The 66,388-nt window shown below is 41.6% G+C and overlaps 1 protein-coding gene across 2 annotated transcripts; it reads left to right on the top strand.

Annotated features, from left to right (window-relative positions):
- The first annotated feature begins 22,735 nt into the window (after window positions 1-22,735).
- LOC110501493 (sodium channel protein type 2 subunit alpha) lies at window positions 22,736-65,827 on the top strand. Of its 2 annotated transcripts, XM_021579092.2 has the most exons (27): window positions 22,736-22,978; window positions 31,891-32,204; window positions 33,967-34,085; window positions 34,321-34,410; window positions 34,508-34,636; window positions 35,434-35,525; window positions 37,727-37,990; window positions 38,483-38,546; window positions 38,762-38,903; window positions 42,637-42,843; window positions 43,996-44,274; window positions 46,986-47,324; window positions 47,924-48,056; window positions 48,175-48,413; window positions 48,526-48,699; window positions 48,832-49,188; window positions 49,294-49,791; window positions 55,245-55,377; window positions 55,575-55,729; window positions 56,168-56,341; window positions 56,579-56,701; window positions 57,999-58,268; window positions 58,438-58,491; window positions 60,591-60,728; window positions 60,882-60,986; window positions 62,236-62,506; window positions 62,600-65,827. In XM_021579092.2, the coding sequence occupies exons 2-27, from the start codon at window positions 31,944-31,946 to the stop codon at window positions 63,763-63,765; spliced, it is 5,976 nt and encodes a 1,991-aa protein (XP_021434767.2). In that variant the 5' UTR covers window positions 22,736-22,978; window positions 31,891-31,943; the 3' UTR covers window positions 63,766-65,827. The 2 variants fall into 2 exon arrangements, with proteins under 2 accessions (XP_021434767.2, XP_036814758.1); XM_036958863.1 differs by lacking the exons at window positions 22,736-22,978; window positions 31,891-32,204; window positions 33,967-34,085; window positions 46,986-47,324 and having other exon boundaries at window positions 34,320-34,410; window positions 34,508-35,525.
- Window positions 65,828-66,388: the final 561 nt, after the last annotated feature.

Raw genomic sequence — 66,388 nt, 5'->3', positions numbered from 1 at the left:
GCATTCCATCCTGTAAATACTCGTGCATTCTATGGACACAAAGTAATTGGATTAACATTTTGGCCTTATTTCTATTAAGTATTGGGTGACTGTAATTCATATTCCATTCACCCAACCCAATGTAATATCTATACATTTAGGCTACTACATGATACTCCAATTTTCCCTGTACCCATCATGAGGTTACTACAACCTAGCCTATGAATTAACGTTTCAACGTAGCTGCACAGGTCGAGAGGAAATTGAGTAATCAAGGTGACAGAAAGACAGACTTCACTCATGCTGCCAAACATACCCTCGTAAAACTGACCATCCTACCGATCCTCGACTTCGGCGATGTCATTTACAAAATAGCCTCCAATACCCTACTCAATAAATTGGATGCAGTCTATCACAGTGCCATCCATTTTGTCACCAAAGCCACATATACTACCCACCTCTGCGACCTGTACGCTCTCGTTGGCTGGCCCTCGCTTCATACTCGTCGCCAAACCCACTGGCTCCAGGTCATCTACAAGACCCTGCTAGGTAAAGTCCCCCCTTATCTCAGCTCGCTGGTCACCATATTAGCACCCACCTGTAGCACGCGCTCCAGCAGGTATAACTCCCTGGTCACCCCCAAAACCAATTCTTCCTTTGGCCGCCTCTCCTTCCAGTTCTCTGCTGCCAATGACTGGAACGAACTACAAAAATCTCTGAAACTGGAAACACTTATCTCCCTCACTAGCTTTAAGCACCAACTGTCAGAGCAGCTCACAGATTACTGCACCTGTACATAGCCCATCTATAATTTAGCCCAAACAACTACCTCTTCCCCTACTGTATTTATTTATTTAATTATTTTGCACCACATTATTTATATTTCTACTTCGCACATTCTTCCACTGCAAATCTACCATTCCAGTGTTTTACTTGCTATATTGTATTTACTTCGCCACCATGGCCTTTTTTTGCCCTTACCTCCCTTATCTCACCTCATTTGCTCACATTGTATATAGACTTATTTTTCTACTGTATTATTGACTATGTTTGTTGTATGTGTCGAACTGCTTTGCTTTATCTTGGCCAGGTCGCAATTGTAAATGAGAACTTGTTCTCAACTTGCCTACCTGGTTAAATAAATAAAATAAATAAATAAAAACAGTGACACATTTAATACCGCCTTGCACACTCTTGCCTGCATCTAGCTGGTCTAGGGTGTAATCATTAGTCTAACAGATGCAAATGAGAGCTTCTATTGGGCAAATTCAGGTATGTTTTTCCCCATTTTGTTCCGTTTGCTTCCGTTGAAGAAACATTTTTCAACGAAATCGGCAGAATTATTACACCCCTGATCACACGCGAACACAGTTCACTTTCATTACAGCCACATAAAAGCAGCATGCTCACTTTGCTCGTTGTATACAGTATATAATTCCTTCTCGCAGCTATCTATGGCTACGTGCTCTCCTCCTCTCCCCTTTTCCCTTCACTTGTGGACTTCAATGCACAACACATCAGCTGTCTGTGGCCAGGTGAAAAAACCTTTCCAAGCCAAACCTCCATATCATGACCGCTAACCGCTACACACAGCCTACATCATTGCCACGTCATAGTCAACATAGCTACTAGAACTAACACATTAGTAAACCCGTTACAATCATGCAGTACAGTGTACAGCCAGAAAGCAGTTTAGCAGTTACACCGGCGGCCCCCGGTGGCAATACATTTATAAAACCAAAAGCTTACCTTGACATGGAGGACCGTGTTGGATCGTCATAGACAGCAGCTAATATGGCATCCCTCGTTGTTTGAGCAGGGTGTTTGAGTAGTCTAAACTAGCTAGCTAAGTGAAAGTGAAAGTAAAAATAAAATACAACCAAATCTCTCTCTCTCTCTCTCTCTCTCTCTCTCTCTCTCTCACTCACTTCTCCTTAATTTTTTAATAGATTAATTTGTGTTAAATTGTTCAACTACTGTCTTTCTCTCACTTTGAGTCAGCTATTCAACATATTTACGCTCTGCAGTTCTAGCTATTTGTAGCTTATGCTTTCAGTACTAGATTCATTCACTGATCCTTTGACTGGGTGGACAAAATGTAAGTTCATGCTGCAAGAGTTCTGATAGGTTGAAAGACATCCTCCGGAAGTTGTCATAATTACTGTGTAAGTCTATGGAAGGGGGTGAGAACCATGAGCCTCCTAAGTTTTGTACTGAAGTCAATGTATCCAGAGAAGGACAGAAGCTAGCTGTCCTCTGGCTACACCATGGTGCTACCCTACAGAGTCATGCTGAGGCTACTGTAGACCTTCATTGCAAAACAGTGTGTTTTAATAAAATGTTTGGTTTAAGTCGATATATTTAGTATAGTTTTATCTAAAAAGGATAACTTTTTAAATGTTTCACTATTTACATTTTTATGAAATTCACTGAGGATGGCCCTCCCCTTCCTCCTTTGAGGAGCCTCCACTGGTGTGAGAGAATAGATTTTGACAGTGTTATTATATACATCTATGGTCCTAGGGTAGCTGTTCTGATGATAACAGTGATAAGGATCAAAACAGTCAACACCATGGACAGTAAGGACACCAGGAATCCCATAGACAGGTGCTTTAGCTCAGAAATGGAAGAATGAGTCATTGACTCCTTAAATCAATGTAACAATATGTGATTCAGTCTTACCTTTCCCAGCTTTGATGTATTCAGGAAAAGAGACAGAGGAAGCGTGAACAGAATGGTGGATACTGAGATGTTTATGCAGATTGGTTATCAATAGCTTGCCCACATGCTTATGCATGAGTGCTGTCATCTCCTCAGAGAGAGAGAGAGAGAGAGAGAGAGAGAGAGAGAGAGGGAGGGAGGGGGGGAGTAAACCATGTAAATTCTTGCTGTACATTTATTCTGTAAATTAATTAATCTACTGAAATAGGCCCTCAAAATACCACAAAATCCACCACAAAAACATATAGTAACAGTTGAGACTTTATAATATGAATTACATTATATATTCTGTACATACATTCTGTACATTTATTTATTAACTAATTGAGATTAAATGGATAAATAGGTACGTTAAAAAAATACCTTTTTTTTTACTAATGTTAGCTAGCTGGCTAGCTATGTTACAGTGCACTTGGAAAGTAATCAGACCCCTGGACCTTTTCCCCATTTTGTTAAGTTACAGCCTTATTCTAAAATGGAATAAATGTTTTTTCCCTCCTCAATCTACACACAATACCCCATAATGACAAAGCAAACAGGTTTTTATACATTTTTGCAAATGCATGAAAAAAATATTCTGAAATATCACATTTAGATAAGTATTGAGAACCTTTACTCAGTACTTTGTTTAACCACTTTTGGCAGCGATTACAGCCTCAAGTCTTCTTGGGTATGACGCCCCAAGGGTGGCAAACCTGTATTTGGGGAGTTTCTCCCAATCTTCTCTGCAGATCCTCTCAAGCTCTGTCAGGTTGGAAGGGGAGCATCGCTGCAAAGCTACAGTGCCTTGCGAAAGTATTCGGCCCCCTTGAACTTTGCGACCTTTTGCCACATTTCAGGCTTCAAACATAAAGATATAAAACTGTATTTTTTTGTGAAGAATCAACAACAAGTGGGACACAATCATGAAGTGGAACGACATTTATTGGATATTTCAAACTTTTTTAACAAATCAAAAACTGAAAAATTGGGCGTGCAAAATTATTCAGCCCCCTTAAATTAATACTTTGTAGCGTCACCTTTTGCTGCGATTACAGCTGTAAGTCGCTTGGGGTATGTCTCTATCAGTTTTGCACATCGAGAGACTGACATTTTTTCCCATTCCTCCTTGCAAAACAGCTCGAGCTCAGTGAGGTTGGATGGAGAGCATTTGTGAACAGCAGTTTTCAGTCCTTTCCACAGATTCTCGATTGGATTCAGGTCTGGACTTTGACTTGGCCATTCTAACACCTGCATATGTTTATTTTTGAACCATTCCATTGTAGATGTTGCTTTATGTTTTGGATCATTGTCTTGTTGGAAGACAAATCTCCGTCCCAGTCTCAGGTTTTTTGCAGACTCCATCAGGTTTTCTTCCAGAATGGTCCTGTATTTGGCTCCATCCATCTTCCCATCAATTTTAACCATCTTCCCTGTCCCTGCTGAAGAAAAGCAGGCCCAAACCATGATGCTGCCACCACCATGTTTGACAGTGGGGATGGTGTGTTCAGGGTGATGAGCTGTGTTGCTTTTACGCCAAACATAACATTTTGCATTGTTGCCAAAAAGTTCAATTTTGGTTTCATCTGACCAGAGCACCTTCTTCCACATGTTTGGTGTGTCTCCCAGGTGGCTTGTGGCAAACTTTAAACAACACTTTTTATGGATATCTTTTAGAAATGGCTTTCTTCTTGCCACTCTTCCATAAAGGCCAGATTTGTGCAATATAAGACTGATTGTTGTCCTATGGACAGAGTCTCCCACCTCAGCTGTAGATCTCTGCAGTTCATCCAGAGTGATCATGGGCCTCTTGGCTGCATCTCTGATCAGTCTTCTCCTTGTATGAGCTGAAAGTTTAGAGGGACGGCCAGGTCTTGGTAGATTTGCAGTGGTCTGATACTCCTTGCATTTCAATATTATCGCTTGCACAGTGCTCCTTGGGATGTTTAAAGCTTGGGAAATCTTTTTGTATCCAAATCCGGCTTTAAACTTCTTCACAACAGTATCTCGGACCTGCCTGGTGTGTTCCTTGTTCTTCATGATGCTCTCTGCGCTTTTAACGCCCCTCTGAGACTATCACAGTGCAGGTGCATTTATACGGAGACTTGATTACACACAGGTGGATTGTATTTATCATCGTTAGTCATTTAGGTCAACATTGGATCATTCAGAGATCCTCACTGAACTTCTGGAGAGAGTGTGCTGCACTGAAAGTAAAGGGGCTGAATAATTTTGCACGCTCAATCTTTCAGTTTTTGATTTGTTAAAAAAGTTTGAAATATCCAATAAATGTCGTTCCACTTCATGATTGTGTCCCACTTGTTGTTGATTCTTCACAAAAAAATACAGTTTTATATCTTTATGTTTGAAGCCTGAAATGTGGCAAAAGGTCGCAAAGTTCAAGGGGGCTGAATACTTTGGCAAGGCACTGTATTTTCAGGTCTCTCCAGAGATGTTAGATCGGCTTCAAGTCAATCTGGCTGGGCCACTCAAGGACATTCAGAGATTTGTCCCAAAGCCACTCCTGCATTGTCTTGGCTGTGTGCTTAGCGTCGTTGGCCTGTTGGAAGGTGAAACTTCACCCCAATCTAAGATCATGAGTACTCTGGAGCAGGTTTTCATCAAGGATCTCTCTGTACTGTGCTCCATTGATCTTTCCCTCAATCCTGTCTAGTCTCCCAGTTCCTGCCGCTGAAAAATATCCCCACCGAATGATACGGCCACCATCATGCTTCACCGTAGGGATGGAGCCAGTTTTCCTCCAGACGTGACTCTTGTCATTCAGGCTAAAGACTTCAATATTGTTTTTAGGTGCCTTTTGGCAAACACCAAGCGGGCTGTCGTGTGCCTTTTACTGAGGAGTGGCTTCCGTCTGGCCTCTCTACCATAAAGGCCTGATGGGTGGAGTGCTGCAGAGATGGTTGTCCTTCTGGAAGGTTCTCCCATCTCCACAGAGGAACTCTGAAGCTCTGTCAGAGTGACCATCGGGTTCTAGGTCACCTCCCTGACCAAGGCTCTTCTCCCCAAGATTGAGTCTTGGCGGTTCCAAACTTTTTCCATTTAAGAATGATGGAGGCCACTGTGTTCTTGGGGTCCATCAATGCTGCAGAAATGTTTTGGTACCCTTCCCCAGATCTGTGCCTTGACACAATCCTGTCTCAGAGCTCTACGGACAATTCCTTCAACCTCATGGCTTGGTTTTTTCTCTGACATGCACTGCCAACTGTGGGACCTTATTTAGACAGGTGTGTGCCTTTCCAAATCATGTCCAATCAATTGCTTTTATCACAGTTTGGACTCCAATCAAGTTGTAGAAACATCTCAAGGATGATCATTGGAAACAGGATGCACCTTTTCCTCCACCCGTTTTAGAATAAAGCTGTAACATAACAAAATGTGGAAAATGTCAAGGGTTCTGAACATTTTCAGAATGCACGTTATCTAAGTTCCCTATCTACCATGCTAGACTGCTAGCTACACCAGGCGTGAGAGTTTGCTGCACACCACTGTAGCAATATTGGCTAGCTAGTAGACAGCTAACATTAGTATGTTGATATAACCAAAGATACTTGTAACTAGCTAGCTAATTTGGGGACTCGCATAATATAGATTTAACTTGTCCGAATGGACAAGTAAAAAAAAACACAAATATCATCACTATATCAAACAATTACTCCAATCAGAATTAGATCAGAGAGGCCAACATTGGAATAATATTCAAATCTATTTTTAATATAATAAATAAAAAAGCCTACATGACAAAGTGTAGGTGATATGCATATTAGTTACAACCTCATGTCCAAACCGATGCTGACAAGAGGGAGGCGCCAGAAAATGTAGCCACACTTTAATGAGACTTTTAAATACATCCATATGTACTAAATGCCAGTCATTTTTGACAATTATAATGAAGCAAATGTACACACGCACAGTTCATTCAGATCAAATGGTCAGGAGTCCAGAGAGTGGAGGACCGTGCCTGTTGTGCACCGCACATCACCTTCCTTGAATCTGAGTGGAGTGGGTCAGCATTTTGAAACTATAGAGAACAAAAAGATAAATGCAACATGTAGAGTGTTGGTCCCATGTTTCATGAGCTGAAACAAAAGAGCCCAGAAATGATTCATGCACACATAAAGTACAGTCACCCAGACAGCTGATGAAACTGTGGGTTTGCACAATCAACAGCCTGATTAACTCTATGCGAAGGAGATGACTTGGTTTTGAGCCCTGGAGGGAATTATTTTATGAAGACATATTTGGTTGCAAATGTAATGTTGCAATATTTCATAAGCTACCAGATCAGATGAGAGCTGGTCATAAACCATAAATACACAGTTTTTAGTCATGCCTTCTAAAAAAAAAAAAAGCAGGACATGTTTTGGATGACTTGCTACGTTGCCCAACCACTAAGACTCGGAATAGCATTATGAATGTATAGGCAGATGAAATCAGTAAGTCAGAGAATTTGGCTGGGCATTCAACATCCAATAGGATGTCTCAAGGGGAAATCCTAACTTTACATGCATCTACAGTGCCTTCAGAAAGTATTCACACTCCTTGATTTTGTCCACATTTTGTCGTGTTACAGCCTGAATATAAAATTAACTACTTTTAGATTGTTTTGTCACAGGCCTCCACACAATACCCCATAAATGTCAAAGTGGAATCATGTTTTTCAGACTTTTTTAAACATATTAATTACAAATGAAAAGCTGAAATAGCTTGAGTCAGTAAGTATTCAACTCCTTTGTTATGGCAAGCCTATATACATTCAGGAGTAAAGATTTGCTTAATATGTCACATACAGTAAGTTGCATGGACTCACTCTGTCTGCAATAATAGTGTTCTTAATTACTACCTCATCTCTGTACCCCCACACGTACAATTATCTGTAAGGTCCCTCAGCCGAGCAGTGAATTTCAAACACAGATTCATCCTCAAAGACCAGGGAGGTTTTCCCAATGCCTCACAAAGAAGGGCACCTATTGGTTGATGGGTAAAAAAAAGTTGACATTGAATATCCCTTTGAGTATGGTGCAGCTATTCATTTACACTTTAGTTGGTGTATCAATAGCCCTAGTCACTACAAAGATACAGGCACCCTTCCTAATTCAGTTGCCAGAGAGGATGGAAACTGCTCAGGGATTTCACCATCAGGCCAATGGTGATTTTAAAACAGTTAAAGAGTTTACTGGCTGTGATAAGAGAAAACGGAGGATGGATCAACAACATTGTAGTTACTCCACAATACTAAACCAATTGACAGTGGGGGAAAAAGGAAGCATGTACGGAATACAAATATTCCAAAACATGCATCCTGTTGGCAGTAAGGCACTAAAGTAAAACTGCAAAACAAAATTGGCAAAGAAATGAACTTTATGTCCTCAATACAAAGCGTTATGTTTGTGGCAAATCCGACACAACACAGTTTTTTTAGGATGAAAATAAACAGAATGGAGCTAAGCACAGGCTAAATCCTAAAGGAAAAACTGGTTCAGTCTGCTTTCCACCAGACACTGGGAGACAAATTCACCTTTCAGCAGGACAATAACCTAAAACACAAGGCCAAATACACTGGAGTCGCTAACAGGTGAAATGCTTACTTACAAGCCGTTAACCAACAATTCAGTTTTAAGAAAAATAAGTGTTAAGTAAAAAACAGATAAGTGAAAAATGAAAATATAAATAACAAATCATTAAAGAGCAATAGTCAAATAACAGTAGCGAGGCTATATACAGGGGGTACCGGTACAGAGTCATTGTGCAGGGGGCACAGGTTAGTCAAAGTAATTGAGGTAATATGTACATGTAGGTAGAGTTAAAGTGACAATGCATAGATAATAAACAGAGAGTAGCAGCAGTGTTTAAAGGGGCTAGGGACAACGCAAATAGTCTAGGTAGCCATTTGATTAGCTGTTCAGGAGTCTTATGGCTTGGGGGTAGAAGCTGTTAAGAAGCCTTTTGGACCTAGACTTGGCACTCCGGTACCACTGGCCGTGCGGTAGCAGAGAGAACAATCTATGACTAGGGTGGCTGAAGTCTTTGACAATTTTTAGGGCCTTCCTCTGACAGCGCCTGGTATAGAGGCCCTGGATGGCAGGAAGCTTGGCCCCAGTGAAGTACTGGGCCGTACGTACCACCGTCTGTAGTGCCTTGCGGTTGGAGGCCGAGCAGTTGCCATACCAGGCAGTGATGCAACCAGTCAGGATGCTCTCGATGCTGCAGCTGTAGTACTTTTTGAGGATCTGAGGACCCATGTCAAGTCTTTTCAGTCTTCCGAGGGGGAATAAGCTATGTCGTGCCCTCTTCATGACTGTCTTGGTGTGTTTGGACCATGATAGTTTGTTGGTGATGTGGGCACCAAGATACTTGAAGCTCTCAACCTGCCCCATTACAGCCCCGTCGATGAGAATGGGGGCGTGCTCGGTCCTCCTTTTCCTGTAGTCCACAATCATCCCATTTGTCTTGCTCACGTTGAGGGAGAGGTTGTTATCCTGGCACCACATGACTCTGACCTCCTCCCTGTAGGCTGTCTTATCGTTGTTGGTGATCAGGCCTACCCCTGTTGTGTTGTCGGCAAACTTAATGATGGTGTTGGAGTCGTGCCTGGCCATGCAGTCATGAGTGAACATGGAATGCAGGAGGGGACTGAGCAAGATTACTTTTATTAGGCCTGAGTTGCCTAGTTACAGTTTTGACTTAAATTGTCTTGGAATTTTTTTGCAAATGGCTGTCTAGCAATGATAAACAACTAACTTTACAGAGCTTGTAGAATAAAAAATAGGAAAAAAATGTGCAAAACTCTTAGAGCCTCACAATTGTAATCCCTGCCAAAGGTGATTCTAACATGTATTGACTCAGGGGGTTGAATACTTAATCAATATATTTTAGTGATTTTTCATTATTATTATTTTTTTTACAAATGTTAGATTTTTTTATTTTACATTGACAGAGTATTTTGTGTAGATCGTTGATTTAAAAAAATGACACTCCATTTTAATCCCACTTTGTAACACAACAAAATGGGGGAAATGTAAAGGGTTGTGAATACTTTCTGAAGGCACCGTATAATGTCAAGCCCTAACCCACCAGATTTTATTATAGCAACAATTTGCAAACATACCTATGAGTGGCCTTCATTTTATTGTCATGCTATGAAAGGGACACATCGGCAGGCTTCCATACATTTCAAACTTTTAGAATTCGGAAGAACTGTAAATGCCACCTTAAGAACCCCACACTTAACTCAAATGTTCTTTATTGGTCAAGAGTTCTAAAAGGAACCTTAAGAGCTGATGTAGAACCATTTAACCTCTACGGGATGGGAGTCCCTAAACCGGGATGGTTGTTGCTAACGTGTGCTAATGTGACTAGAATGACGTTGTATACAACAGCCAACTTTCAGGGATATGGACATTCCTTATATGGGCAGAAAGCTTAAATTATTGATGTGTGAAAGTTAGTGCATAAGCTAATGATCCATCATGTAATGGCATTGCCGGGAGTGCTCTCTATAGTTATGTATTTTAAAATGTATCAATTGCACATTTGGGCAAACTCATGGCAGACTTGAGACAAAATATTTTGCAGTAATACAATTCTTCACTGGATCAGTCTGAAACTTTGCACACACACTGCTGCCATCTGGTGGCCAAAATCTAAATCACACCTAGACTCCTATCTGAAAGTATGGCATTTCTCTTGCATCTCAAAGATGATGAAAAAAACACGTTTATTTGTTTGTTTTAACGTTTACCAGATCTAACGTGCTATATTCTCAAACATTATTTTAACATTTCCACAAACTTCAACGTGTTTCCTTTCAAATGGTATCAATAATATGCATAGCATTGCTTCAGGTCCTGAGCTACAAGCAGTTTAATTTGGGTATGTTATTTTTGGCGAAAATGGAAGGAAAAAAAGGCTACGATATTCTAGACTGAATAACCTTTTTTCTTCAGTGCACCATAAAGCAGGCTTTAATGTTTTCCTGTGCCAACACAGTTGAAGTCGGAAGTTTACATACACCTTAGCCAAATACATTTAAACTCAGTTTTTCACAATTCCTGACATTTAATCCTAGTAAAAATCCCCTGTCTTAGGTCAGTTAGGATCACCACTTTATTTTAAGAATGTGAAATGTCAGAATAATAGTATAGAGAATGATTTAGATCAGCTTTTATTTCTTTCATCACATTCCCAGTGGGTCAGAAGTTTACGTACACTCAATTAGTATTTGGTAGCATTGCCTATAAATTGTTTAACTTGGGTCAAATGTTTTGGGTAGCCTTCCACAAGCTTCCCACAATAAGTTGGTGAATTTTGGCCCATTCCTTCTGACAGAGCTGGTGTAACTGAGTCAGGTTTGTAGGCTTCCTTGCTCGCACCCACTTTTTCAGTTCTGCCCACAAATTTTCTATAGGCTTGAGGTCAGGGCTTTGTGATGGCGACTCCAATACCTTGACTTCGTTGTCCTTATAAGCCATTTTGCCACAACTTTGGAAGTATGTTTGGGATCATTGTCCATTTGGAAGACCCATTTGCGACCAAGCTTTAAGAGATGTTGCTTCAATATATCCACATAATGTTCCTCCTCATGATGCCATCTATTTTGTGAAGTGCACCAGTCCCTCCTGCAGCAAAGCACCCCCATAACATGATGCTGCCACCCCTGTGCTTCACGGTTGGGATGGTGTTCTTCGGCTTGCAAGCCTCCCCCTTTTTCCTCCAAACATAACAATGTCCATTATGGCCAAACAGTTCTATTTTTGTTTCATCAGACCAGAGGACATTTCTCCAAAAAGTACAATCTTCATCCCCATGTGCAGTTGCAAACCGTAGTCTGTCTTTTTTATGGAGGATTTGGAGCAGTGGCTTCTTCCTTGCTGAGCGGCCTTTCATGTTATGTCGATATAGGACTAATTTCACTATGGATGTAGATAATTTTGTACCTGTTTCCTCCAGCATCTTCACAAGGTCTTTTGCTGTTGTTCTGGGAATGATTTGCACTTTCGCACCAAAGTACGTTCATCTCTAGGAGACAGAACGCGTCTCCGTCCTGAGCGGTATGATGGCTGCGTGGCCCCATGGTGTTTATATTTGCGTACTATTGTTTGTACAGATGAACGTGGTACCTTCAGGCGTTTGGAAATTGCTCCCAAGGATGAACCAGACTTGTGGAGGTCTACAATTTTTTTCTTAGGTCTTGGCTGATTTCTTTTGATTTTCCCATGATGTCAGGCAAAGAGGCACTGAGTCTAAAGGTAGGCCTTGAAATACATCCACAGGTACACCTCCAATTCACTCAAATGATGTCAATTAGCCCATCAGAGGCTTCTAAAGCCATTACCTAATTTTATGGAATTTTCCAAGCTGTTTAAAGGCACAGTCAACTTAGTGTATGTGAACTTCTGACCACTAAAATTGTGATACAGTGAATTATAAGTGAAGTAATCTGTATGTAAACAATTGTTGGAAAAATGACTTGTGTCATGCACAAAGTAGATGTCCTGACCGACTTGCCAAAACTATAGTTAGTTAACAATAAATTTGTGGAGTGGTTGAAAAACTAGTTTTAATAACTCCAACCTAAATGTATGACAAAATGTCTCACTGCAAGTGCGTGGCCCGGCCCAACTGCAAATAGCATTTATGAAAAATATGAATAAGCAACATACAATAACAAATGTGGCCTTTGTGTTTTGTGCTTAATTTAGCAAAACTTTGACCTATTTTTTGACTGTCACTGCATTAGCATATCAATGCACATCTCTAAGTTGTGGCTTGATATTGTTCAGATATATTACATTAAAGTCAAATGTGCCATATTATACCTCCAGGTAGTCTGTGAAATACTTTGGTCAATGTGTCACCAGCTATGATGTTGTAGATGATCATAGCTGGGGAAGAAGCATACAGTTGAAGTCGGAAATGTACAATAAAATGGCAGTCAACATAGTTGAGAAGGCCTCAAAGAGTCCCCTGAAGACGTCATGTGCCCAGTTGCTAGATGGCTGCCTGATCAGAGGTGGAAGAAGCGGGTAAGTGGTTTAATATTACAGTTTTTCTCAATTGCTAAAACACAATTTCTGAAACCTTGCTCCATTTCCTGAAAACATTAAACACAAAACCTAATCTTCAAGCACTATTTACATACAGTGCCTTGCGAAAGTATTCGGCCCCCTTGAACTTTGCGACATTTTGCCACATTTCAGGCTTCAAACATAAAGATATAAAATTGTATTTTTTTGTGAAGAATCAACAACAAGTGGGACACAATCATGAAGTGGAACGACATTTATTGGATATTTCAAACTTTTTTAACAAATCAAAAACTGAAAAATTGTGCGTGCAAAATTATTCAGCCCCTTTACTTTCAGTGCAGCAAACTCTCTCCAGAAGTTCAGTGAGGATCTCTGAATGATCCAATGTTGACCTAAATGACTAATGATGATAAATACAATCCACCTGTGTGTAATCAAGTCTCCGTATAAATGCACCTGCACTGTGATAGTCTCAGAGGTCCGTTAAAAGCGCAGAGAGCATCATGAAGAACAAGGAACACACCAGGCAGGTCCGAGATACTGTTGTGAAGAAGTTTAAAGCCGAATTTGGATACAAAAATATTTCCCAAGCTTTAAACATCCCAAGGAGCACTGTGCAAGCGATAATATTGAAATGGAAGGAGTATCAGACCACTGCAAATCTACCAAGACCTGGCCGTCCCTCTAAACTTTCAGCTCATACAAGGAGAAGACTGATCAGAGATGCAGCCAAGAGGCCCATGATCACTCTGGATGAACTGCAGAGATCTACAGCTGAGGTGGGAGACTCTGTCCATAGGACAACAATCAGTCGTATATTGCACAAATCTGGCCATTATGGAAGAGTGGCAAGAAGAAAGCCATTTCTTAAAGATATCCATAAAAAGTGTTGTTTAAAGTTTGCCACAAGCCACCTGGGAGACACACCAAACATGTGGAAGAAGGTGCTCTGGTCAGATGAAACCAAAATTGAACTTTTTGGCAACAATGCAAAACGTTATGTTTGGCGTAAAAGCAACACAGCTCATCACTCTGAACACACCATCCCCACTGTCAAACATGGTGGTGGCAGCAGCATGGTTTGGGGCTGCTTTTCTTCAGCAGGGACAGGGAAGATGGATAAAATTGATGGGAAGATGGATGGAGCCAAATACAGGACCATTCTGGAAGAAAACCTGATGGAGTCTGCAAAAGACCTGAGACTGGGACGGAGATTTGTCTTCCAACAAGACAATTATCCAAAACATAAAGCAAAATCTACAATGGAATGGTTCAAAAATAAACATATACATTTGTTAGAATGGCCAAGTCAAAGTCCAGACCTGAATCCAATCGAGTATCTGTGGAAAGAACTGAAAACTGCTGTTCACAAATGCTCTCCATCCAACCTCACTGAGCTCGAGCTGTTTTGCAAGGAGGAATGGGAAAAAATGTCAGTCTCTCGATGTGCAAAACTGATAGAGACATACCCCAAGCGACTTACAGCTGTAATCGCAGCAAAGGGTGGTGCTACAAAGTATTATCTTAAGGGGGCTGAATAATTTTGCACAGCCAATTTTTCAGTTTTTGATTTGTTTAAAAAGTTTGAAATATCCAATAAATGTCGTTCCACTTCATGATTGTGTCCCACTTGTTGTTGATTCTTCACAAAAAAATACAGTTTTATATCTTTATGTTTGAAGCCTGAAATGTGGCAAAAGGTCGCAAAGTTCAAGGGGGCCGAATACTTTCGCAAGGCACTGTAACCTTTGACTCCTCTCGCAAAATGAAACATTCGCCTCAAAACAGTTTTACCTGTGTTCAAAATCAAACACTGCTCTCAAATCATAAACAAAGTGATCAAAATGAAATACACTCTCAAGCAGTCAGTAAACAATACACTGAAAAATAGAAAACACATTGTTCAAAACATACAATTCTCAGGGAGAAGTACATTTTTAATCTAAAAAAAACATTCATATTTTTCCGTCATTGTCTTTTGATGAACAAAAACATGTTCTATCATAGTAGCTCAAAATTGATCAGAAATTACTACTCTGATTTGCTCTTTGCAATTTTGTTTTTTGTTCTTCCTCCTCCTTGTACCCCTATTTTTACAGTACTGTACCCTGCATCTCACAAACGTGTCCTTTGTCTCTGTGATACTGTAATTCTTGTTCTTTGTTGATATGAACCTGCAACCAGTCAAAATCTATTGAGCAGTCAGTACTGTTAATAAATGGAAAGCACAATGTTCAGGGCCATGCAATTTGTCCATTGTACAGTATACAGCCTACAATGCACTGTAGTACAGTATACAATACTAAAAGGGACAAAAATCAAAGGAGTAAACATGTGATCAATGTGCTTCTTCTTGTCTTTGGGCTGGGTCAGGCCAGAGCACTTTGTCGACATCACAAGCAATATTGTCCCTCTTGAGGCAACGGGGGAAGAAGCCTCTTGTGTGCCGTATCCAGCTCTGACATGATTCCTCACCTATATCACCACAGGCTAAATCCATGGCTTGCAGCAGATATACTCTGGTGTAGGGTTGACTATCATACACTTTCCATCTCCAAGAGGAGAAAAACTCCTCAATCGGATTCAGGAAAGGCGAGTATGGAGGGAGGTACAAGTTCATAAACTGCCCATTGCTGTTAAACCATTCCCTTACCTGTGCAGCTCGGTGGAAACTGACATTGTCCCACACTATCACATAGGTGGGAATGGGATTCTCATTTAGCTGTTGATCGTGCTGCTCTTGAACCTGCTGCTCAAATAAAATATATCTTAGATTGGCAATAAATCTTAGAAGGTGCTGGGTGTTATATGGCCCGAGTGTAACATGGTGATGTAGAACACCATGGTTGCTGATAGCAGCACAGATTGTGACATTGACACCTCGTTGACCAGGGACTTCAACAATGGCCCGCTGTCCAATCATGTTTCGGCCTCTCCTTCTCCTCTTTGTTAGATTGAAGCCTGCTTCATCGACAAAGATGAACTCATGTCTGTCCAAGGATTCCAAGTCAAATATTGTCTGTGTAGAAATACAATATACTGTATGTATGTAAGTCGTACAGAGACAGTGCTATACTGTAGAGTATAATTAGGCTTCTGATTCACATACATTGTATGTACTGAAGAGTAATGTCATTCACATACTATGTGTTAGTACTGTAGACAATCTGGATTACAGTAAATGTTTCTGAATGTACACTTACTTTTACATACTGAGCTCACAGTTCTTTCACCCTTGGTGAGTTGCGCTCAAAAGGTACTCTGTATACTTGTTTCATTCGCATCCTGTTACGATGGAGGACACGGTCAATTGTGGAAATGCTCACACTGTCGATTCCCTGGAAGTGTGTGTTGTCTTGTATCACTCGTTCCTGGTTTTCTCTGAGTCGTTTTGCATTATCTTGAAGGACCATGCCAACTATAACGGCCTCTTGCTCCCGAGTGATTATAGCTGTACATCCACCTGCATGTGGCAGCCTTGCAATTCTACAAAAAGTAGTTGTGCAGTTACAAAACATATTCATGAAGTACAATACATACAATGATTAACTTTACAAATGTCTATTGAAACAGCTGCATATAGTGTAGTACAGTAAATTTGCAATTACAAAAATACAGTAGTATATTGTACCTGTTCTCTTCTCTGAATGTCCTTACTATGGTGGATACAGAAAAGCGGCTCAAATTGGGTTGCACTCTAAGTCCTGCTTCCCTCATTGTCAGTCCATGGATAAAAACATGATCTATAACTGTTGCTCAAATTTCATCAGATATTTCCACTCTTTATCTCCCTCTTCCTCTTCGTCTTCCTCTTTCTTGCCCTCCTCCTCCTCTTCCTCCTCGTCGCACACCTCTCATACGCACTCGTCCTCGTCCTCTCACATTGTTTCTTCTATCCATTCTCAGACTTTCTCCTACCCACCTTCAACAACCTCTCTGAACTGGCTTACAGTGGGGCAAAAAAGTATTTAGTCAGCCACCAATTGTGCAAGTTCTCCCACTTAAAAATATGAGAGAGGCCTGTAATTTTCATCATAGGTACACTTCAACTATGACAGACAAAATGAGGGAGAAAAATCCAGAAAATCACATTGTAGGATTTTTTTATGAATTTATTTGCAAATTATGGTGGAAAATAAGTATTTGGTCACCTACAAACAAGCAAGATTTCTGGCTCTCACAGACCTGTAACTTCTTCTTTAAGAGGCTCCTCTGTCCTCCACTCGTTACCTGTATTAATGGCACCTGTTTGAACTTGTTATCAGTATAAAAGACACCTGTCCACAACCTCAAACAGTCACACTCCAAACTCCACTATGGCCAAGACCAAAGAGCTGTCAAAGGACACCAGAAACAAAATTGTAGACCTGCACCAGGCATGGAAGACTGAATCTGCAATAGGTAAGCAACCTGGTTTGAAGAAATCAACAGTGGGAGCAATTATTAGGAAATGGAAGACATACAAGACCACTGATAATCTCCCTCGATCTGGGGCTCCACGCAAGATCTCACCCCGTGGGGTCAAAATGATCACAAGAACGGTGAGCAAAAATCCCAGAACGACACGGGGGGACCTAGTGAATGACCTGCAGAGAGCTGGGACCAAAGTAACAAAGCCTACCATCAGTAACACACTACGCCGCCAGGGACTCAAATCCTGCAGTGCCAGACGTGTCCCCCTGCTTAAGCCAGTACATGTCCAGGCCCGTCTGAAGTTTGCTAGAGAGCATTTGGATGATCCAGAAGAAGATTGGGAGAATGTCATATGGTCAGATGAAACCAAAATATAACTTTCTGGTAAAAACTCAACTCGTCGTGTTTGGAGGACAAAGAATGCTGAGTTGCATCCAAAGAACACCATACCTACTGTGAAGCATGGGGGTGGAAACATCATGCTTTGGGGCTGTTTTTCTGCAAAGGGACCAGGACGACTGATCCGTGTAAAGGAAACAATGAATGGGGCCATGTATCGTGAGATGTTGAGTGAAAATCTCCTTCCATCAGCAAGGTCATTGAAGATGAAACGTGGCTGGGTCTTTCAGCATGACAATGATCCCAAACATACCGCCCAGGCAACGAAGGAGTGGCTTCGTAAGAAGCATTTCAAGGTCCTGGAGTGGCCTAGCCAGTCTCCAGATCTCAACCCCATAGAAAATCTTTGGAGGGAGTTGAATGTCCGTGTTGCCCAGCAACAGCCCCAACACATCACTGCTCTAGAGATCTGGGCCAAAATACCAGCAACAGTGTGGGAAAACCTTGTGAAGACTTACAGAAAACGTTTGAGCTCTGTCATTGCCAACAAAGGGTATATAACAAAGTATTGAGATAAACTTTTGTTATTGACCAAATACTTATTTTCCACCATAATATGCAAATAAATTCATTAAAAATCCTACAATGTGATTTCCTGGATTTTTTATGATGAAAATTGCAGGCCTCTCATCTTTTTAAGCGGGAGAACTTGCACAATTGGTGGCTGACTAAATACTTTTTTGCCCCACTGTATATTGGTTGTGTCGCATCATTTGAAACAGGTTAAATCAATTTTGAGTGGTTGTGTTCAATCAATGACATGTCTTCTCTATTTGTATTTTATTGTTGCCACTTGTGTTTACCAGTATGGATGACATGTGCATTAGAGTGCAGAATGTGTTTTGAGAATGAGAATGTGTTGAGTTTTGCTGAAAAGTCTAAGTGAGATCTGCAAATTGTGTTTTACCATGTGAAATGTTTTAAGGTATTGACAGACTGCATAATTAGCTAAATGAGTCCAGGCAACTGAGAACTTTGTTCAGCCAATGGGTTTTAGTGTTTTAGCAATTGAGAAAAAATGTATTTGTCACGGCTTCTAGGAGTAGTGGGTGGAGGAGTCAGGGGCAGAGAGCAGAGGTTGTTCAATCGTGGTCGTTTATTCCAGAACAACAAGTAACGGTAACGTCAAACACTAAGGCGCATCACTTAAACCAGCCCAAAAGCAGGACCAAACTTTCCGGAGACAAGAGTCCACGAGAATCCACACACACATGAACAGAAAAACAAGCCCACACAAAAGCAGGCAGACATACCTGGTTTAAATAGCCCAAATCAAAACCCAAACAAAAAACAGGTGAGACTAATCAGACAAAACAAACTGAAACAGAAAAGGGGATCGGTGGCAGCTAGTAGGCCGGCAACAACGACCGCCGAGCGCCGCCCAGACAGGAAGAGGGACCACCTTCGGCGGGATTCGTGACAGTACCCCCCTCCTGGCGCGCGGCTCCGCAGCGCGCCGTCCCCGGCCTCGAGGGCGAGGCGCAGGGCGATCTGGATGGAGGCAATGGAACTCCTTTAGTAGTGATGGATCCAAAATGTCCCCCATCGGTACCCAGCACCTCTCCTCCGGACCATACCCCTCCCAGTCCACGAGGTACTGCAGGCCCCTCACCCGTTGTCTCGAGTCCAGAACAGCTCGTACCGTGTACACCAGGGATCCCTGGATGTCCAGAGGGGGCGGAGGGACCTCCGGCACCTCACCTTCTTGTAGGGGACCAGCTACCACCGGCCTGAGGAGAGACACATGAAACGAGGGGTTAATACGATAGTAAGAGGGGAGTTGTAATCTATAACACACTTTGTTTATCCTCCTCAGGACTTTAAATGGCCCCACACACTGCGGCCCCAGCTTCTGTCAGGGCAGGCAGAGGGGCAGGTTTTGGGTCGAGAGCAATTGAGAAAAACTGTATTTGTCACGGCTTCGAAGGAGTAGTGCGTGGAGGAGTCAGGAGCAGAAAGCAGAGGTTGTTCAATCGTGGTCGTTTATTCCAGAACAACAAGTAACGGTAACGTCAAACACTAAGGTGCATCACTTAAACCATCCCAAAAGCAGGACCAAAGAGTCCACGAGAATCCACACACACATGAACAGGAAAAACAAGTCCGCACAAAATCAGGCGGACATACCTGGTTTAAATAGCCCAAATCAAACCCCAAACAAAAAACAGGTGAGACTAATCAGACAAAACAAACTGAAACAGAAAAGGGGATCGGTGGCAGCTAGTAGGCCGGCGACAACGACCGCCGAGCGCCGCCCGAACAGGAAGAGGAACCACCTTTGGCGGGATTCGTGACAGTATTACTCTTGAAGTTCAGCCTGAAGTGGGCAGCTGCTAGGGGTCCACTGATTTGTCTATGATACAGTAGTTGGGTGGTGGCCAACCTAGGTGGCGCAAAAGGGGATGCTAATTCAAGCTTGAGCAGAGATAATTAAAACAATGTTCAATAATAATATCGGAGATGCGATGAATTAGGCCAGATGGTCAGCGGAACCATGTTCCTGCTGCCATTTCTCCTCAAAGATGATCCAGCACAGTTGTTTGTGGTCGATGAGGTAAGTGAAATAAGAATTGTCGTCACGACATTTTGGAACGCTCATTACTTTTTTAGAGCCATTTAGTGCAGGGCTCTACACTTAGGTTCTCGAATTGAAAAACGTTCTATTCACTTTGCGTTCTGCCCACCCAGCAAAGGCACCTCGATAAGCCCATATGGATGTACTCAAAAGCACACATGTCTGTACAGTCCCTTGGGATATTTATTCTCATGGGTCACTCACTCTTTACTCGCTCACTTGTTTTTCTCTGTATTGTGTCTGTGTGTAGTCTGCTGTCAAATGATTGTAGACTCCAATGATTTATCCTAATCTGTCAGGAACATAAAGTCAACAGAATGTCTGACGAGAGAAATGTAACGATAATGGATTGGAAGGTCATGTTCTTAAATTACAAAGGTTTAACGATGTGAAAGTGATGACCCTTTCCTCTTTACTACCATGTCCTGTCACATACTGGATGGGCTCATGTTCTTAGATTATACTGTACCTCTATCATTGAACAATTACATTGTTTTAAATTGTACTTTGAAATGAATGGAAATGGTACTTTGTTGGAAATTGTACTTTGAGTTTGAAATTAAATGGTACTTTGTTGGAAATTGTACTTTGAGTTTGAAATTAAATGGTACTTTGTTTGAAATTGTAGATTCGACTTTGTTTTGTACTTCTTGGTTGTATAATAAACTATTGGTACATTTGACATTTGTTTAGTCATTATTGATTATTATTTCAACACATTTGAAAGGATCAATGTATTTTAACAAAACTGCTGAAGAACCACCATATCTTAAAGAAACATTTGATTTAGATTATATACAGAAACTTTTAGAGATCCACAAAGAACCATCAATGCTTTGCTACAAAAGGTTGGATTAGGGCTAGGGTTCTTTGTAGAACCAATAATGGATATTTGTAGAACTTTTTATGCTGGATCCTTGTGTAACCAATAATGGTTATTTGGAGCTCTTGATATTCATATTGTGTTTTTTAAAATGTTGGTAGGGTTCTTTAAAGGAACATCCCATTCATGGTTCTTTGGAGACCCAAAAATGGTTCCCTTTGGCATCGCTCTCAAGAACCCTTTTTGGTTCCAACTTGCACCTTTATTTTTAAGAGTGTGAATCAGTTAAATGATTTGGAACATTTAAAGCAGTTAAAAACACACACCTCACTGCACGTTTCAAAGTGTCCCATCACACACTTGCTTTCCCATGATGTATGCTGTGCTGCGCAGGGTTGTATTAGCTCAGTCCGGGCCACATTGGTCATGTCCCCCTGCTCAGATGTTGCATGCATCAACCAATGGTTGCGTGCCACATCATAGACTGTGTCACCAACTGACATGTTGCTGTAACATATGATGCGGTTAGCTGATAAGTAAAATACTTGTCCAGGTATTGTAAAATCTGGGTATTCGTCAGCAATTGCTAGGCAGGGGAACGCACCCATTGTCTGGCTATCTGGCACTCAGACAAACGCTGGCTCACTAGGGCACCATCCATTAGGATCCCTGTCTTTGAGCACTGATGTTCTAGAAATTACTGAACCCGTCAGTGTAGTTAATGATGATTCAGAGAAGTGGGTTAGGGTGGAAACTCGCACACTGGCCAACCGTGCTATAGCAACATGAACCCAGCAATGTGCCGAAATGAAAAAAAGGCTCCAGGGAAAAACATTTAACAGGGAAGTCTGTAAATGTCCCACAGCGGTTTGTTAGTCATACATCAGCGTGGGCCCATTTGGCAACACAATGAATTTACCCAGAAAACAAAACCTGTAGAGATTCATCTAAATTAAGTTCATTAAAAAGTAGTCTCATTGGAATTGACCCAAATTAGAGGTTAAACAACACATTTTCCCCCATTGTAACACCAATCTATATGTACTCCCTTCACTCACACACCTCTAGTCAGGATCAGACTAAAGAGATCCTCTCATGTTGAATGGAAAACTACAAAGACGTTCAATAAAATAAAGCAGTTTTTTTTCTGGAAACACAGAATTGATGGTTGCTGTATTTCAGCACATGAATGATATGTACAAAGAGCAGTGCAGTGGATTAGATCCCTGAACAATGCTGCCTGCAGCCACCAGGTGCCATCAGAACACTTGAAAGCATATAGTCTGGGGTTATTTTGGGGCTAGAACGACAGAGGGCAATATTCACACTTGTTAATAAGTGCATTTCTCTGCCTCCTTATTTGTCACAGATTTCCTCTAATAAAAATGTTTTAAAATACTAAGAAATCACACAGAAAGCTGGTATTTTATACTAATATGATATGAAACTGTCTCTAGTGCCACAATGTGTTTTTTTAATTGATGCACACATTGTAGTGACAATGTGTATGTGTTGTGAAGCCTTCAGCATTTTCATAATGAGAAAAACACACTCTGACATCGTATTACCACAGTCACGCACTGTGTGTATCAGAAACTACCCCCAAACTTCACCAACATCCAAAGACGACTAACACTTTTTGAATGTTCTTCAATGTGTTACAGTAGGTATGCCTACAAATAATCACAATTTCAGTGATACTAAACTGTAGGCTGTCCATTATCTCTTCCCGATATCCACGACCACAGACAGACATTATTTTTGATCACGCACACAACCCCGACTCTCTGCTGTCATTAGTACCCGGTAACAACCGGAAGCGCAACAGAATGCTCTGAACAAGACGACTGTGGCAACAAGTTAATCACGCTCTCCTGTGATTTTTTTTGTCCATCTCTGGGAAATACTAAATCGAAAGAAGAAAACACATTTGACTTAGTCAAGTATACACATGTGTCCTTCAATCACCTTACTCGGGAGAAAGCAACATCAAGGCGTGCCTAGCGATTATTGTCTTTACCTGCCTTGGATGAAAAACGAATGGTAAGTATAGGGGATGGGAAAGGATGCTCTAGGGCTTCCCAAAGTTGGGAAATGATTGCGTAATTTAAATAAATCTCTCAAAAATATGTATTTCTACCATCGTGAATGTCTCAGGTGAAAACGGAGTGGGGGCTGTCTCTGTTTTTCAAAAGTGAAGCATTGCAAGGCTGATGGAAAAATATGGGTAAAGAAGATGCCTGGAGGGCCCTGATACAATAATGATCCGTTATTGGTAACATAATATTCCATGATGTGTAACCTATAGCTGACCTATTCAAATAATTATGATAGGCCTTATTATATACTCAGATAATGTAGTTTAGGCTAATCCGTACTATGGGCATTTTGTCATTTTGACAGGGGATTACCAGATTTTACAGATCTGTATTTTATTAATCTTAAAAAAACAGGTTTTAAAGGTAATTATTGTTGGGTGAAATAAGCTCTTTAGCAGATAATACTATGATCCTGCTAGTTATTACAGATTTGTGTGATCAAACCTTATTCTTATAATGTCAATGGATCAAACCCTGGATCAGGCATGAGATATAAGGGGAAAGGGAAAGGGGATACCTAGTCAGTTGTCCTACTGAATGTATTCAGCTGAAATGTGTCTTTCCGCATTTAACCCAACCCCTCTAACCTCTGAAAACATTGTTCTTTCGGCATGTCCAATCTCCCATAGAGAATATAGTTCAACACAAAATATAATGCGCCCTACTGTAGCCTAGTTTAACCTTGTTAGAGCGGATATATGAATCGAATGTTATTGATCACTGTGATCATAATAGTGTCCCGTCTGCTGCTGCAGTATTGTTTCAGCTGACCCATCAATAGTGTTTATAATTGGGTGCCACTTCCAGGTATTCCAACCTGTTAGATTAATGTCAACAGAGTGGCAATAAGGCTAGCGACGTTGGAACAGACGGACAAATAGCCTACTGTAGCCAACACTTCATCACCTGGGACTAGATAGGCTGTAATATGATTATTGCCATATAAAGACTATGCGAATTGAACATATACCAGTAAAGAACGATTCTACTTTATCCCACGAGCAAAACATGTTTGCATGCATTAATCTGCGACATAGGCCTGTCATAACTCTTCCATATACATATAGGCTATACATATACATCTAATCAGTCTGTTTAAAGTCATCACAATGTATAGGTAGGTCTACATTATTTATAGTGTCGCCGACGCGCTAAATGTGTCACACTTCTCTAATCATTCTACAATTTAGCCCATTTTTTTTCTTCAGAAAAATCGAGGCGTGATGCAAGCAGTGGTTGTGGGCGCTTGGCTATAGCCTACTGTCGTGTATGTGAATGGGAAGGGTGGCTTGAGGGTGTTGGTTCTACCAGACTCGCTGGGCAGGGCGGAGAATTTGCTATGAGAGCGCCTTCTCCATGGAAGTAATTGAAGCCTCCAATATGGCGACAGCAGTTGAACCCCCTTCGTACGTCATATCTACCATTGATAAGGTAACTTTTTTGATGCCCTCCTGTATCATCGCATGCGGCCATATTCATATTCATATCCAACATATTAGCCTAATCAAGTCATTCATTTTCGAATGTATCCGTACACCTTGCTCCTTTTCTGTTGTGTGGACATATCTCTATATACTTTCCCTCAGCGCGCCTCTCAGGGTGGACCTTCTTATGGACGAGACGCAGAAATGCATAAACATACAGAAGTCAGTCCGCTAGATGCGTGTCAAGGTTGTGGCAATAGTCAAGCAGATGTAATAAATGTGTCAATTATTGGCTGCCGGTATAAATACGATATTGGTCATGCATTCTCAATACTCATCTGTTTGATTGGTTAAGTTAACATATATGTAAGCTATTTTACCTCAATCACTTAGTGTTGCTTGCTGTTTGGAGCTGATATAGAACGTTGCTTCTGTACCATTTCGTTGGGGTAGTCGGCAAAACAACAATTCCTAGCGCTTTTAAAGTCCTATCTCAACTTTCCTAAATCATATCATACATTTGCCTGCGTGAGTAACCCAGGTCAACATGCATATTTTGTCATGAAATTTAACATGATTTAAAGTTGGCTAAGTGATATACCCCTAAGGCAAGGATGATTTGAATAGTTAGTTAGACTGCATAATTGTGTACACTCTTATGTGAGTAATGCCATAAACGTTAGATTTCTCCCTCTTGGGCATATCTCTTTTGAAATAATGGAGGATAAATCAGTGCCATTCACACGAGTAGACACTCTGGAGGGAGGATATCACGCATTTCTGATAAACCCACTGGCATTTCTGCGTTTAGTCTAGTGCGGTTAACCTTTGAGCACCATGGACAGCAGCACATGCGCGAAAAGTAGGACTACCCGGTAGAATCCGTCAATCAACAGCACTCGTCCACGAAAGAGAGGTCGAGCAAGTAGCCTTAGTTGCTCTGTTAGACTGATTTGGGATTGTATATTTTGATAACAGACTGAGCTACTCAAATTGGACTTTCAATGTGGTTTATGATCGGCTACAGTAGGAAATATGCAGATGCTATGAAATACCTAAATGTTTTTGCCTACACAACAAGCTACTAAAACGTCATAATGCATGGGAATTATGTTTGAAATAATCTATGCTATATCATGTCTATAGCCGTGGGCTACTTCCCTCCCTGGAGGTCACAGTACATTTTTCAAGTAAGAAGACTAAAACACTTTAGCCTGAGTGCCCGTCTCTTGCTAACTCCTTATCAGCAATGACAATTGTCCATGATAATTCCATAATGTGTTGACAAGAGAGAAAAAACATACCAGCACTTAGGCTAAAAAAGCACATTGAGACCAGTAGCTTACCATGGGGTTTCTGTCAACTCCATGTGAAAGAGGATAACCTGATTGAATTAATGAAACATGGAGGGGAAGACTGGGGGTGTAGGTCACTGAGGTCAAGGCCCCTCCTCAGTTTTTGTTGATGAACAGGACAGGGCTAATATGCATGGTGAAAGATAGAGAAAACAAAAGGGGTGTCATTTGAGGTCAGTGAACGATAAAGGAGACAAATGAGTTGCCATTTTTGCTGGCCTCCTCGTGGTCTTGATGTCAAGGCAACAGCTTGCAGATGAAGAAAAATATCTGAAGCACGTTAGCCGCTCATAGTTGTATGGAATAGATACTAGAGGCCTACATGAAACACTGGTTTCAAGTTCTAAGTTTTAATGTCACAGGCACAAGTCCAGTGAAATGCCTTTCTTGTCAGCTCTAAAGCCAGCAGTGCAGTAATCAATAGCAATGTAATATAACAAATAACATAAGGTAGAACAAAAACACACAAGAAATAAGAACACAATAAAGTAAGTAAGCATACTATATACAGGGTCAGTCAGTTCCAGTAGCATATTTACAATGGGCAGGGATAGTGGAGTGATAGAGGTAGATATGTACAGCTGAAGTCAGAAGTTTACATACACCGTAGCCAAATACATTTAAACTCAGTTTTTCACAATTCCTGACATTTAATCCTAGTAAACATTCCCTGTCTTAGGTCAGTTAGGATCACCACTTTATTTTAAGAACCTGAAATGTCAGAATAATAGTAGAGAGAATTATTTATTTCAGCTTTTATTTCTTTCATCACATTCCCAGTGGGTCAGAAGTTTACATTCACTCAATTAGTATTTGGTAGCATTGCCTTTAAATTGTTTAACTTGAGTCAAACATTTTGGATAGCCTTCCTCAAACTTCCCACAAATAAGTTGGGTGAATTTTGGCCCATTCCTCCTGACAGAGCTGGTGTAACTGAGTCAGGTTTGTCGGCCACCTTGCTCGCACATGCTTTTTCAGATCTGCCCACAAATCTTCTATGTGATTGAAGTCAGGGCTTTGTGATGGCCACTCCAATACCTTGACTTTGTTGTCCTTAAGCCATTGGAAGTATGCCAACTTTGGAAGTATGCTTGGGGTCATTGTCCATTTGGAAGACCCATTTGCCACCAAGCTTTAACTGATGTCTTGAGATGTTGCTTCAATATATCCACATAATTTTCCTTCCTCATGAAGCCATCTATTTTGTGAAGTGCACCAGTCCCTCCTGCAGCAAAACACCCCCACAACATGATGCTGCCACCCCCATGCTTCACGGTTGGAATGGTGTTCTTTGGCTTGCAAGCCTCACCTTTTTCCACAAAAAATAACATTAGTTATTATGGGCAAACAGTTCTATTTTTATTTCATCAGACCAGAGGGCATTTCTCCAAAAAGTATGACCTTTGTCCCCATGTGCAATTGCAAACCGTAGTCTGGTATTTTTATGGCGGTTTTGGAGGGAACTTTCAGGTTATGTGTTACGGTGCGTGAATGAGGACCCAAAAGCGAATTAACGTAAACAGAACTTCTTTAATAACAAAACATAGGTAGGCTCAGATGGACCGGCAGATTCCGACAGGACAGGACAAGGTTGCAGCAAACATGACGATAGTCTGGTTCAGGCATGAAAAACACAAACAAGAATCCGACAAAGACAGGAACAAAAACAGAGAGAGATATAGAGGACTAATCAGAGGGAAAAAGGGAACAGGTGGGAAAAGGGGTGACGAGGTAGTTAGGAGGAGACAAGGAACAGCTGGGGGAAAGAGGGGGAGAAAAGGTAACCTAATAACGACCAGCAGAGGGAGACAGGGTGAAGGGAAAGGACAGAAACAAGACACAACATGACAATACATGACATTATGTCGATATAGGACTCGTTTTACTGTGGATATAGATACTTTTGTACCTGTTTCCTCCAGCATCTTCACAAGGTGCTTTGCTGTTGTTCTGTGATTGATTTGCACTTTTCTCACCAAAGTACTTTAATCTGTAGGAGACCGAATGCGTCTCCTTTCTGAGCGGTATGACAGTTACGTGGTCCCGTGGTGTTTATACTTGCATACTATTGTTTGTACAGATAAATGTGGTACCTTCAGGTGTTTGGAAATTGCTCCCAAAGATGAACCAGACTTGTGGAGGTCTACAATTTCTTCTGGGGTCTTGGCAGATTTATTTTGATTTTCCCATGATGGCAGGCAAAGAGGCACTGAGTTTGAAGGCAGGCCTTGAAAAACAAGCTGTTTAAAGGCACAGTCAACTTAGTGTATGTATACCTCTGACCCACTGTCTGTAAACAATTGTTGGAAACATTACTTGTGTTATGCATAAGTAGATGTCCTAACCCGACTTTCCAAAACTATAGTTTGTTAACAAGAAATGTGTGGAGTGGTTAAAAAACAAGTTTTAATGACTCCAACCTATGTGTATGTAAACTTCCAACTTCAACTGTAGGGGTAAGGGGTAAGGTGACTAGACTAAATGATAAACAGAGTAGCAGCAGTGTATATGTTGATTGTATGTGAGTGCGTGTGTGTAGAGTCAGTATAAATGTACGTGCATGTTATGTGTATGTGAGCAAATGATGGAGTGAGTGTTTGTGTGAGTTAGAGTGTCAGTGTGCATGAGTGTATTGGGCCCTGTGAGTGTACATAGACTGCAAAAATACAAATAAAATACAAGGATCAACTCAGAGAGTCTGTGTAGCCATTTTGTTAGCTATTTAGCAGTTTTATGGCTTGGGGTTAGAAGCTGTTCAGTAACCTTTTGGTGTCAGACTTGATGCACCGGTACCGCTTGCCATACGGAAGCAGAGTCTATGGGTTGGGTGGCTGGAGTCTTTATTGACTTTCCGGGCCTTCTTTTCACACTGCCTGATTTGGAGGTGCTGGATTTTGATATTTGGTATTTTATTAGAATCCCAATTAGCTGATAGCAGGGAGCACGGCCCCTGATGTCCTGGGCTGTCTGCATCACCATCTGTAGTGCCATGCAATCTAGGGAGGTGCTATCCTGTAGACCATTATCAGCTCCTTTGTCTTACTGACGTTGAGGGAGAGGTTGTTGTCCTAGCACCACATTGCCAGGTCACTGACCTCCTCCCTGTAGGCTGTCTCATCATCGCCGGTGATCAGGCCTATCACCGTCGCGTTGTCAGCAAACTTTTAACCTTTTTTATTTAACCTTTATTTAACTAGGCAAGTCAGTTAAGAACAACTTATTATTTACAATGACAGCCTACCCCAGCCAAACCCTAACCCGGAAGATGCTGGGTCATTTGTGTTCCGCCCTATGGGACACCCAATCACGGCCGGTTGTGATACAGCCTGGAATCAAACCAGGGTTTGTAGTGATGCCTCTAGCACTGAGATGCAGTACATTAGACATCTGCACCACTCGGGAGCCCTACTTGAGGATGGTGTTGGAGTCGTGCGTGGCCACGTAGTCATGGGTGAACAGGGAGTACAGGAGAGGACAAAGCACACACCTCTGTGGGGCCCCCGTGTTGAGGGTCAGAACGGCGGAGATGATGTTGCCTATGGAGTTGATGTGTGCCATAACCAGCCTCTCAAAACACTTCATGATTACAGATGTGAGTGCTACAGAGCGGTAGACATTGTGGCATGAAGCCTTATCGTTCTTGGGAACTCGAATGATGGTGGCCATCTGTTTATGCTGCCTATGTTTGGTTGCCAGTCGCTTCAGTATTTATTTTGGCTCACATATTAAGTCTAATCACTAGTCAGTATTTACAGTATGTCAATAAACATAGATTCGAGGAGTTAACCCAGGACATAGCCTACCCAACATAAATTCTTCAACCACTGCCAACAGTCACCATGTTTTCGCTGGATACAGTTTGGCCACACACCTGCGGTCACATCTGACTGTAAGATACGTTTGACTGAATCCCTTCTAGTTGACATCTTGTATCAAGTCTATTATCTGTTTATTATCTTAATGCACATTGAGTTTGATGTACCAAGGTTATAGGCATAATGACCTTACGTTATATTGTGTTGAATGAGTTGTCGTGTTATATGGAGATACTGTAGCGTACAGTATGAATGATTGTGCCGTTTTTTTTGTTGTTGTCTTGTAGTTGGATTGTGACCAAACGTGATGACATTGAATCAACGTTGTTTCCACATCACTTCAACCAAAACATTCAATGTGATGACATTGAATCAACGTGGAAAACTGATTGGATTTGTAAAAAAGTGATCAACGTAAAAAAAGATTTCAGGAATGTTTGTCTTTTTTTTCCCACCCAACTTTGAACCTAAAACCAATTACATGGTGAAGGTGTGTGTTGATCTTTACGTTGAAGTCATGTTAATTGACAACTCAATCAAAGACAAATCAAAACTAGACGTTCAACTGATGTCTGGGCCCAGTGGGAAAACTCTAAAAGGTTTAAAGACACTTAACATAAAAAGACTCTAAACTAATAGAAAATATTGGCTATACTACATAGATTAGTCATTCATCCGTGTTTTAACGTGACATTTATATGTTTATAGCCAACAGTATAAAATATTTTATTCTGAATTATTGGTTCTATTATTCAGAATGCAGGTGTCAGCTCTTCATTGTACTATTTTCATGACTGCTTCTACTTGTGTATGTGCTCTGCTCCTTCCGTGCCTGCACTCATACCTGTGAAGGCAACTATAAAGGTTGCCTTTTGTCTTCGGAGTCAACATGTCAGATGCATTAAGGAGGAATTCTAGATAAGCTACTGTAGCTGAATTTGATACACAGCTCCAACTGGCCAATTCTGTACAGATAAACTAAGCCATTTCCTAATGACTTCTTCCATTTAATGAAGGGAAATTAGATGTGGCTTCTAGCCATTAAAGGGAATAGAAGATGTGTGAGTAGTATAGAGTACTAATGCTGATGACACGCACTTATGAGAACGTTCCGAATTCAGGTTCATATGAATTAGCATTTGTGTGTAGCTGGCTGAAAAGTCAAACTAGTCAACCACAGATGTGCTATTAAGGTATTTATATTATAGTGTATTATGCTGCCTTAGGCAGGATTTGCTATTCTGTTATATGTAACAAATCATTCATATTCATAACCCACAACCTAAATATGGGGTGATATAACCTAATGCCATAGCAGAGCACAAATATACCTCAAACAGAGGTTACAACGACTACATCCGTTTCACTAAATTCCTCAATGGGGTTTTACCATGTTGACATATTGATGTGATTTCTATTCAATCCAATCCAGCATTGACCAATGTGTTAGTGATTGATTTCTTGGATCTGTCAAGACAAACAATGGACTTATTTTATGACACTATTGCACTATAAAGCCTATGACATAGAAGATAAAGCTGAGGCCTCTCCACAGCGGGACAGATGCAGAGGGGAGCCCTAGTAAAAGGGATTCTCGATATTGCCCTTGCAGTGTCCCTGTGCATCATCTTACTACTCTCTGAGCCTATTTGGAACATCTGCCTCTCCCTATGTAATTTCTTTACTCATTTTAAGGTGGAAACTCTGGGCTCGGAACGAAACCATGCCTTTTAGCTGTTGTCGGTAGGATTGGCTCTGGAGCAGAGAGTAATGGGTTAAACTAGAAGCCTGTATTATATGGCAAGTCTGATTTCATTATTGCCAGGTAGTTGCTGTGGATTAAAGAGCGAAGTCAGGTCTCCCTAGGCTGATAATGGATTGCTACTTGTCCTCTGTGGGATCCACAGGCAGATCTCCCTCCACTCATGGGCTTGTTTTTTTTTTTTAAGTAAAGTAATAGGTGTGAAGAATAGACTGTAAAGTACCTCGTATTGATTGTTATACTGCCAAAGAGATGCGGTATGGAAAGCATTTCTGTTTCCCTTTGTCACTGGTATCCGTGTGACATTGGATGATTGTGAGTGTAAAATTAGAAGAATATTGTCCAAGTCACTGTGTTCTGCACTCATACAGGTTGCACATTTCCTTCAGTAGAAATGTTTTGGAGGTTTTATGTAGTTTTTTGGATATCCATGCCTCAGGAGTTGATACAGAGTCACTACACTTGCCTCTAACTGGAGCTTCTCCCTCTTGTTTCTCCAGTCCTTTCTATTGAAGGAGGCTAGCCGGTCACTCTGAATGTGCAGGATGAAAAGATGGCACAGCTGCTTGTACCTCCAGGACCAGACAGCTTCCGGCTGTTTTGTCGTGAGTCCCTTGATGCCATCGAGAGGCGGATCGCTGAGGAGAACGCCAAGAAACCCAAGGGGAAGCCCAATGACGATGGCGACAACGGACCCAAGCCCAGCAGTGACCTGGAGGCAGGCAAATCACTGCCACTCATATACGGGGACATTCCCAAAGGATTGGTGTCCACACCACTGGAGGACCTGGACACCTTCTACAGCAACCAGAAAGTGAGTTGGATCGGTCTTCACAAAGAGCTGGGCTTTGAAACCAAAGAAGGGGGTGTTTGAAGGAGTTGTGAAGGGTTATGGCAGTCTTGGAAAGCATAGACACACAGTTGTCTGTAATGTTGCATAACGGATGTAGTAGCTTATGTTTTTTGGATACCGTATTCCTCAACTTTGGATCTGCATAATATTTTGAGCAGAGGGTTTATGTTGATGCATACTCCTGTCTATCCAGTCATGTGTACAGTGTACAGTGCTGTGAGAGATCTCTGGGTCGGGCACTGTGATACTGTGACACCCAGAGTTGTCGTAGCACAGGCTTTCTCTGTTTTCAGATCCAGGTTCAGTTGTTATTGTGTAGGTCAGGTGATGGAGCACGCTGTCATCCAACCAGAGGATTTGTATTCAAGGTGACAGGAAAGCAAGGATCGATAGGGATACCATCTGACAATTTCAGGGAAGACATTTTACCACACCACAGAGTAGGGCAATATGGCCAAAATATCATATCCCGATATAGGTCTTTTCATATCCCGATAACGATACATATCACGATATACACATTTTCTGTAAATTCAATGAATAAATAGTTTATATAAAATGACCACATGTACAGGCCTATTTCTTATTACATTTTAAATTATACTCAAAAAATAAAAGGTATTTGCATTTGGTACCTTGGGTCGAGTGTTAGCACCAACTCACGAAACCCCCGTTTCCCAACCGTATAACTTGGGGCCATGTCTTTGCAGATGTAAGTTGTAACGGCAGCTGTTCTCTCCTTCCATCTTCCTGATTCTTTGCCATGTGGTGTGCCGCGGGCAAAGCCTCTTGCAACGTCTGAGTCGGGGGTTTGTTTTGAGCACTCGACTACTTTTTGGGGTCTCATCCGTAGACACTCTCCATACTGTTTCACATGATTCTTGCGTAGGTGGTAAAAGAGGTTAGTGGTGTTTGAGCCTCTTTTCGGGACCGGCCTGCGGCATATTTTGCAGAGGGCTTTTTTTCTGGTATATTTTGCAGAGGGAGGTTTTCTGGTCTGTGTCAGACTTTTCGTACCCAAACCACGTCCATGCGACCGACATAACCCCTCTTTTAGGTACAGTCTCCGTGCTCTGTGTCACGTTCTCCTCCATGTTTGTTTGTGTTGTAAATTTCCTTCCACGTGGCACGTGTGGAGAATGCAAAGCGACGTCCAGTTAACGGAAAATATTGCCGTAAAGAGTGTGATTTGCGACCCAATTAAATAAATGATAGAGCATAATATGAAACGATAGACGTTTATATATCGATATATATATATATATATATACATATCGCCCAGGCCTACCACAGAGTATCACTGTGCTCTCTACCACAGAGTATCACTGTGCTCTCTACCACAGAGTATCACTGTGCTCTCTACCACAGAGTATCACTGTGCTCTCTACCACAGAGTATCACTGTGCTCTCTACCACAGAGTATCACTGTGCTCTCTACCACAGAGTATCACTGTGCTCTCTACCACAGAGTATCACTGTGCTCTCTACCACAGAGTATCACTGTGCTCTCTACCACAGAGTATCACTGTGCTCTCTACCACAGAGTATCACTGTGCTCTCTACCACAGAGTATCACTTCTCAAAGAGAAAAATGTATAATTCACATATTTTTGTTTAGTGAATAGTTCATTTCCATCACTCCTAACTGACCAGGAATATGTGTTAACAGTCTCATGGGGTCTCTCTCTCTCTCTCTCTCTCTCTCTCTCGCTCTCTCACACAGACCTTTATAGTATTGAACCGAGGGAAGGCCATCTTCCGCTTCAACGCCACTCCTGCCTTGTATGTCTTAAGCCCCTTCAACCCTCTTAGAAGAATATCAATTAAGGTTTTGGTTCACTCATATCCTTTCATTGCCATTTTTTTTCTCATTTTTTTTTTATAGGTCAAATTAAATCTATATCCTATATCCCATGTCTTTATCCTAGTAATTAGTGCAATATAGTGATTTGTGTACTGATATGTGGTCACCTGATACGTTCTATGGCCGATGTCAGGCGTTGTATCGTATGTCATGTGTAAGCAACATTGAATTAACCCGTCTGGACAGTTCAGTTTCCTTGACAACTGCCTCCACATTGTTCAGCATGGTAATCATGTTCACCATCCTTACCAACTGTGCGTTTATGACCCTGAGTCAGCCCCCGGACTGGGCAAAGAATATAGAGTAAGTCATCCTCTTACCCCCAAAAATCTACATGCATCCACAATACACATCCACAATGATCTATGTCGACTAACCAGTCCCCTTTTGTTTCCAACAGGTACACATTCACTGGAATTTATACATTTGAGTCTCTTATAAAAATATTGGCAAGGGGCTTCTGTGTCGGGAAGTTCACCTTTCTTCGAGACCCATGGAACTGGTTGGATTTCTGTGTCATTGTCATGGCGTAAGTATTCACACGCTTTCCTGTTATGAGCTGAAACAGGAGACTGTATCCTGCATGCCTAGCTGTATGATGTAACTAGTGGCAACACTATGCACTAATGTTCAGTCTGTAAAGTTCTCACGACAAACCCACTTCTACACTACAAGTCATTTTGCCTATTTCTACTAACAGCTACCTGACTTCACTACCATTTGTTTTTGCTGCTTGAGGCAGAGGAGTTACAAGTATTGGGTAACTGACCATGTAGTTTAGTACATTGATTCTGTTTGTTGTTCAGGGGCAACAAGTCCCCTTAGTTTATTCTTTGTGTTGCTAGTGTATTAATTGTTGGAGACAACAGTTGTTTTGCAATACTGTTTTGGAATGGTTGCACGTCTTTGTAAGTACAAATACCATGCAGACATGAGGAATATCGAGGCACTTCTCAGTCTAACCTTAGCTTGGCTAGTGTCCTTCCTCAGACTCCTCACACCTATTGTCTATCCCACCATGTAATGGTGTTTGAGGGGTTTAGGGACGTTGCCGCGTGACATGAATGTATTTTCTCCTGAACTACACAAGCTCTATTGTAATTGTGAATTTTCCTGCAGGTATGTAACAGAGTTTGTAAAAACTAGGCAATGTTTCAACTCTTCGCACTTTCAGAGTACTGAGAGCTTTGAAAACTATTTCAGTTATCCCAGGTTAGGAGTGCCTGCTGCCAGCTGTCAGCCAGCCCCTTCCTTGTGTGATGTTTCCTCCGACTGCTCTTTGTTGTCCTGTCATGGCGTCTGTGTGCGACTTCCCTTTTATTACAGATATGTCACATCGTTTGTGGACCTGGGCAACGTGTCAGCACTGAGAACGTTCAGGGTTCTCCGAGCACTGAAAACGATATCGGTCATCCCAGGTGAGAGCCAGGTTAAGGGACAAGGTTTCGGGGCCAAAGGGTTACTACACCTTTACACTTTTCTTTAGGTTTGCCTCTCATGCTGTCAGTAAAAGCAGAAATCTGAAGCAGTTCATTTAAAATGGAAAAGGATTTCTTGCTTTTAGACTATTTTATTTATTGATTTGTTCCTTTTTATTGAACAGCCTTGGGTGTCTAGTCGATTTTGTTTGCATGAGACTTTGTTGTGTTTGTGGTGCTGTCCAGCTCTTCTCTCCTTCCTTCGCTGTTTGGGATGGTTGCTTGTCAGTGTTCTCCCTGACTGGTGTTTGTCTTCATTCAACTGTTCCTGTTCAGTGAAGACAGACTGTGTTTTGGTCTGGTAAGGGTGGGTCATATGTCAGAGCTGATTGTGACATATGCCCCTTCCTCACAGACATGCATGCTTTTGTTATTATACTCTACGACACATTTTCTGATCCAAACTCTTGGTAGGGTGTATAACACACAGGTATAATATCTACTACAACAAATGTCAATTTGTGGCCAGAACTGCCTGGCCATTAGAACAACTATGCTCCTCAGCTTATTTGTTTACTTAATCAACCGTACAGCAACCAGGGACTTAATTTGAAGCAACATTGTGTGCTATAAACATATTACCGGGATTTGGATCTTAGTCAGAAAATATGATGTGCTTATCATGGCTCATATAATTCTAGTGGAGAAAATAACGTTATATAACAGATTAAACATTCTTATGGTGTAAGACCACCAATTGAGACAGTAGAATGTGTCACTGCACTGCCAGCGTACCATTCTTTGACAATTGAGGAGCTTCTTTCAAAAACGCTATATATCCATTTTGTTGGTAAATGTGCTTTTATTAAGAACGTATGACAGAGGTTGGTGTGTTTTTTTCACTATCTAATCATGGCATGGGGTTGTTCGATGACAGACATGTATTTTTTTTAAAAAATCTATCGCTTGATGATTTCATTTTAGAGAGACAAATAATCATGTTTTTTTGCAAAACGCTATACACTGAGTGTAAAAAACATTAAGGACACCTGCTCTTTCCATGACATAGACTGACCAGGTGAACCCAAGTGAAAGCTATGATCCCTTATTGATGTCTCTTGTTAAATCCACTTCAATCAGTGTAGATGAAGGGGAGGAGACAGGTTAAAGAAGGATTTTTAAGCCTTGAAACAATTGAGACATGGATTGTGTATGGGTGCCATTCAGAGGGTGAATGGGCAAGGCACAAGATTTAAGTGCCTTTGAACAGAGTATGGTAGTAGGTGCCAGGTGCACCGATTTGTGTCAAGAACTGCAAAGCTGCTGCGTTTTTCACGCTCAACAGTTTCCTGTGTATATCAACAATGCTCCACCGCCCAAGGGACATCCAGCCAACTTGACACAACTTTGGGAAGCAATGGAGTCAACAAGGGCCAGCATCCCTGTGGAACGCTTTTGACACCTTGTAGAGTCCATGCCCCGACGAATTGAGGCTGTTCTGAGGGCAAAAAGGGAGAGAGGGGGTGCAACTCAATATTAAGAAGGTGTCCTTAATGTTTTGTACACTCAGTGTATGTCCGCCTCCCTCTCAGAGAAACAAGTAGAACTGCTAGGATTTTTACACAGTCCAAAGTAACAAATAACATGTTTTTTAAATGAAGGACTGTACAAGTGATACATTTGTGACATCAATATAAAACAAATCAATACAGTCATACAACATCTGCATGTAAATCATTGACATGTAATATTTTAGCTATTTATCCAGAGAGACTCACACTTAGGTAATTGATCTTAAGATAGCTAGGTGACACTACCGCATACAGTCAAATACACTGTATACAAACGTTCCATTCCAGCTAAACAACGGAAATATAGCGTTTAGGAAAAAATAAAACACATTTTAACACACATCTAGAAATCTATGAATAAAAAAAATCTGAGAACAGTCATATTTTACACACATATTAAGCAATCATTTCTAGTGAGAAAAAAAACACAAAATGAAAAATGTGTGGATTTTGCGTTTTGGAAATAAACTCTTTTGGACACCTCCACACGGTTTGTTTTTAAACATATGAGCAACGGAGATGACGTTTCATGCTGTGATGTTCACATTGTATACAAATGACACTTCTTCTTTGCATACACTGTATAAGACTCCTATGCGAATAACAGTGAGGTTCTGTCGTGTCCTGCAGGCCTCAAGACCATTGTGGGAGCGCTGATCCAGTCAGTGAAGAAACTGTCAGACGTGATGATCCTCACTGTATTCTGCCTAAGTGTCTTTGCCCTAGTAGGGCTGCAGCTGTTTATGGGCAATTTGAGAAACAAATGTTTAAGGATCCGTCCTAACTCAACCAACCTCTTGAATGATACGTTGGACTTTAATGGGAAGGAGTATAATGATGGGGACTTTAACGAGACCGTCCCGTTCAACTGGACCAATTACACTAATAATCCTGGTAAGCATGTTTCTTTGGCTTTAGACAGTCATTGGAGGGTGAACGCCATGCTAGTAACCCCCTGACCACAGTGAGTGAGTCACAGCTCATTGCTAATAGCCAAACAAGCAGCCCCGGCTGAAGAGCGTAATGTAAAATGACAGGAATGGCTGAGAGTGGTTTGTAAGAGCTTCTGGTGGGAAGTAGTGTGGCTGTTCATCATAACACTGCCGGTTTGTGGATGATACTAGTGGCATGTTTAGCTTGTCAACACGGAGCGCTTTGAGTCACCTCCCAAATGGGGAAAATGGCACCTGGATGGCCATGACACTAGAACCTGGGCAGCCATGGGGTCAAAGGGGAGACAATAGATAAGAGAAAAGGAAAGGGCTTTTCAGGACTAAATCTTTGAACTGTTCACTAGTTACAATGCTGTGATGATGGAGGTGAGAATGAAAATCATTTCTCTTTTTTGCAGTTGACGAAAGATTGATTTGTCTCTTTTTCCTGTAGATAATTATTACTTCCTCCCAGGTAAAAGGGATGCTTTGCTTTGTGGAAATGGCAGTGGTGCTGGGTAAGATTGAGCCCACATTACTACCTTTGTGTCTGATTGTCAGGATGCACTATTGATTGTGCTTGCGTTTGTTTGTGTGTGTGCGTGTGCGTACCTGCGTGCGGTCGTGTATGTCTTTGTGCGTTAACATCAAAATAGACTTCACAGGATATTGGGAATGCAGTGATGGTGATTCTGATTCTGTTTGAGTTTCCCAGGCTTGTTGTTTGTTGTAGGCTGTGTCCAGAGGGATTCTGGTGCGTCAAAGCGGGCCGGAACCCAGACTTCGGCTACACCAGCTTTGACACGTTCAGCTGGGCCTTCCTGTCTCTGTTCAGACTGATGACTCAGGACTACTGGGAGAACCTCTACCAGCAGGTCTGTCTCATAGAGATGTACTAGAGAGCTCATCTCCTGTCTTTGCATTGGCCGCTTTTTGTGACAGCTTGGCAAGTGCCATTGAGGGCTATCTCCATTTTAAAGTAGTCCATGTCTTCCTCGTTTACTTCTATGAGTGTATTGGTAGTTTGTACATAGATTGAATAGGTGCATACCACTTACTGTGCTGGAGTGTATCATCGTTAACCCATAGCAAGTCCACCATGTTGACTACTTCAAAATGGTGAAAGCTCTCATTGGAAGCCTGGTGGAACCAGCCTGATTGCCATCCCTTACAGAATTGTGAAGCCAGCGATCAGGCTGGTTCCTCAAGCCTACCTCAAGGGGCGCTACCCTTGCCAAAAAAGGCTTTGGGCCAAGTGCGCCCTCTATCCCAACTCTATGGTCTGTCTGCATTATGACGTGATACTGGGGGCTTTTTTACAGGCAAAAGGACTGCTAGTGTTGTCATTGCATTGGACAGACCCATTTGTGCCAGCTTCTGTGCTCAGTGGAGATCCCTGTGTTCCTGTGCTTCTGACTGCACCTGTGAGGAACACTATGGGCTCTAATTTTGTCTGGTGTTAAACCAACGCCCAGGGCAATTGTCAAATGCATGCTTGTTTGCAATTTCAACCTGTTAAATCCGGGCACTCTTCTATTTTCAAACCATATGCCAGGATTGGTCATTTACTTGTCTTAAATTAGCTTGCATGTGCTAAGATTGGAGGGTTGGCATTATCTAAGGTGTGTCCTTAAAAACGTGGGCCAAAGTGCCAATTTCAGTATGCGCTGCTTGGGATATTTAAGACCAACCGAATACTGGACTTTTAACAATGGATTTTAACAATGGAAGCAAAGCCTATCCATGTGCACATGGCGCAAGTGAGATGAGCTTTTTGTGCCTGTAAACCTCGTATTTAGAAATGTGAAAAACAAATGTTTTTTCCCCATTTAGTTTAATTTCATTAAAAACCAAGCATACCCAGTAAAATTGCAAGAGTTAATTCAACTCATATGGAGTCGAATTTAACAACATTTTGGTGTTTATATGGTCCAACCCCCATTTTGTCTTAAAACTACTCTGATCATGGTGTTGATATTGCTGGAGTTAACACGACACTAAATGAATTGACAATCAACTCCAGCAGAGTACATTTCTCTTTCGGTTGACTTCCTTTAAGTAATAAGGGTGTAAAGCCTTATTTGAATATTTCTTAATGTGTCACATTATGGTAGTTTGCAATATAATATTCAATCTCTGTTAGGTCCAATTTGGAGGAATATATCCGGCACTTTTACATCACCCCTAACTTGCATTTAGAACACCTGTCAGAGTAGGGAAGAGAATACAGTGCATGGAGACTACCAACATCAAACTGGAACAACTATCTCACTAACAGCTGCTATGAATCCAACCACTTACAGATTGGATTAGTTTAGAAAAATGTACGTTTCTGATCTTATCTTAGTGTAGCATCAGATTTTTTAAAAACAATCAATGTACATGTGAAAACACAGGGTTTGGGTCGTGAGACCGCTTTGAAATGAATCTTCATCACCAAAGCTTTCACAGCAAAACAGTGAGTGGACATCCACATTTTATCTATGTAGGCTAATACATTGTTTTCGCCGGCTCCTGTTATTATTTTGGAAGTGCATAAAAAAACTCTCCATCTAGGTTGTATGCCCATAATGGAGCAAAAGATTAGATAATCCGGGGACACTCATATTTAGAAACATTTAAGTTGTTTTTTTCCGTTTAGTTAAAAAAAAAAAAAGCGTACCATACTATAACGAAAGCTGCTTCAACAGCAAAGCGTCTGGTGTCTTTATAATTCCCGAGCAGCCTATCCATAAAAGGATTCTAGTCACGAGGCTTTTGTATTATTCACAATTCCCATCGGCATACCTGCAGTGCTCCATTCGGCTTGTATCCATCCCCGTTGTCCGGTTACCAGATACGTAACCAACCTCTTGTCCGGTTACCAGATACGTAACCAACCTCTTGTCCGGTTACCAGATACGTAACCAGCCTCTTGTCCGGTTACCAGATACGTAACCAGCCTCTTGTCCGGTTACCAGATACGTAACCAACCTCTTGTCCTGTTACCAGATACGTAACCAGCCTCTTGTCCGGTTACCAGATACGTAACCAGCCTCTTGTCCGGTTACTAGATACGTAACCAGCCTCTTGTCCGGTTACCAGATACGTAACCAGCCTCTTGTCCGGTTACCAGATACGTAACTAGCCTCTTGTCCGGTTACCAGATACGTAACCAGCCTCTTGTCCGGTTACCAGATACGTAACCAGCCTCTTGTCCGGTTACCAGATACGTAACTAGCCTCTTGTCCGGTTACCAGATACGTAACCAGCCTCTTGTCCGGTTACCAGATACGTAACCAGCCTCTTGTCCGGTTACTAGATACGTAACCAGCCTCTTGTCCGGTTACCAGATACGTAACCAGCCTCTTGTCCGGTTACCAGATACGTAACCAGCCTCTTGTCCGGTTACCAGATACGTAACCAGCCTCTTGTCCGATTACCAGATACGTAACTAGCCTCTTGTCCGGTTACCAGATACGTAACCAGCCTCTTGTCCGGTTACCAGATACGTAACCAGCCTCTTGTCCGGTTACCAGATACGTAACCAGCCTCTTGTCCGGTTACCAGATACGTAACCAACCTCTTGTCCTTGTTATAATGGCAGGCTACATAATGACTAGGCTACATCTTGCTTATTGAGAACGTGCCTCGCACATACAACACAATTTACAGGAGCGGAAAGGCCTATACTCATTGAAGCCAACTACAACAATGTTGACCGTCAACACCAACCATATTGAGCAACCACTGGATGTTTAATTATTATTTTTTTACTGTTGCTATCCCTTGTTACTGTAACCTATGCTATTTTAAAAAACATTCCGGAATATTCCGTGTCCTCAGCCGAATTGGAGTTGATAACAACACAAAGACCTGCAGAACTTGAGACAAAAGCATGCAGTAATAAGCCGTGGAACACCTTGATTGGCCAGTGAGTGCCCAAGCCCTCGTCACACCTACACCACCGCCAGCAATTGCGCTCAAAATAACGACTGTGAAAACAGCAACAATATTTCTGACACACCCCTGGACATATAACACTACCATCTGTGCTTAGATTTACCAATGCGTTAGGTTTGTTAAAATAGATCCTGGACCTAGTTTGTGACATGTTTAACTTGATGGGTACATGTTCTCTTGAAAACACAAAGACAGGCATCATTTGCTGTGTGATGAAAATGAGTACATTCTCCCATTACAAAACAGAAATCAAAAAGAAGATTGCTAGTCGCCTGTTCAAACAACCTCCTAATGGAGTGCAGGTGCATTTCTGCTCGAGGAAACAGAGATCTGTCGCATCATGACTAAAGCAAAGACACCATGTCTTTTCGAATGCATTGTTGTCCCTTGAATAGAGAGATCAGCGAAGCATTCTGAGCAAATAATACAGAACAATACACCAGATCAGGTGTGCAATGTCACAGGGTTCATGTGCATGTTCCAAATGGCTTGTTACGTGAGCAGACATTTTATGCATGTTTTATCATGGTCCTTTTAGTGTTCCACTAGCATCCTCTCAATGGAGATATTTTATCCGGGCTGTAATACGAACGACTGGCGATTTACTTGGGAGATATGTTCGAAGAGGTTGTAAGAAATGTGTCACAAGAGGTGTTCCTCTTCCAGACCCTGCGGGCTGCTGGGAAGCCGTATATGATCTTCTTTGTGCTGGTCATCTTCCTGGGCTCCTTCTACCTGATCAACCTGATCCTGGCGGTGGTTGCCATGGCGTACGACGAGCAGAACCAGGCCACCATGGAGGAGGCTCAGAAGAAGGAGGAGGAGTTCCAGGCCATGCTGGAGCAGCTGAGAAGACAGCAGGAGGATGCACAGGTACAGGATATCCCCCCATTTCAACTCTAATATGCCAAACATTACAGCACACTCATTAATTACAACAACCATGGAATTCCTTTAATAGTCATTTCCATTGCTGGTGATGTATGAAGAGTTTCATTCCTAAACGCTATATATCCATTATCAGAAATGTAGGTACAACCTTTTGTTTTTTAAAGAAATGGTGAAAGAGATGGGTGTGTTTTTTCCACTATCTAATTGTTTAGTGACAGACATGTATTTGTTTAAAATCTATCGCTTGATGGTTTCATTTCAGAGAGACAAATAATCAAGGTTTTTTTTGTTGCAAAAATGCTAGATATCTGCCTCATTCTCAGAGAAATAAGTAGCACTGATAGGTTTTACACAGTCAAATATAACAACTAATGGCATTTTTAATAGAGCTGTACAAATTACACATCTGTGACATTAATATTTTAAAACAAATGTTGCAAACATCCAGAGCAACTTACAATACATGCATTCCTCTTAAGATAGCTTGGTTAAACAACCACATATTACAGTCAAATATAGAGGATACGAACATTCCATTCCAGCTAAACAATGGATATACACTGAGTGTACAAAACATGATTTCCATGACATAGGTGAATACAGATGAAAGCTATGATCCTTTATTGATTTGTTTCACTTGTTAAATCCACTTCAATCAGTGTAGATGAAGGGGAGGAGACCGGTTAAAGAAGGATCTTTCAGCCTTGACACAATTGAGACATGGATTTTGTATCTGTGCCATTCAGAGGGTGAATGGGCAAGGCAAAATATTTACAGTATGTGCCTTTGAACGGGGTATGGTTTGTATCAAGAACTGCAACGCTGCTGAGTTTTTCATGCTCAGCAGTTTTACACACATATGAAGGCACCCATAAACAATAATTTCTCGTGAAAAAACACAAATGTGAAAAAATAATGGATATAGCATTTTGGAAATATACTCTTCATATTCTTATTTATCTTAAACGGAAAATGGCCAAGATTTTTTAAAGAATTCAGATAACAAATGTTCAAAGGTATTCAAAGGTAAATGTATTTTAATCTAAATTTAGAAGGCATTTAATAGCCCATTGTGTCTATTTCTCACGTGTTTCCCCTGACGGCCATAGCTTAGGTGTGTTGATTGGTTTACAGGCGGCGGCAACGGTGATGGCGGCTGAGAGTGGGGAGTTCAGTGAGAGAGGGGACCTCACTGAGTCCTCCTCAGAGGCCTCCAAACTCAGCTCCAAGAGCGCCAAAGAGAGGCGCAACAGGCGCAAGAAGAGGAAGCAGAGGGAGGAGGAGGAGAGAGAGGAAAATGACAAGTGTCACAGGTCTGAGTCCGAAAGCAGTATGAAAAAGAGTCACTTCCGCTTCTCCATGGATGCCTCTAACCTGCACAACTATGACATGAGCTGTTCAACACCATACCAGGTCAGGATAATTTAACATACTGCTTTACCCTACCTTTACCTTTGGCTGTCAAAAGCATGTGTGTTCGCTGTATTGGTGAATTGTTGTGCATGCGACACACTCCTTAGTGAATCTATTCATCTCATCATCATTATTATTTTCGGCATTATCAATATCAACGCTACCCTATCATCTCCATTTTCAGCAGCACCGTCATCTTTCAATTGTATTATCATCGTAATCATTATCCTCCTCATCAGCATCCTCCTCATCAGCATCCTCCTCAGCAGAGGCAACAGGATTGTGCTTGTCGTCATTTTCATCATTATCCCCTTCATCGTGCTCTTGCACATTTCCTTGTATATTATCCCTGAGGTCGTCTTCTAGATCAGGTATTCCCAAACTGGGGTATGCACAATGTCGTCGGGGGTATGCCAAATAAATAAAAATAAATTCTTCTTCACATTTTCAAACAGTACATTTATATTTTCCAACAGGGCTATACATTTTGAGTTTTTTTTCCCGCCTGAGTACCCTCATTTCACTGCCAAAAATAAAATTAAACCATCTACTGTTCAGCGAAATAACAACACAATGTCAAATACAGGTAGCCTAGTCAAATAATGAACATCCAATCACATTAACCGTTACTCTCTCGCGGGAAACCTTCACTCTTGCGCAGACATTTAGAAACGAAACATGACAATTTGAAAAATAAGCCACGGGAATTTTTTTAAGCAAGAATAAAAACATCTTTAGAGTAGTAAGACGTATAAAAGCAACAGATACCATTAAGAAGAATGGGCTAGAAGCGTCTTATATGGTGAGCTACTTAGTGGCTAGGACAGGCAGGCCCCATACTATTGTGGAGGACTTAATTCTTCCTGCTGCCATGGATATGGCTGGTACAATGCTGGGGGGAAAGGCCAAAAAAACTATACAGACAATGCTTCCATTAAACACCACTGTTTCAACGACGTATCAGTGACATGGCAGGAGATGTTTTGAAACTATTTCTGCTTCGCATACAAGCCAGTGAATTCTATGCATTACAGCTGGATGAGTCAACAGGGCCTGGCACAGCTCCTGCTATATGTCTAATACATTAATGGGGGGTCAATTAAGGAAGACTTCCTCTTCTGCTAACCACTGGAAACCAGGACAACAGGAGAGGATATTTTGAAAGTACTGGACAGCTTTGTGACATTAAATGGACATTGGTGGTCAAGATGTGTTGGTATCTGTACTGATGACGCAAAAGCCATGACAGGGAGACATAGTGGAGTGGTAACGCACGTGCAAGCAGTTGCTCCCGAGGCCACTTGGGTACACTGCAGCATCCACCGAGAGGCTCTTGCTGCCAAGGGAATGCCTGACAGCTTGAAAGATGTTTTGGGCACTACAGTGAAAATGGTTGACCCTTTTTAATCAAGGCCCCTGAACTCTCGTGTATTTTCTGCTTATGCAATGTAGAGCTTTTACAACATACAGAGGTACGCTGGTTATCAAGGGGCAAAGTATTGACACGTTTTTTGGAATTGAGAGATGAGCTTAAAGTTTTCTTTACTGACCATAATTTTCACTTGTCTGACCGCTTGCATGATGACGAGTTTCTCACACGACTGGCCTACCTGGATGATGTTTTTTCTCGCCTGAATGATCTGAATCAGGGATTACAGGGACTCTCCGCAACTGTATTCAATGTGCGGGACAAAATTGAGGCTATGATTAAGAAGTTGGAGCTCTTTTCTGTCTGCATTAGCATGGACAACACACAGGTCTTTCCATCATTGTATGATTTTTTGTGTGCAAATGAACTCAAGCTTACGGACAATGTCAAATGTGATATAGCGAAGCACCTGAGTGAGCTGGGTGTGCAATTACGCAGGTACTTTTCCGAAACGGATGACACAAACAGCTGGATTCGTTATCCCTTTCATGTCATGCCCTGCCTCCAGTCCACTTACCGATAACTGAACAAGAGAACCTCATCGAAATTTCAACAAGCGGTTCTGTGAAAATGTATTTTAATCAGAAGCCACTGACAGATTTCTGGATAGGGCTGCGCTCAGATTTTCTTGCCTTGGCAAATCGCGCTGTTATGACACTGATGTCCTTTGCAACCACGTACTTATGTGAGACTAGATTCCCGGCCCTCACTAGCATGAAAACTAAATACAGGCACAGACTGTGTGTGGGAAATGATTTAAAACGGAGACTCTCTCCAATACAACCCAACATTGCAACATTGCAGTTACGCGCATCCTTTCAAGCACAACCTTCTCATTTTTGATGAACAAATAAGGTTATATATGTAAGATGGCTAAATAACGAGCAACATTATTGATTATTATTATATTTTTTATTTGTGCACTTGTCCTATAAGAGCTCTTTGTCACTTCCCACGAGCCGGGTTGTGACAAAAACTGCCATTCATTCTTATGTATTGTATTGTGTGTGTGTGTGTGGCAGGCTTACAATGATGGAGAAAAAAAACATTTGAGAGTGCGCTGACCCTGGTGCTAGAGGGGGTACGCAGCTGGAGGGTGAATGTTTGAAGGGGTACGGGACTATAAAAAGTTTGGGAACCACTGCTCTAGATAATCAACATCATTGCATCATCTTCATCACAATCACCCTCTGCAGGACCCATTCTTCCATCTTAAATTACTCCACTTCTCAACCCATGCTTATGCCAGTGACAGGCACTGAAGAATGTATTTTTCTCCCAGTCCTTCCTGAGTATCCACGGACCCCTGTTCTCGTCCAGACGGAACAGCCGGGCTAGCCTCTACAGCTTCCGGGACCGTGCGCGAGACATAGGCTCGGAGAACGACTTTGCCGACGATGAGAACAGCACTTTCGAGGACAACGACAGTCGCCGGGGTTCTCTGTTTGTCCCTCGGCGGAGCGACCGGCGCTCCAGCAACGTGAGCCAGAACAGCATGCCATCACACGTCGTGCTGCCAGCAAATGGGAAGATGCACAGCTCCGTCGACTGCAACGGGGTGGTGTCCCTAGTGGGCGGGGCTTCACTCCCCAAGTCACCTGAGGGACTCCTTCAGCCAGAGGTGACAGTAGATAAGGCCTCTACTGGTGACAATGCAAGAAAGTGTAGTTTAGCCTGGATGGCCTAAAGCAGTTCTGTTCTGCTGTCTCTAAACCAGTTCTGTTCTGCTGTCTCTAAACCAGTTCTGTTCTGCTGTCTCTAAACCAGTTCTGTTCTGTTTCTGCCTGCCGTGCCTCTACTCTAGCTCGGCTGTGGTCTTGTAGTGTGCATCTTGTTCCTTTCCTTCTCTCTCTTCCTTCTTTCTCTCCTTGACTACCTAAACATTACTTATGGCATATTTACATACAGTTACACACTAAAGATTACATTTAGTTAAAAATAATAAATATAAGGCAGTATTAAACAGGTTTGGATTTTCATATAGATTTTTATTTATTCCATATAGATAAGAAACTATTAAAATATTTATATTGATGTGATTAGAAATACAGTATTTTTTGGTTGAACAGATAATGACTTCCTGGTTAAGAGATTAATTGGCCCTTGAACATGGCCATCTTTGGTGGTTACATTGTGCTGAGATACAGAATATTGCCGATGCAATTGGTTTGCCATGACTTATTAATACATTGATAATGCTTCCAAATGATGTAACTCCAGGAAAACACTTCGGAGACAGAGTATAGAAAGGCCCGATATGGATCGTACCAGGCCACTATGGACTTCCTGGAAGACCCAGTTGCCAGGCAGAGGGCGCTCAGTGTAGCTAGTGTTATAACCAACACTATGGAAGGTGTGTACGACTATACCATACCCCATACACCCCCTAGAACAAATAGCATGAACAGACAAAATGAGAGCACAGTCATCAAAGAAATGTTTTTCTGTTATTTCTCCTCTGTATGTATCAGAACTTGAAGAATCGAGACAGAAGTGCCCTCCTTGCTGGTACAAGTTTGCCAACACCTTCCTCATCTGGGACTGTTGTCCGAAGTGGCTGAGGATCAAGAAAATAGTCAAGATGATCGTGATGGACCCGTTTGTAGACCTAGCTATCACCATATGTATTGTTATGAACACAGTGTTCATGGCTATGGAGCATTACCAAATGTCTGGGGAGTTCAACACCATGCTTTATGTGGGAAACCTGGTACGCAGTCACATGTCATTTGTTTTTGCCATAATCCCTTTAAAATCGGCCATTTTAAGCACATGACATGTTAATTACTGTTGTCACTGTTCTTGTGTGTTGTTTTACTCAGGTGTTCACGGGTATCTTCACAGCTGAGATGTGTTTCAAGATTATTGCTTTGGATCCATACATTTATTTTCAGGAAGGCTGGAATATATTTGATGGTATCATTGTCAGTTTGAGCTTGATGGAGCTTGGCTTGGCCAACGTGTCTGGAATGTCTGTCCTCAGATCATTCCGATTGGTAAGAGCATCGACACTCCAGCACAGCATCCAAAATGCTGCAGTTTCAGTCAATAATCACTGGTATAAAAGTAGACTGTCAACATATTGGAATAGAAATGAATATTAATCCCATTCTTCTCTTTGTATGCAGCTGAGAGTATTCAAACTGGCCAAGTCTTGGCCCACACTGAACAAGCTGATCAAGATCATTGGTAACTCAGTGGGGGCCTTGGGTAATCTCACCCTCGTACTGGCCATCATTGTCTTCATCTTCGCCGTGGTGGGCATGCAGCTTTTTGGGAAGAGCTACAGAGACTGTGTGTGTAAGATCTCTACAGACTGCACACTGCCCCGGTGGCACATGCATGACTTCTTCCACTCCTTCCTGATTGTGTTCCGGGTGCTGTGTGGGGAGTGGATCGAGACCATGTGGGACTGTATGGAGGTGGCTGGTCAGAGCATGTGTCTCATCGTCTTCCTGATGGTCATGGTCATCGGGAACCTAGTGGTACGTTTTCAGCTCTACTGTATCTCCGTACAACACTGTTAATCCACCGTAAATCAATCACAGTAACTTTAAACCATCAGTTGAGCGTGTGTGTGTGTGTGGCAGGTCCTGAATCTGTTCCTGGCCTTGCTGCTGAGCTCGTTCAGTGCTGATAACCTGGCGGCCACGGATGATGACAGCGAGATGAACAATCTGACGGTGGCCATAGACCGCATCCACCAGGGCGTCGCCTTCCTCAAGGCCTTGGTGCGCCGCTCTTTCCAAAGCATCTGTCTGAGGAAGAAGAAGAGGAGCCTGAACGAGGACACGACCCTGGATGACCTCCACAAAACCATGGGGACCAACTGGAACTCCAACCACACCACTGTGGAGATCATGAAAGACCCCGATTACATAAAGGATGGCAATGGCGCCACCAGTGGGTTGGGAGTGGGGGTGTGCAGCAATGCAGCAGGGAAGTACATAATGAATGACAACACTGACTATATGCCGTTCATCCACAACGCCAGCCTGACCGTCACAGTGCCCATCGCTTTGGGAGAGTCGGACCTCAACACTGAGGACTTCAGCAGCGATTCCTCGGACATAGAGGAAAGCAAAGAGGTGAGCATGATTCTATGTGGAACAATGTGGAAGTAGTTCACAGTCTCAGATTCTTGTACATAGTTTGAAATCAAGTGATGATCTAGGTTAAGGATTTGAAAAATGGACAGCGACGTTATGAGCTTTAAAAAAAGGACAGTGATGTTATGCAAATCTGCTTGTTTTCTGTTGTTTGTACACATTATCTAAAAAATGTACATTAGAATGACTCATTAGAGATTATTGCACTGATGTTGTATCTGAAAATCAGAGGAGGCTGGTGGGGGGGGAACTATAGGAGGACGGACTCATTGGAATGTAAAAAATGGAAAGGAGTCAAACGTGGTTTCCATTCCATTACAGCCATTACAATGAGCCCATCCTCTTATGTCTCCTCTCACCAGCCTCCTCTGCTGCAAATTGTGATAGCCAGAGCCAGGTGATGGTCAAATGTAATCATAGTGTGCTTGTTTGGCACATTAGAGCTTATAAAGAGGCCTGCCACCTACTGTTCACTCACTGGGGTGTTAATCAATTGTAGGTTAGAGAGGTAGAACAGCTGCAGTGACTCATATGTACCAGGGAGCTAACATAAACACTCTCAGGGCTGTATTTTAACAAACCTAATGCAATGGTGAATCTTTGCGCTGGCTTTATAGGTTTGGGGGGGGGGGGTCAGAAATATTTTGGGCTGTTTTCACAACTGGAATTAGTAGCAGCTAGCGGTGGCGCGAAAGGGTTGGGTTTTGATGAAGAAAAAAAAAGTTGTAGGTGTGTCAAGGCTTGAAACCTAATTGGCCAATCAGAACGTGCTCCATGGCTAAATATGTGGTTACTTCAGGATGTGTTTTTATGGTCTTTTATGTATTGCGTTGTCATCAACTCCAATTCCGATGTTAGTCTGCTATTGCCTAATTTGTTAAATAACCTACGGAAACAAAATAACCCATCTTTGCTACATGTTTGCAGTCGACGTTGTAAGAAGCCTAATTACATGGCTTCAACATGGAAATATGTTGTTGAGTTGCATTATGTCTGCCATGTCTGAGCCATGGAATTACCAAAAGTAATTGTAACATCTGTTCCAAAGAAACAATATTAAATTCACTATTGATAAGGCTTCAAAAGAGTCAACAATTCTATCAAATTCTAATCAAGACAAAACAACAACTTGTTTTAAATGCTGGAGGTTATGTCTAAATACAGTAGGTTATGTCTAAATACTGTAGGTTATGTCTAAATACTGGAGGTTATGTCTAAATACAGTAGGTTATGTCTAAATACAGTAGGTTATGTCTAAATACTGGCGGTTATGTCTAAATACTGGAGGTTATGTCTAAATACTGTAGGTTATGTCTAAATACTGTAGGTTAAGTCTAAATACTGGAGGTTATGTCTAAATACAGTAGGTTGTCTAAATACAGTATACAGTAATATTAAGAGAATGTCCACTGACCGTTATGCTGCTCCCAAATATAATGCTTTATAAACATTCACACTTCTCCAGAAATAGCAGACAGCTCCTAAATTGCATTGCATGTGAACTGGACGTTCACCATGAAGCCAGGATGGTGAATTCAAAATTGTTATTTGTTACATGAGCCGGATTAGTTTTTTAATAAAATTAAACAGAAAACAAGATGTCCATTTTTTTTTTTCAAACAACAACAATAGTTGTAAATAGCTTGGGGTCAGAAGCGTGATATCATAAAATTGACAGGATAAAAAAAGACAATGGATTGATGTTGAACCAGCCTTCGCTATAGCCTACACTCTTAGGAAAAACGTTTCCAAAAGGGTTTTTAGGTTGTCCCCATAGGAGAACCCGTTTTGATTCCAGGTAGAACACTTTTTGGGTTCCGTGTAGAACCCTCTGTGGAAAGGGATGCATATGGAACCCAAAAGGGTTCTACCTGGAACCAAAAGGGTTATTTCTGAAACCAAAAAGGGTCCTTCAAAGGGTTCTTCTATGGGGACAGCCGAAGAACTCTTTTAGGTTCTAGATAGCACTTTCTTTTCTAAGAATGTATAGGCCTGGGTTAAGGGTAGCCTATTGAGGGCTTGGTTTTCAATCATATGAAATGGAAAACAAGCAATTGTTATCGGACAATAAACACAAGGGTCACCAGCATCATCTGATCTCTCGTTGCATGATGGGCATATGGCCCAAAACTGGAGCTGGCTAAAATATTGTAGGCCTACACAATAATACATAGATAAAGAAAAAGGTGATGTCCGCTCACTGTTTTACTGCTCCCAAACTTGACCTTTTAATAATAAAGCTTTGATGACGCAGATGTATTTCAAAGCAGTCTCACGAGCCAAAAGCCTTTTGAGATAGATTGTGTTTCCATGCCATTACCAACCGCATTAACGTTAAGACCTGTTTGTTTTTTTCTGGTCTTAAATCTCTCGATTTGCACTGCATGAAATGATCACTTTTTAAAAAATCCTGGGGACATAAACACTTAGTCCCTCCAAGACCCTTATCACAGTTCGAGATCATTTACCGTATTGATGTCAAAGACAGACATGTGAGTCGAGGTCATTTCGCAGATCCTATGTTAGGCTTGGGCCATTAGTGATTACTTTGACATGTTCCTGTGAGCCTCCGATGTCTCTACGGCTTTTGGTTTCACGTTCCGGCCGAACGGAGCCAGAGACGAATAGAACATGAGCGATGGATGAAGACCGATTCAGATGTTGGTCTGTGGTGTGGTCCTCTGCGGATACATTTGCTGTTTCCGATGAGTAGAACGTTCCATTGCCGTGGTCATGCTGGCGCACTTAACCCACGCCACATGGCAAGCCAAGTATGATGCATGTGACATTATGGATCCTTATACAACAACCCTTTAATGAGGAGAGGCCACAGAGACAAGGGAATCTTCGTCTTCAGATGACATGATGTGCCATTTAAATCGAAGTGCTCTGCAGCTACATCCTCCTCTTTAGGGAGCTTTATTGCATGGAGTTGTAAAAAGGCCCATTTCGGCTCTCACTCTCCCCTAGAACATGGTGCAAACTGAGTGCCAACTGTCAATTAGTATCTATGGTAACATTGCAGTCAGACAATCATAAAATGTCCCTGTGTTACAGTTTTATTTTGCTGACGTTGTTGTACTGTGCTGTTTGTGCTGTTATGGTAGTGTACTTCCTATTTCTCGTTGAACAATAATGACTGTAGGAAATTTGGTGAGATTGTATTTCCTTCGCTTGTAAATGAGATGTTAATATGTGACTAACTTGCTTTTCTCCCAGACAAGGTAGCATGTGGCACAGTAACTTACCACACTTAACCCCATTTGTTATTGCAGCTGTTTCACAGACGCTCTCAAGGTTTTCAATGAGAGGAGACTTGTAAGACCACTTTATTGTACATAACACTAACCGTGGAGATTGCCTATTCCATTTACCAACAAAGAACAACCTTTTTGTTAGATTGATCATCTATGTTTGTTTCTGCTTGATCATACTTTACTCCCTACTTCATTTTTATATACGTTCAGCAGCCGTTCTGATGCTGCCAACCCTGAATATTTTAAGGCTTCTTTGCAATGCTTTATTTTTTATGAATGAGCAAAACCACCATTTTCATCCACAGATCAACCCATGATTGTTATTAGTTTTGTCCCTTTAGTTTGGTTTAGTTTTTGGGGGCGGATTTTTCAGCAGCCAGAGATCACCTGGAACGTGAAAAATTTGACTTATATGCTGTAGAGTAATGGGTTTTTGACGGTCAAAAATGTATTGGAGGAATGGTTCACAGCCCGAACATTTACTATGGCATTTTCATTTGGCAAATATGATCCATAATGGAATGACGAAAGCAGGTGATTACAAATGCTTGTTTTTAAGAGGACCATCCTTATTTCAATCAGCTGGGTTTCTAAAAAAATGAATGTTGTTGCTAGTAGGCATACCGTTATTAATGATAGTGCAGGTAAGAATGCAGGACATATTATACTCAGGGGGAAAAACTAGTTACAAAAGGGTTATTTGGCTGTCCCCATAGGAGAACCCTTTTTGGTTCCAGGTATACCAAAAGGGTTCTACCTGGAACCAAAAAGGGTTCTTCAAAGGGTTCTCCTATGGGGACAGCGGAAGAACCCTTTTAGGTTCTAGATAGCATTTTTCAAAGCGTGTACTTACTGTATATAGTAGCGACTAATTATATTTGACTTCGGTACCTGGATAAGTTCAAGTCCAAAAGAGGTGCAACTTCTTGAGCTACCAACAGATAGTAGAGTATACTGTATGTGGAAATGAGAAGATATCGTAGTGCCTACAATAGTACCCTAATTGAAGGTCAAACACCTGTGTGATTGCGGTAGCGTAGTCAAACGGAATATTCCCAGCGCATATATCGTCGTAGCATGCTTACATCATTCACCATTCTGCATTAGCTGGGTCCCATGACAGCTCAGTGCTACTGTACTCCCCAGAAAGGCATTAACGCAAGGCTGCTCTCAGTTCAAGGCGGTTGGAAGACACACCTAGTAGAAAGATACAAAGTGCTCGAGGAGAGACGCTGAATAAGCTTAATTATTGGAAAAACTGGAACATCTTTGAACATTGTCAACAGTATTAGATGCTTGACATCATTGCATGGGGAGGCTGCTATTCCTAATCCAGCACACATCTCCTAAAATCAGCTTTCCAAATCAAACCACATTTTATTGGTCACATCCACATGGTTGGCAGATGTTAGTCCTCTAGTTCTTACACTGTATTTGGAAATGTTCTAAGCGCTCAGTTTTCTATTCTATTTTCTATTAATTGTTTCCCCAGTATGATCACATTACTCTCTCAAGTTACCTTGTCTCGGGTGTTTAATGCGTGATCCGGTGGTTCTAATCTGACACGAGCCTGGAATGCGGACTCCTTAATGCCTGTCTTGGTTAAAGTGCACAACACTGTTATATCTGCTGTTAAGCTAATGCAGGCTGCCCTCTTCTTGAAATGACTACGGCTTGTCTACTGCTTAGCAACTGGACATATGTGTTTTCATGTCAATGAGGAAAATGTGAAGGGGAAAAAAGTCCTGGACATGAAAATACTGGAGCACACATGTTCTATAATTTAGATCACAGGCTTGGTTCAAGCATACACTTTTAGAGAACGCATGCCATAATGACTAAAGTGAAATCATTTTTACCTACAGACCTTTATTAAGATACAAAAATATATTTCAACAGCGCTTATGCATGTGTTAGCCTGCAATTTGACTTTCCAAACTATACGTGTCTCATCTTCTAAGTCTGTAGGTAATTTTGATTGATTCTGCATGAAATGATATACAACTCTAGACAAAGAGACAGACCCTGTGAGCTTACATATGGCAGTACCCTTGCATCACTGGGTGACCCATTGTAATAAGGCTCAGTATGTCAGCTCCCGGGCAGATGCTAGTGTCCCAGGCCCTGTCATGGGTGTGCTGTGCTAATGTTGCTCTGGCTTGGCTCCCTTTGCAGCAGCTATCTGAAGACCATCCGCTGAGCTCCTCAGAGGGCAGTACAGTGGACATTAGGCCCCCAGGAGAGGGAGAGGGCTCGGTGGGCATGGAGCCTGAGGAGTCCATGGAACCTGAAGGCTGCTTCACTGATGGTGAGAGATACAATAGTCTAGGTCTCAGGATGTGGGTATCGTCTTTTACATAACAACTTCAGGCATAACAAGCTGGAACCCAGAAATAGAATGGATAAGATCAGAAACTAGAAACACAAGACACACATTCTTTGGGGGAGAAAATAAGTTGAATTGTAACATCTGTTCCAATGAACCTACATGCTGTCTGCTTTCAGGATGTGTCCGCAGATTCCAATGCTGCCAAGTGAACGTTGATGAGGCCAAGTGGAAGATGTGGTGGACGTTGAGAAAAACTTGTTTCAGGATAGTGGAGCACAACTGGTTTGAGAGCTTTATCATCTTCATGATCCTGCTCAGCAGTGGAGCGCTGGTAAGTGGGGAAGTAAAGATTCGGGGGAAGGATCTGAGAGTATTGCAGAGGGGGCTGGCAAAGTATTTTTTTTTACATTTGATTTCACCTTTATTTAACCAGGTAGGCCAGTTGAGAACAAGTTCTCATTTGCAACTGCGACCTGGCCAAGATAAAGCAAAGCTCTGACAGCAGCTCACAGCAAATTCAGCGAATGACAGCAAATTCTCCTCCATTGTCTGACCCTTATGAAAAACTACAAAGGAGTAGAAATGCAGTACCACATGCAGCTGCTCTGTTGTTCAACGGGCTCAGTATTGTGTAATTGACAATTCTGTGATCGCTTGACACAGAAATAACTGGCAACAGATCTGACGAGGCTGCAGCTACTACCCTAGAGTGTGAGATTACTGTGGTGTATAGGACGGGATCATCTGATTTGAGTGTGTTTACATCAAGGCATTTGAGGACATCTACATCGAGAAGAGGAAGACGATTAAGACGGTGTTGGAGTTTGCAGACAAAGTCTTCACCCACATCTTCATCCTGGAGATGTTGCTGAAGTGGGTGGCCTATGGATTCGCCAAATACTTCACCAACGCTTGGTGCTGGCTGGACTTCCTCATTGTCGACGTAGGTCTTCTTTTGAAACGACCTTTTCACTTGCACAAAATATATGTAGTCTGGCAATGTTCACAATTAGCTTGTTTTGAGACATTGCCTTGACGTTTCAATGTAGAAATGCTACTGCCGTGTAGCTAAGGTGATGGAGTGACCTATTTCCTGGTTTAAAACTATTGCTTGAGGCCCAGGAGAAAGCCTGTGCCAGCCAGTCCTTCGTCTCTTCTCATGGAGTCATTGTGTTTACAGGTGTCTCTTGTCAGCCTTGTGGCCAACGCCCTGGGCTACGCTGAGCTGAGTGCCATCAAGTCCCTGAGGACTCTACGAGCACTGAGGCCCCTGAGAGCGCTGTCCCGCTTCGAGGGAATGAGGGTAAGAGTCATCAGACCAGAGCCCTGTCCCGTTGCTTCACCGTGCATATCATCACAGCCTTTTACCAGCGTGACATCAGCGCCCTGCATGGGCACAGAGCTCTGTAGTCAAACTAAGGTCCACTGCAACCCAACAGCTGGAGAATGTAAAGCTCACTCACTCCATGCATGTATATTTAGAGTTACCTTTCCTCTCCTATTCCTCATTTTCCAGCTATATGTGTTTTCAGCAGGGTTGTGGTCAATTCCATTTGAATTCCAGTCAATTCAGAAAGTTAACCAAACTCCAATTCCAAATTTGTCTAATTTAAAAAGCATTGAAGAGAATTGGAATTTCAGTGTACTTACTGATTGACTGGAATCGACCCCAACCCTGGTTTTCAGGATGAGAGTTTCCGTCAGTCCCACTGGCAGGCCATGTGCACTCATCAGAGGATGTCAGCGTTATTGAAAACGAATCAATAAGACGCGGAAAAACGCATTCACTTTACTTAAACAAAATGTGAACAAACTGAAGTCTTGGAGGCTACTGCACTTAACCAAAATGTGTGGTACTCTCACTGGAATGTATATTTTACGGTGCAATACAAGCTCTAGCCAGGGGTTTGGATGCTTATGTCATATGTGCAGGATGGGTGTCGACTGCTATAATCAATGTAGCTCTTATCGATCAGATTCTCTCATGTAGTGGTTGGCTAGATTTCCACCAGTACTGTGACGACGGTCTCTCCTCACGTGGTTGTCACCGAATTCTCCCATCTGTATGACTGACTTCTCATTGCTTCGCTGGCTCTATATTGATGTTCTCTGAAACGGTACTGTGTTTGGATGTGTCTTGCTGCGGGGGACTGCCTTTAATGTGAACACTACTTGTGTGTTTGTATTTTTATTTACAGTAAACAAATTATGTGACTTCATCCTGCCTCTACAAGGTTTTTTCTGTTTCGTTTTTTCCCCACTGTAGCCTAAATGATTCACTAAAACGTAAACATAGCCTATAGTATCTCCTTTACAGATACATTCCCCCTCTTCTCCTTGTTCTTTCCTTTGCGTCTCACCTTGCTGTTGTCATTGTTGTTAATAAGCTGTGGTGTTAGTGATTCTTGTGTTGAGTTTTGACTAATGTGTACACTGCCATTTAAACACTTTACTCGTGTGTTTTCCTATTTTCACCATCACCAAAGTCAACAAGTAGCCCACAGTATTTCTTGTCAGTTCTGAAAATGAGCATCCTTACCCAATGAGATATCGTCTATGCTCCTACATCTGAGACTGAGGCCGTGTGTGAATCCTTACAGGTGGTGGTCAACGCTCTGCTCGGAGCCATCCCCTCCATCTTCAATGTGCTGCTGGTCTGCCTCATCTTCTGGCTCATCTTCAGCATCATGGGCGTTAACCTGTTTGCAGGGAAATACTACCATTGTGTCAACATCACCACACAGGAGCGCTTCAAAGTTAGAGACGTAGCTAACAAGACAGAATGTTTGGCTTTGGAAGGTGCCTACTGGAAGAATGTCAAGATCAACTTTGATAACGTGGGAGCGGGCTATCTGGCACTGTTACAAGTGGTGAGCTGCTCTCTCTCATATCACCAGAAATATTTTATTGATAGAGACTGGACCTACGTCAAAGGTGTTGTACCAATTCCGTGTGGGCAGGTGAGTTGTGTGAGGGCGATGTACTTCTGAACTAGTGTCTTAACTACTAAGTAATAACATTTTCCTTACTTTCTCTGAGGCTACATTCAAAGGCTGGATGGACATCATGTATGCAGCTGTGGACTCTCGCAATGTAAGTATTTTCAGGAATACCTTTCACAAGGTATTTCAGGCTAATGGCTGATTGTGTTTGCACATTTTCAATTTATATATCATAGTGTTGTTGTTTGTATGATATTGTTAATTAGGTGACAATACCTGAGAAGTTGCTGTTTGAATGATATATTGGCACGGTGTTGTTAGGCACGGGATGAAGTCGAGTACCGGCAAACCATGCCAATATCAAACACCGGCTTCGAGGGCATTATCACTTTTATACAACGGGTTACCAACATATTCAAATAATGATTGACATAATTTCATTTAAAAAAATCGTTATTTTGATAAATTTATTCAAACAATTGAATCCTTCCACAAAATATTGTCCCAACACAAATCTAGGGTTGCTATCCAAACCAGCTGGTCGTTCGTTCTATCGGTTCTGTTGCTAGAGACGCGACCCAGTTGTTCGTTCTAAATGTTCCATATTGGCTGGCAACATTCTTATCCCTTGCTTGCTAGCTAGCCAACTACGGCTAACTTACAATCACTTCAAACTGAAGCTGGAAAGACCAGTTGCGATTAGTTTTGTTTGACCTTTTTTCAATTGACATGTCTTTGTACACTGCATTCGGAAAGTATTCAGACCTCTTGACTTTTTCCACATTTTGTTACGTTACAGCCTTATTCAAAAATGTATACAATTGTTTTGTTTTTCCCTCATCAATCTACACACAATACCCCATAATGACAAAGCAAAAATGTTTTTTTATAAATTCTTTCAAATTTAAAAGAAAAATGACATCTGGAATATAACATTTATATAAGTATTCAGGCCCTTTACTCAGTAATTTGTTGAAGCACCTTTGGCAGCGATTGAAGCCTCAAGTCTTCTTGGATATGATGCTACAAGCTTGGATGGGAAGCGTTGCTGCACAGCTATTTTCAGGTCTCTCCAGAGATGTTTGATCAGGTTCATCTGGGCTCTGACTGGGCCACTCAAGGACATTCAGAGACTTGTCCCGAAGCCACTCCTGCGTTGTCTTGGCTTTGTGCTTAGGGGCGTTGTCCTGTTAGAAGGTGAACCTTCACCCCAGTCTGAGGTCCTGAGCGCTCTGGAGCAGGTGTTCATCAAGGAGGTACCAAACTTCAATTTAAGAATGCATTGAAGGTTCTTGGGGACCTTCAATGCTACAGAAATGTTGTTGGTACCCTTCTCCTGATCTGTGCCTTAACAAAATCCTGTCTTAGAGCTCTACGGACAATTCCTTTGACCTCATGGCTTGGTTTTTGCTAGACCAATGCGGGACCTTATATATATACAGGTGTGTGCCTTTCCAAATCATGTCCAATCAATTGAATTTACCACAGGTGGACTCCAATCAAGTTGTAGAAATATCTCAATGATGATCAATGGAAACAGGATGCAGCTGAGCTTAATTTTGAATCATATAGCAAAGATTCTGAATGCTTATGTAAATAAGGTATTTCTGTTTTTTATTTTTAATAAACTTGCAAAGATTTCTAAAAACCTGTTTTCACTTTGTCATTATGGGTTATTGTGTGTAGATTAATGAGGATTTGTTTTATTTAATCAATTTTAGAAGAAGGCTGTAACATAACAAAATGTGGAAAAGGTTAAGTGGTCTGAATACTTTCTGAATGCACTGTATTTATTCATAAAAATGATACCAGCTGATTCATGATTTCGACTGGCTGAGAAACGCTGTCTGCTTGTCTGTCTGTCTCGTCCCCGCTCCCATCACGTTCATTACTATGGGAGAGCTGGAGATAGAATTTGAATATTGAAACAATGTTGCAAATGTCGGAGAGACAGACAACAAGGTTTATACAAATCTCTGCTGTTGAAAACAAAATGTTAGTGTAAAAGAAATGTGAGATAATGTCTAGATGCTTTTTATAGTGGAGATCAAGTTTATAAAGTTCCTGGCTGGGCTGATGGGACGGTGCAGTCAGATGGAACAGAGTAAATAGGCATTTTAACATCATGGATTTAACCAGTGGTAATTTGGGGAATAGACACCGGTTGGATTACGGTTTTAACCAATCAGCATTATGGATTAGACCCACCCGTTCTATAATGTATGGTAATACTATGCTATTCTATTACAGTTGGAAGATCAACCCGACTATGAAGTTAATCTGTACATGTATATGTACTTTGTGGTATTCATCATATTTGGATCCTTCTTTACACTCAACCTCTTCATTGGTGTCATTATAGACAACTTCAATCAGCAAAAGAAAAAGATAAGTATTTCGTGTTGTAGTAATCAGGCAATGATACGTGCATACATTTTCTATTTAAGGTATTTAAGGTATTGATGATTTTCTCCCCTCAATACTGGACTAGAAATGTATAAGAGCTGCAGGAGTTTAACTAGGTTTGTCTTGCCTCTTTACTTTGGAGGTCAAGACATCTTCATGACAGAGGAACAGAAGAAATACTACAATGCTATGAAGAAGCTTGGCTCAAAGAAACCCCAAAAGCCTATCCCAAGGCCAGCGGTAAGGTCATGCAGCCTGGTCTCAAAGCCATACGAATATACAATACGTATTTTTCTGCAACTCTAAGACGTATGGTATGTACTAATGGTCTAGTTACTTTAGACAGAAACTAAAGATGGTAGGTTGGTGGTAGTATACCATCTGGCAAGCCAAAGGTTGCATGTTCAAGTTGCATCAGGGACAAGTGTAGCATTTTAGCTTCCCATTCCCCTAACCCTTTCCCTAAGCTTAATCACAGTTTTCTAACCTTTTACATTTTTCTCCTAATCTTTGTTGTTTTAGTTCTCGTAAACTTTTACATAAATTATCCTAACATTTGTCGTTAGTTCTTCCAACTATCACGTTTCAGGTAAAACCCAAATGCAGACTGTGTTGAAGTAACTATGATTATTACAGCAACGGGGGCAGGCAAACGACAGGTCAAGGCAGGCAGGGGTCGATAATCCAGAGTAGTGGCAAAGCCACAGGACGGCAGGCAGGCTCAGGGTCAGCTTCAGGCAGAGGTAGGTAATCCAGAGTAGGGGCAAAGGCACAGGATGGCAGTCATGGTCAGGTCAGGCAGAGGTCGGTAATCCAGAGTAGGGGCAAAGGCACAGGACGGCAAGCAGGGTCATTGGCAGGCAGTGTGGTCAGGCAGGCGGGCTCAGAGACAGGACAGGCAAAGGTCAAAACCAGGTGAGTGAGAAAAGCGAGACTGGGGAAAAGCAGGAGCTGAGACAAAACGCTGGTTGACTTGATAAACAAGACAAATTGGCAACAGACAAACAAAGAACACAGGTATAAGTACCCAGGGGATAATGGAGAAGATGGAGGGGGGTGAAGACAAGGACAGGTGAAACAGATCAAGGCGTGACACCAACCACCAATGTAAATTCTCCCCGAAATGCTCCTTTGTTGTTACAATGCAACAAGTAAACCTGGTTTTCAGAGAAAGATGTATAATGCTATAAGTCCTCCAAGTGATTAATAAGTTCATTCAATTAGTATGCTATTGTACGACCGGGTAAGACGTATGATACTATGCGTCCTATAATTTGTATGATATTGTACGACCACTTTTCCATTAATTATGTAAGCTAAAATAACATAATATATCATACCAATTGGAGGGAACAAATGAACACCAAATCCAAATCCGATGAACTGCCCTGAGAACAGGTTGGGTCGTACCACTCTTTAACTTGTTCATTGTTTCGTGAACCTCTACTTCCTGGTTTTTCAGAATGTTTCTTTCTTATGTTTCCTCCAGAACAAGTTTCAAGGATATGTCTTTGATTTCATTACAAAGCAAGCCTTCGACATTGTCATCATGATTCTCATATGCCTTAATATGGTCACCATGATGGTGGAGACGGACGACCAGACGGACGACATGGATGGAATTCTCTATAAGATCAACCTGGTGTTTATTGTCATGTTTACCGGAGAGTGTATTCTGAAGATGTTCTCACTCCGCCAATACTACTTCACCATTGGGTGGAATGTATTTGACTTTATTGTTGTTATCCTGTCGATAATTGGTAAGATTTGTCACCTATTTCCATAGTTGTAATACTGCAATTTGACAGTCTGCTTTGGGGATTATTACATGTAATTCTTCTCTGTCCTAACAGGTATGTTTCTGTCTGAACTGATAGAGAAGTACTTTGTTTCACCAACCTTATTCCGAGTCATTCGACTGGCCCGGATTGGTCGCATCCTTCGCCTCATCAAGAGTGCCAAAGGAATCCGTACACTCTTGTTTGCTTTGATGATGTCACTTCCTGCCTTGTTCAATATTGGTCTCCTGCTCTTCTTAGTGATGTTTATCTATGCCATCTTTGGCATGTCGAACTTTGCATATGTCAGGAAGGAGTCTGGGATTGATGACATGTTCAACTTTGAGACATTTGGCAACAGCATGATTTGCCTGTTCCAGATCACCACGTCAGCTGGCTGGGACGGCCTGCTGGCACCCATCCTAAACAAGAGAGAGCCAGACTGTGACAGCCGTAAAGAGCACCCAGGCAGCAAGTACAAGGGGGGAGACTGTGGGAATCCCCCTGTAGCCATTATCTTCTTTGTGAGCTACATCATAATCTGTTTTCTCATTGTGGTCAACATGTACATTGCTGTCATCCTGGAGAACTTCAGTGTGGCCACTGAGGAGAGCGCTGAGCCCCTGAGCGAGGATGACTTTGAGATGTTCTACGAGGTCTGGGAGAAGTTTGATGCACGGGCCACCCAGTTCATGGAGTATGAGAAGCTGTCTGACTTCGCTGATGCCTTGGACCCCCCGCTACGCATTTCTAAGCCCAACAAGATCCAGTTGATCTACATGGATTTGCCCATGGTGAGTGGGGAGCGCATCCACTGCCTGGACATCCTGTTTGCCTTCACCAAGCGCGTCCTGGGTGAGGGCGAAGGCTTGGACATCCTCCGTGGTCAAATGGAGGAGCGCTTTATGGCCTCCAACCCCTCCAAGGTGTCCTACGAACCCATCACCACCACGCTACGCCGTAAACAAGAAGACATGTCTGCCCTGATAATTCAGAGAGCTTTCAGACGATATCTGCTCAGACGTATTGTTAAACGGGCCTCTGCCATGTACAAAGAGAAGATGCTCCTTGATAAAGAGGTTCTCGTCATAGACAAATTTAACGAGATCTCTACTTCAGACAGAACTGACATGACATACTCCACAGGCTCTCCCCCATCATATGACAGTGTCACAAAACCAGAGAAAAACAAATATGAAAAAGTCAAGAGAGAGAAGGAGGTGAAGAAGAAAAAGAAGTGAATGGATGTTGGGAAGATGCAACGTAGACGTTTCATTTTGTGACAAATTGTTTACAGCCTTTTGAAGGTGTCAAGTGGACCTTCTTCTTTGGCGTGGATACCTATGCCAAACTGACAACGCTTACTTGAGTCTAAATGTAAGGTTGGCGTCTTTAATTAGGTAGTGACTCACATTCTTAGGCTGTCAGGTGACCCATTGTTCAGATAAATATTTCTGTGGGGACAAAAACAAATAGCTGCCCGCCGACAGGTAGAAAAATGTGTTATGGGTGTTGTTCCGATGGGAAACATTTAGTTATGTTGTGCCCTGTAACTTCCCTTGCAGCCGGTACTTCCAAGACTGCATCCAGTGTCTTGCATTATAGCTGCCATATGATTTACTGACTTATTTTTCTTACAGAATCTTGTTTTTAATCATAGGTTGATTGTGTGACTGTACTTTTTGTAAACAGTTTTTTTTTCCTGCAAAAAGAGGGGTTTCATGTATTGCTTTAAAGGTAGTCTTGTTCAGGTAGTCTTGTAAATGTAGACCTGCATGAAGGCACTAAAATGTCTTTCATACTCTGATGAATCGGCAACATTATTACATGTTTACTCACACTATTATAAATCAACAAGAACATAGGTCTCCAGAGCATACAGTCCAAATACCATTACCACCAATGATCATCTACCATCAGTTTCAGAACAATAACATGGGCTATAATGCCAAACGCTATCTAGTAACACATACTTAGTTTTCCCGGCATTCATTCATCAGAATCTACCGTACTATACAGAATACATGAATCTTTACAGCTGGTTCACAGAGTTGATACCCATAGTATTCATTATCCATCTCTTCTGTCCAGCTTGTACCTCAATGGCTTCAAATACATGTCTATCTTGCCTTTTGTCTTCACAGTGGTGGATGCTAAAACGAGCCAATGTCCCCTGCACAGTATAGTTGTGTCAGTCGGGTGTAAGTCACCTCATTTAGTCGCCAAGCCTCTGACAAGAGAAACACTGTATTCTGTAACACATGTGCTCATCACATTCTAGCGTCATGACTCTGCGTTTTTGCCACTGCAACATCACTGGTCAGTGCTAGAAAACGTCCTTGTCTTTTTACCAAAACCAAATTCATTTGTGTGCACCTTTCCTTCCTCACTTCCCAAATAGTTTTCCATTGTTATTGATGTAGCTGTATGTACACATTCTATAATATATGAAATATACAAACATATTTTATATATTAGGTGGTAGTTTTCATGTATAATGGAATATATGAAGTTGTTAGTGTTATTTAGTACATATAAATGTATATATTACATTCTGCATTCTCTGCTCTATATGGCAGACAGACCAGAGTATGATGCATCCTGCTGAGGCTGTGAGGAGATTGTGTTTAGATTTCACTCAATGTCTATATAAATACTGTAATATAATACTTTTTCTTTGTACTATATAACCCCTTTGTAAATAATTTTGCTACACAATATGGCTACACTGTCTGCACCATAGCCACTTTAGTTATTTCAGCTTCACTGCACTTTTTCATTCTGTGTGATCTCGTGAAGGGGAAGTGGACTTCTCGTTTTGATTCTTGCCATTTTTTTTTATCATGTGTCATTTGTAAACTGTGGTCACAGCTTACCTCACATGCTTTATCATAATAAATATCTAAGATGGAACGTCAGGTTCAGGGAATTCTGAATGTGATTGTCTCAAGGCTAGTGTGACTGCACACGTCTTCGATTGTTTCCTGCGTTTGTTTACATTTGTGTAGTTATTCAATTCTTCAGGATGTTACTTTTGCCAGCTGTTCACTCTGTATAATATGTCACAAGTATCTGTAATTAAAATGCTATAAAGTATACATTTATAGGAGTATATTTCGCATGTAATAGAAAACATTCATAATATAATACATTTATACACAATTCATGTTTTGATTACATAACAGTTAATACATCCCGTCTTTTACATGCATAATGCTTGTAGTGAATGAGTAAACTGCATGCAAGATATTGCTATCACCCATCCCATTGAAAAGCTAAATGAATAAAGAAAGAATGCATATCTGTAAAATATGAATTTATTCCATTGCACGTATTTACGACTACTAATTTACAACACTGCCATCCATTTACATTTTAGTCATCTAGCAGACGGCATTGATACATGACATCAACATACTCTATACATACATTGTTATCCCAGTTACCAGTGTGGTTTTGCACACTAAACAAATGTTTTCAAAGCAGTGGCCAATGAGTTAAATGAATTCTTCCAAGGCCCTGGAGTTTTTCCCGTGTCAGGGAACACTTTTTTCTTGATTATGTGACCTGACCAGTAAACACTATAAATACATCATGCTAATTTGTAGTTGCCTATGGTGTTCCAGAAGTAAAGCCTCACATGTCGCTAAACGGAAGTCTTACATGTTTTTTTTAAAGCATTTGTATTCAGTATATCCTGACCATTACACTGCATTTCACAACACTAAATACAGTACGTCATAATATAGTAAAGATTTAAAACAAATGACTTATCCTGTTGAGAAACAATATCCCAAGTTTAAATACAGTAATACAATAATGTACATACACTCAAGGGTAAAAAAAATAAAAATAAATGTTTTG

Source organism: Oncorhynchus mykiss, chromosome 22 (assembly GCF_013265735.2).
Source record: "Oncorhynchus mykiss isolate Arlee chromosome 22, USDA_OmykA_1.1, whole genome shotgun sequence".
Lineage (NCBI taxonomy): Eukaryota > Metazoa > Chordata > Actinopteri > Salmoniformes > Salmonidae > Oncorhynchus > Oncorhynchus mykiss.
This window is presented reverse-complemented; position numbering and strand designations above follow the sequence as displayed.

Coding starts and splice junctions, on each gene's coding strand:
- LOC110501493 (XM_021579092.2), top strand. CDS start 31,944: ATGGCACAGCTGCTTGTACCTCCAGGACCAGACAGCTTCCGGCTGTTT. Junction 34,086..34,320: donor ATTAAGGTTTTGGTTCACTC/ATATCCTTTCAT, acceptor AACTGCCTCCAC/ATTGTTCAGCATGGTAATCA. Junction 34,411..34,507: donor GACTGGGCAAAGAATATAGA/GTAAGTCATCCT, acceptor TGTTTCCAACAG/GTACACATTCACTGGAATTT.